At 33.7% G+C, this 72,089-nt stretch overlaps 3 protein-coding genes across 5 annotated transcripts in view; 2 read left to right on the forward strand and 1 right to left on the reverse strand.

The window, feature by feature from the left end:
- Positions 1–16,127: 16,127 nt before the first annotated feature.
- LOC131643485 (uncharacterized) lies at positions 16,128–19,299 on the forward strand. The gene has a single exon (XM_058913713.1). The coding sequence runs from the start codon at positions 16,128–16,130 to the stop codon at positions 18,324–18,326; it is 2,199 nt and encodes a 732-aa protein (XP_058769696.1). The 3' UTR covers positions 18,327–19,299.
- A 12,034-nt stretch (positions 19,300–31,333) lies between these two features.
- Positions 31,334–35,534, reverse strand: LOC131611859 (serine/threonine-protein kinase STY13-like). 2 transcript variants are annotated; one of them, XM_058883708.1, is made up of 7 exons: positions 34,558–34,604; positions 33,244–33,644; positions 32,945–33,066; positions 32,583–32,782; positions 32,322–32,496; positions 32,026–32,160; positions 31,334–31,714 (listed from the first exon to the last, which is right to left on the reverse strand). In XM_058883708.1, exons 2-7 carry the CDS (start codon positions 33,272–33,274, stop codon positions 31,508–31,510), a joined length of 870 nt encoding a protein of 289 aa, XP_058739691.1. In that variant the 5' UTR covers positions 33,275–33,644; positions 34,558–34,604; the 3' UTR covers positions 31,334–31,507. The 2 variants fall into 2 exon arrangements, with proteins under 2 accessions (XP_058739691.1, XP_058739687.1); XM_058883704.1 differs by lacking the exon at positions 33,244–33,644 and having other exon boundaries at positions 31,336–31,714; positions 34,558–35,534.
- Positions 35,535–58,671: 23,137 nt separating this feature from the next.
- The window catches only part of LOC131643486 (DEAD-box ATP-dependent RNA helicase FANCM-like), a 13,717-nt gene continuing 299 nt past the window's right edge, over positions 58,672–72,089 (forward strand). Inside the window, exons 1-23 of one of the 2 annotated variants that reach the window (XM_058913714.1) lie at positions 58,672–58,844; positions 58,934–59,201; positions 59,888–60,031; positions 60,181–60,263; positions 60,345–60,459; positions 60,572–60,663; positions 60,793–60,847; positions 60,946–61,067; positions 61,144–61,257; positions 62,277–62,470; positions 63,039–63,169; positions 64,668–64,728; positions 64,826–64,896; positions 67,001–67,050; positions 67,122–67,287; positions 67,456–67,583; positions 67,666–68,001; positions 68,104–68,167; positions 68,568–68,936; positions 69,046–69,621; positions 69,784–69,838; positions 70,032–70,172; positions 71,603–72,089. The exon at positions 71,603–72,089 is cut by the window's right edge and continues 299 nt beyond it. In XM_058913714.1, coding sequence (XP_058769697.1) covers positions 58,803–58,844; positions 58,934–59,201; positions 59,888–60,031; positions 60,181–60,263; positions 60,345–60,459; positions 60,572–60,663; positions 60,793–60,847; positions 60,946–61,067; positions 61,144–61,257; positions 62,277–62,470; positions 63,039–63,169; positions 64,668–64,728; positions 64,826–64,896; positions 67,001–67,050; positions 67,122–67,287; positions 67,456–67,583; positions 67,666–68,001; positions 68,104–68,167; positions 68,568–68,936; positions 69,046–69,621; positions 69,784–69,838; positions 70,032–70,172; positions 71,603–72,089 — 3,864 coding nt within the window. In that variant the 5' untranslated portion in view covers positions 58,672–58,802. Of the gene's footprint in view, positions 58,845–58,933; positions 59,202–59,887; positions 60,032–60,180; positions 60,264–60,344; positions 60,460–60,571; positions 60,681–60,792; positions 60,848–60,945; positions 61,068–61,143; positions 61,258–62,276; positions 62,471–63,038; positions 63,170–64,667; positions 64,729–64,825; positions 64,897–67,000; positions 67,051–67,121; positions 67,288–67,455; positions 67,584–67,665; positions 68,002–68,103; positions 68,168–68,567; positions 68,937–69,045; positions 69,622–69,783; positions 69,839–70,031; positions 70,173–71,602 lie in introns of those variants that run through there. The other variant, XM_058913715.1, reaches the window with a different exon arrangement.

Genomic DNA, 72,089 nt, shown 5'->3' on the forward strand with positions numbered 1-72,089 from the left:
GAGTCTATTTTGGAAAGTTTGGATGTTATCAATCATTAAGACACTATCATAATCAATTTTATAATTGATTTTGCTTCTTATAATTGATTAGCCTTGGGATCTAATTGATTATACAATTCAAAAAAAATCTTTTAACGAAGCTGATAGTTTCCTAATCAAGTGGCTAGAACTTAAAAATATTTTTAGATTTTTTGCTAGGTAAAAAGAGGTTTCAAAAGATTTTTAAGAGTGTGAGTGTGTGTGTGTGTGTGTACGCGCTCATGAGTTGTCTTATTATCTTAGGAGTTACTCTATTACTTTCACAAGACTCTGGTCATTCAAACAAACACGACCAAACGAGTTATCACACTTTCTCTCTTTCAAAACTCTGAAGCTTTCAAGATTCTTTTCCAGACACATCGATCATACAAGTACTTAAATGGAACCTTGAGCCTTTGTATTCATTAAGCTTGATGTGTCTTCAAGTTAATAACCATCATCAAGGAGTTAGAAATATGTTACACTAACTTCAACAATTATTAGTATTGTCGTCATCAAAGTACTTTTAAGGTTGTCAGCAAGATCATAAAATTCATACCCGCAAGCACGTAGATAAATATTTTCCCTCTTTTTAATGATGACAGCACATCTCTCGGAGAGGTGGTAAAAGAAAAACATATAAATAATAATTGGAGTGGCTAAAATCCCCGTCAAGAACGAAAATGTGAAACTAGTATAATAAAACAGATATCGAGGTTGCATAACGTAGGCATTAGGGTTGCTATTACTTTAGACTTATCCATGTAAAACTTATTTAATAATTATTTACAATGTTTGACTTGGTTGATAAAAGTTCCTTCCATAGTTTGATGGATTTGAAGTATTAAAAAGTATCAAAGCTCCCCCGTCATTGACATTTCAAATTTGTTCTTTTTGTTCCTTTTGGATTGGCTACATTATTCAAAACAACATGGAGTGTTCAAGCTATTTTGGTGTAGAAGGGGCACATGTGGGACACGATATTCCAACATGTGTGCAACATCTGGCCCATGTTCAATAGACCAATTTTGTTGCGTTTTTGGAGCAGAATTTTGGCTGGAATTCAATCAGATTTGTTGTAATTATTTTGCAATGCATTTGTGTGGTAACTGTTTGTGAAGATGTGTATCCATATGGGGAGGTTGCATGTCTCTAACACATTCATGGGGAATACCCTCAATATGGTTAATTTATTGATTATCTTATCGCTTTCGTTTAATATCGTTTATTGAGATTTTATGTGTTTGATTCGAATCAAGAAAATCAAGTAAACGTTTTGATTAAAATCAAATTAGACAAAGGAAAACCATGGATTTTCTAACAATTTTAATCGAATCAGAATTTACACCTAATTAGAATCAAGCGCTTTATGGTCACATCTGCTTGATTTGATTCGAATAAGACTTTACACCAGATTCGAATCAGACAATTTTTTAGCATTTTTCATTTGTCTTTTTATGGTGGATTCAAATCAAGATTTGCACTTGATTCGAATCACAGGGTCTTTGATTTGAATCAAACTTTGTTATTGATTCGAGTCAGGTGTGAAATGGGTCAAAATCGGATTTCTTCTTATTCCACTTCACTTGCTCATTTGAATCAAACCATGAGATGTTCTTAATTTGAATGTAACCAACTTTTTCCTCTCATTTTTTGTGCTTAATCTCAAGCACATATAAAATTATTTTGTCATCATTTTAAAAAACAATTTTAGTGAATCTTATACGCATTTATGTGATTTTTTGTCAAATCAACTTCCTCTCACTTTTGAAAAGTTCAAAACCCTTGCAAATGAATTACTTTCTTCTTCAACCTTTGTTTTGATTTCAGATCTTGATAATGAGAGATTTGTAATTAATTTAGGGAGAAGTTGTCTTGAAACTAATCGTTCTTGAAGATTGGGTAAATATTTTTAGGTTCTTACAAGATTTAGGGTCTTATCATTGGTCTTTCGTGCCATTAAACATAGGTTAGCACATTCACCATCTGAACTTGAGCAAGATTATGAGGAGTAGGTCTCATCCTCTTCTTCCCATGTGATATAGGCTCTACGACTTTTAGCATTTTTGCCTTTCGTCTTGTCAAATTCATTATCCTACATTTTTGCCTTTCGTCAGTCATATTCCCAAACTTTTGAGTCGCTTAGACCTAATCGAAAAGACCAACTCTGAGACCAATTACTGGCTAGGAATACAGAATGGAGAAATGGTCTAAAGGTGGTGAATAGACCCTTCTAAAAATTTAACCATTTTTCAAAAAAATATCAGAGTTTTTCAAGTGCGCGGAAGTCTTAAAGAGAAAATAGAGACCTTATTCTTGTATGGAAATCACTCACGATTACAAATACACAATTAGAAAAAATCACAGATTTTTCAAACACAATACACAAAAAGTTACACACTATATTTAATTGATAAGTTGTAATTTACACGAAATGTATTATTCACAAGAATTCAATTGTTGTAAGATTCATACACCACTAGTCTGCAGATTTTAATCAACACTAAGACACAGGTTCCAATTCTAACAAAACCTAAACTTATGCAATAAATCGCTATCAACATAATTAACAATAAACCTCCTTAAGAAACGAATAGATTGTGAGTGACTCGAGTCACACATATTAAATCTCAATTTTTTAAGTTTTTCAAAATAGTTTGAGATTTCACTTCCCACATCACTTGAACTAACTTCAAATATAGTTCTTATTCCAATAACTCAAGAAATTGACTAAAAACATAATGACCAGACTCAAATACAAACAATTGAATCTATGCATGCTAAAATGAATGAAGTGCAATTGTGAAGGAGACTGAATAAACAATGATAAACGAAAAAAGATAGCTTAGAAGAGAAGCAAAAAAAACATATCGTGGTTCCCCCTGAATATATTAGAGACACATGCAACTTCAGCAAGGTCATAAAATCTAAATCAAATTAAACTCTATTTACAAGCTCAAGAAGTGGAAATACATACACATTGAATCTAACCCTAAACTAGTAGAAGTAGAAGTTGTTGATTGTGCATGTATTTTGAAAAAGACAAATATGAAGGAAAAGACATATATTAGAGACACATGCAACTTCAGCAAGGTCATAAAATCTAAATCAAACCAAACTCTATTTACAAGCTCAAGAAATGGAAATACATACACATTGAATCTAACCCTAAACTAGTAGAAGTAGAAGTTGTTGATTGTGCATGTATTTTGGAAAAGACAAATATGAAGGAAAATAAAAAACATGACAAAGAGAAAAATGAAAACCAAGTCACAAAAAAAGAACTAGTGCAGGATCAAATCCCAAACACTCCAACTAAACATCCAGATATTCTAAAGGAATGGAGACCCACAAAAGACCATATTATCTGAAATGCCATTGGATATATATCCAAGGGAGTCACTACTTGACGGTCCCTCAATAAGGTATGTAACTTTGTGGCTCTTCTTTTGCAAAGTGAACCAACAAGAATCGAAGAAGCTATTATCGATGAAAATTGGCATCTTGCCAAACAAGAGGAGTTATATCAATTTGAATGAAATAATATTTGGGAACTCATTCCCAAAGCCTCGGCTAATCTAGTTATTGGTGCCCGGTGGGTCTTTCACAACAAGCTAGATGAAGATGACAAAATTTTAAGAAATAAAGTCATACTTGTTGCAAAGGGATACAATCAACAAGAGGAAATAGACTTTGATGAAACCTATGTTTCTGTAGCGAGATTAGAAGCCATAATGATGTTATTTGCTTTCTCATGTATACTAAATTTCAAATTATTTCTAAGGGATGTAAAAAGTGCTTTTCAAAATGGATACATCCAAGAAGAGGTATGTGTTAATCAACCTCCATGTTTTATCAACCCAGGTTTTCCATACCATGTTTTCAAGATTAAGAAAACCCTATATGGACTAAAACAAACTTTTATGATTTGGTATGATCCTTTAATCAAGTTATTTCTTGAAAACATGTTTCAACGAGGAAAAGTTGATAAAGCCCTTTTTATCAATAAAATAGAAAATGGCATCTTACTAGTTCAAATTTATGTCGATGATATTATCTTCGGTGCTACTAACGAATCCTTAAGCAAAGAATTTTATAAAATTATGCAGAATGATTTCAAAATGTCAATAATGGGATAGCTCAAATATTTTCTAGGACTTCACATTCATCAAACTAAGGAAGGAACCTTCATAAATCAAACAAAATACTGCAAAGAATTATTAAAAAGATTTGATATGTCACTTACTTGAGAACTCACTTGTCTCGTGGTATTGCAAACAATAATCAAGTGTCACACTATTCAAAGTTAAGGCGGAATACGTTGATGCATGTAGCTAGGGGTGTTCGCGGTGCGGTTTGGGCGGTTTTGACGTAAAAAATCATCCGAACCGCAAGAGTAAAAAGTGTGCGGTTCGGTTTGGTTCGGTTGAATTTTAAAAATAAAATCGAACCAAACCAAACCAAACCAAACCAATGCGGTTTGGATTGGTTCGGTTGGTTCGGTTTTTTTTACTAAAATTTATTTAGCCATACATACACATATTGATGACAACATAACTTTGTATTTAGTCATTTATGTGTTATCAAATAACAACAAAATTTATCATATTTGGAAAATAACTTTCCATTTAATATACAAAAATAGTATTAGATAAAAATGGAATAAAAAACATTAAATAGTAGCATAACATAATATCAAAAACATTATAATGAAATAGAAAAAAAAGGAGATGAAATATTATAGAAGAGGAAAAAGAAAGAGCGGAAGAGATGCGATTAGATAAGAAAATGAACATTAAAAACATAATTGAAAGAGAGAACAGTAGAATAAAAATAATAAGATGAAAAAGAACGAACTTAAGAGGTGAAAGACTAGAAAAGAATATGTGATCGATATGTATTTGGAAAAGAAGATGAAAAAAAGGTGCAATACCGCTAGGAGAGATTTAAGAAGACTTGACTTGAAACCTTAAGTGAGGAAGAGAAAATTATTAGTAATCGTAAGACTAAGGCATAATAGGTTTGAGTTTGGGTTGGATATAAGTTAATTGAAGTTTGGAGGGTTGTAACATAATGCGGTTTGGTTCGGTTTGATTCGGTTTGTAAAATACAAACCGCAAACCGAACCGAACCGCGCGGTTTGTTAAAAAATGGCCCAAACACATCCGAACCATATGCGGTTTTTTGCGGTTTCGGTTTGGTTTGGTTCGGTTTTGCAGTTTTCTATTGGGCCGGTTTGGTTTTGAACACCCCTACATGTAGCTATTGTGCTCAAGTTATTTGGATGAAACAATAGCTCAATGACTACGGTGTAAAACTTGGAGCTATCCCAATAAGATGTGACAACACTACCTCCATAACCTCACAAAAAACCTGATACTTCACTCTCATGCTAAACACATTGAAGTTAGGCACCACTTTATTAGAGATCATGTTGAAAAGGGGGAATGTGTACTTGAATTTGTAACTTCATCTAATCAAATTGCAGATATTTTTACTAAACCCTTTCCTAAAGAAAACTTTTTTTTAACAAGAACCGAATTAGGAATATTAATCAAATCATGCATGGATTAAAATGCCTACATGTTTTCTTTTCAAATTGATGCCATATGATATGTGTGATTTATCTATTTTCATCTTTTTGATAATTCCAAAGGGAGAAATCATACTCTCAGGGGAGTAGAGTATGCTCTCAGCCTAATTGGGGGAGAGTTTAATTACTCTAATTTTATATCTATCTAGTTCTCTTTTACCACCTCACTGAGAGATGCGTTGTCATTGTTAAAAAGGGAGAAAATATGGATCTCTGTGATTGCAGGTATAAAGTTTATAAACTTGTAGAAGATCCATCTGAAGTTTTGATGACAACAACGATGATTAAAGCTGATGGCAATAGCATTGAGCTCTCTGATGATAGTGATCAGAATAGAGAAATATCGCATGCCTCATCTACAATAAGAGCCTCAAGATTGAAGTGTTTATATGATCGATGTAAGTGGAAAATAATCTTGAAGCCTCAAAATTATGAATGAGAGGAAATGTGAAAGCACGATAGGTTGTGTCTATCTGCGTCTGTCTGAGTGGTCAGAGCTTTGTAAAAATAAGAAAATAACTTTTAAGTTCTAATTCAACTTACACGCTCACTTAAAATATTTTTCTAACCTTTTTATATCTTAAATATGTTTTCAAAACAAAGTCAAGTAATTAAGAAGTTATCCACTATGGTTTAAAAGAAATTTTTAGCTAACCAGTCGATTGGGGAAACTTTTTTTGAACCTGCCAATTAAATGGAGCATTAAGTCAATCGATTAGATAGGGCCTAAACGATTAGGACATTACCTTAATGACTTGTAATGTATCTCTATCAAATATTTCCATGTTGGGAAGGTAATCGATTAAAAATGACTAATTGAATCAATTGGAGCATTATGCCAATCGATTAGCTCATCAATTTTTCCCATGTTTATCTCTTAATTTCTCTTAATTAAGATGTGACAACATGGAAGGTAGCATAAAAGTGACAAAAAGTGACAATCGAATCGCTTCTCTTCATTTCACGCTATCTTCTAAAGCTTTACATGTTTATCTCTTTATTTTCTCTCCACTCTCTAGAAATGTTTCTCTTTCACTTAAAGTTGTCATAGTGCTTTTGAGTGAAATTTTTCTTGTGAGGAAGAGTTTGTAAGTGGTTGTATTTGTTTGTTTAATACATGAGAGTGCGATAATCTTGAGAATATTGAGATTGATTCATGAGATAAACCAGTCATAAATATTTATTTTATTTTATTGCGTTTTGTTGAAAATTGTTCTATTTTTTGTTATTGAGATAAGTCTAAAAAATCTCTAAAGGTTTGTTAGCTTAGCATGGGGTAAAAGTTATCTATGGTTGGGGATTAGCATGTAAAAAATCTCAAGATTAGATTGTATTAAGGTTGTGGTCATAATCTGTAAAAGCTCAAAGGTTTGTGGTAAAAATCTTAAAAAGATCTCTTAGGGATAGGACTAGGCCAACGTTCGGCTAAACTTGTATAATTCTCTTGTGAAATCTGTCTAACCCTTACTCTCTTTATTTTCCATTGTTATTTACTATTAAGAAGCTACTAACACAATTTTAAGTTTAATTAAGAAAAAGACAAAAGCAATCGCGAATTTTAAATATGATAATTCACCCCTTCCCCTTTGTGCTTGAAGTCACTTGTCCAACACTTAGATATTATGTACTTGTTAGAGATGTATTTTTTTTAAATAGTGATAAAATTTTAACATTTGAGAACCGTCTCTTAATATTTTCCTTCATTTCCATTTTGAATCTCTAATTCTTTATTTAGTGTGTTCAAATTTTTCCTTTTGATCTCAATAGAACCTTCAAATATCATTTCAAGGGTGTCCCACACATATTTGGCAGTGTTACACTTAGAAATATAATTTTACTCTCTAATGCTTAACTCACTTGACTTCAAGTACTTAACTTTAAAACATTTTTGCATTTTCTTTCCTTTTCTTTTGTGGGTTCATCATTCTCTCATTTTATCCACTACTTCATTATTTATGAAATAAGTAGGAACAAAATGAACATCTAAAAAATAATCTCACGAATTAAAATATTAGTTTCTAAAAATATTTTCATTCTAGCTTTTCATATGGTATACCATTCACCATGAAAATGTTGGGGTTTGTTCACAGGAAGACTCTCATTAAAAGTAAATATTTGAAGTCATTAGACTACCTCTTAATACGATTTTTCTTATAACAGGAGTTAGGCTCTGATGCCTCTTGTTGAATAAGTGACTCCAAATATAATAAGGAGGTGAATTATGATATTTGATTTTCAATTTTTGTAAGAAAAACAATTTATTTTTAAAAAGATTGATTTTAAGAATAAGATATAAGTAGAGATTAAGCAAAAAAAAAAGATTTAAAAAACATAAAGTTAAAGAGATAGGATAAGAGAGATCATACCAAATACTATCTTGATCAGCCTTAAACGGTATGACCTACTCTAGTCCCCAAGAGTTTCTTCTTGAGATTTACACTAATAATAACGTGAGCTTTTACATAGATTCATACCAACAACCTTAGAGTAAGCATTTGACAAGTTTACCTTGCAACCTTCAAATCTATTACAACGGCACTAAAGGACTACGCTCTTGAATATGCAAATTTAACACATAACAGAAAAACACAACTCTCAGATGAAGTTTTTCACTCTCTCAACACTAAGAAAATTTCTAGTGAATAAAACTTATAAAATAATAAGAACAAGTGAGATAGGACATTTGATTATTTGGAAAAACATTTTATTTAGAAGTGAGGAAAACACTCTTTCATATGGGGGAAATTGGCTAAGAAAAGAAACAATTCATGGACATGTTCATTTTCTAATTGATTAGATCAGTAACCTAATCGATTAGGTTAAGCCAAAAAAAGAAAACCTACTTGGAAACATCACTTAATCAATTACAAGGCTATATAATCTATTAGGAAGTGTTACTCTTGATTTATTCGATAAGATAAAAGGCCTATTCAGTAAGACTATGATTTTTGCTTCCCTAATTGATCAAAAATATTTTTTAGTTGTTTAAGTATTCACCTGGATTGGTTTTAAATAGTTTTAATAAAAAGATGAGGAGTTTGAAATATTTTGGGTGTGTGTGTGCATTTTCTTAGTTCTTCAAGACCTATTTTTTCTTAAAATACATTCAACTGATTAATTACAAGATAAAAAAACTAAGTGCATAATCATACGAGTTGTCATAACTTTATAAAAACAGTTCCTTTCAACTACTCGATTTAAATTTGTTTAGCGATTTAAATTTGTTTAGCTCTTTAAACTAGAACTTGAACACTTCATCTTGCTTCTTGGCTAATGATGTTTATGATTTATTCTTCATTTTTTTAGTTTTCATCAAGAAAACCTTTGAAAAACATTAATCTATAAAGCATACAGAACCACAATGGATTGAGGCAAAAACCTTGGTGAAGATCATCATAACCAATATTCATAGATTCTTTAAAAGGAGTATCCTCACGAGATACAATGTTCCCCAATTTGTTATCACTGACAGCAAACTTAATTCACATACAGGAATCTGATGAAACCTTTCAAAAATATGGGGATCAAACATTTTTTTTATATCAGTAGAGCACCCCTAGACGAATGGAAAAGCTAAAGCCACCAAGTCTTGTTTAAGGGACTGAAGAGAAGACTTAAGAGGTCCATGGAAAATTGGGTCGAGGAACTGTCACATGTCCTCTAGGAACATCGAACTACGAATCATTCAACAACCGGTGAAACTCTATTTAAGATCACCTATGGGACTCAGGTCGTTATTTCGGTCGAAGTTGGAAAATTATCTAGAGAACTGTGTATGATTTAAAAGAAGAATCAATGCACAAGCCAACATAATTACTCTTATACATCAACCATGCTTTCACACTTACTCTCTTTACATAAACTTGATGCTTCAATATTCCTTATTTGATTCATCATTGATTCAACACTTCATCTGGGATTTGATTCTTCTAACTGACGAGGTTTGATGCAACTCCATTGATACTCGTCATCATCAGGGTATACTGGACAAGAGATCATTAAGGACTTCACCAAACGTTGTTTGACCTTAGGTGTTTTCATCATTGAATTTACTTGCTATCTTAATCTCAGAAAGAACATCTATAATATTGTTTTCTCTTGAATGATGAAAACTTCATACTATGTCGTTTAACATAGAGTGTTGTCATCGTCAAAACCATCATGATCATTTGACGGTTGCAAAAAGTTGTACCTACAAGCACATAGATCATCAAGGTACATGTGGGATAAATTAGAAGAAAAAAGGTTGGGTCGAGTCTCTATCACCCACTAACAATAGTCAGAGTCATAAGTTACAAGAGGCTATGTTCGGTGAAAACTATATAACATCAAGTATACATGGTCCATAGTAGCAAGTAATAAAAAAGTAAGAATATCATTCCCATAGGAAGTGTAATAACTTAGATAGATTTGAAAATTTATCTTTTGTGGATGGGCATGAGCAAAGATAACAATAATTTATGGTTGTAACAAGTTCAATTTTTAATAAATAATAGTATACTTGAAGTTGAGTAAATAAGTGAAATCAATATGGAATATATGTTGGGCAATGATTCGTTAATATAACTTATATAATGTGTGTAAATGATGTGATATGTCATGTCACGTGAGTTTGGAAGGTGATCTTATGGTGTATTCCTACATCATCAAAAACATATGGAAGAAAACAAAGGGACACATTCCTAAGCCTCACATTTTGATCTATTTATCTTTTTTATCTGTTCATTGGATTTGTCCTCCATTTTCAAATTACTAAGTGTGACATTCTCTTTGTGTTTTTTATTTTAAAAATAGTGTCTTAAAATATGACATGATATATTACTCTATAAAAAAAGAAAAACTTTTTAAAATTTTATTAATGTTAAAAACTCTACACATTGTAAATTTATGACATTTAAAACGTGGGACATCGTTATTTTTTAATTCAAAAATAAGAGGAATGAACTAAAATCGAGTTATTTTAATACACTAGATTAATTCCATGATTAGGTGAAAATAGGGATTAAAATTTTAATTAAATCTTAATTTTTATAATTTCAAAAGTAAATAAATTTTATTAGTTAAAAAAATTACTTTTTACACAAAAATGGAAAGATTAGTTTGTTTAATTTTCTCTAAGAATATGAGATATGTTTTCTTATATATATGGGAGGTCAAAAGAAATGAAGATCACCAACAACTCATCATCTACCCTACTTTAGTAAATTAAAAAGAAATGTAAAGAAGCATGATTATCTTGTAAGAGGGTATAGAAGTAAATGGATAAGGCCCTTTGTTTGTACAAGCATGTATCTGGTCACACTAACGTCCCATTGAGAGAAAGACATTTAGACAAGCAAGCAACCATGCATATCTTGTTGGAGAATTTTCTATATCAAGTCTTTAAGATAAGACAACCACGCAGGCAAACTTGTGTTGCTTTTCTCCATCAAAAAAGTTAATGAACCTCTCCACTAAAGTAGTCTACATCACTTTCATTATGTTAATGCTTAAGGACGATGATTTAATTTGTCGAGGATATTATAAATGTAAACCATGAAATGAAATGGAGTGTGACGATTTTGATAATTTTGATAAACACTCATTTTCACCTTTAAGTGAACTCACGATATGCTGTTGTTATATTTGACCAAAAACTTTTCATTTTTTTTTAGTTTTAATATTCAAATGCTAGAACACGGCCTCCTCCCTCGTCTCAACTGATGATTACATCTAATATTTGTCAATATTTCACGATGGATAAGGCAAGAATGATTATGACCATCTCATCTAAATAATTGTGACGCTGCGTCATATTTAGTTATTCCTTTCATTCACATTTGTAATAGTATCTTCTTTACTTAGAGTTTAAGATTGTTAGTCTTACAGGTACTCTCTGATCACCTCGTAACCACTGTATTGTAAGCTTCATCACGGTGTTCATTTTCAACATGTCATTTATTTACATTCCTATACAGATTAAAGATTTTGTCTTTGATAATCATCTTTTAATTCTTGTGAATTCTCCATCGAATTTCTTCAATATCCACTGTTGTGCCCCCGTAGCTGTTTTGTGTTACCGTTCTAACAAGGCTAATAGTTTCATATGCACCTTTTATATGCTACCTTCTCTGATGGTCAATTTAAAAGCAACTCGCAACCACATGGTCGTAACTAATGTCAAATCAATGACTCGCATCCTTTAAGACAATGTTTCATCGGTTCTCACTCTAGTCAACCAAGAACCTTTTAAACCCCAAAATCTATTCACAATTCCTTAATTGATCGTCGTTCCTAGATGTCACAATTCCTTAATTGATCGTAATTCCTCAATTTGTCGCAATTCATTAATTTATCATAATTTGTCAACTGAGTGTTCAAGATTCCCAACCAATTCATATGTTTCAGCATCATCTTCCTCCTCCTTATTCCTCAGGTTCACCAAATGCAAACGAACTATGTAGTGTTATATTTGTAAAAGGACTCGCCTACGGTAACATGTTGCCCCATAAAAGGTATCGTCTCGCCCCAAGGTTTTCCTAGCACCCAGTCCTGGGAAACATGAGATAAGACATTTCTTAGACAGAGAGGAGTCATGGTCATTAATTGACCCACATTGCCCTTGGAAATAAGGATTCAACGGTCCACAATTGACTAGGCCCAGGAGGCTTTATAAATATCTCTCCCCCAAAGGGAGAGGGAACATATATTAATCCATATAGATCACACTCCTCATACGTTATACCTAAGCATGTCACTCAATAACAGAGTCTCTCATCTCAGGTGAACAGGACCTCTAAAAACACCACCATGCAGAACTTTTCGCTATCGTGAGCAAACCCACCATATAGTGTAATATACCTACTAAGGTCTTGGAGTCTCCTTGCTCTTGCAGGAGGAACACGCACATCTATACTTTTTTACCAGTACAATGACATCCACCGTAGACCTCGAATAAAATTTATATGATGATTGTTCATTTTATAAATAAATAATTTATTTTAAATTTGAATTTAAGTAAATTTTATGTGATATCAAAAAAATTTACCCATGCGTCAACACGAGATGGTTATCTAACTCGTTTCCATAAAACAATAAATCCACCTACTCCATTTCCTTGTAATGTATCGTGACAACTAACAATCTCTAGGAAAATTGCAAATTCATTGGTTCTACTTGCTTATGTTTTTAATGAATCCTCGTAATAACCAAACTTTTTATCTTCCCAACTACTCCAAGGCTTTTGGAGTAACCCATAATAGTTTCATTTCCCATTCCAAAATGGTCTATAAACTAATCAAGGTGGTATTCCATTTGTTCAGTTACCTTAGAGCCTCGTTCAATGGTGTTTCGTCGGTTAATCCGATGATCGGTGTATGTAGGCCGGATGGACAATGGAGGTCATGTTTTTTGGTATTGCAATTATATCGTGTTTGGTGTTTAAAATTATATTTGTTAGTTATATAAGTTAGAGAAGGCTGCCAAGCAGTGGTGTGTTTGTTGGTGTTGGGGGTCTTATTTTATGTCATTTATATTAGCATCTGGTTGGTGGTATTAGGATGACATACTGTTTTCTTGTATCAGTTGGTAATAGGAGGAACAAATCTTGTATTCATGATTGAGCATTTCTGATGCCTTAGTTTCAATGTAGCTTCTTTTTGCTCTTTCAAAAATAAACAACTTCAAGAAAAAAGAAAAGCATCCATTTGTTTTTTTCTCCGTGAACTGCGATTGTTTGTTACTATGGCTGGTGTAACTCGGTGGGAGAACTGACTTTTATTTTCGTAAGCAACCAATGTTGCGGTGAGCAAGAGTCGCCACCGACTTTTATTTTGTCCAACATCTTGGAAGGGTAAAAAGAACAGAAAAAGACCCTTTCTTATGAAAACGGGCTCGGGGGGTAGATTATGAAAAGGGAAGGTGTAAGCACCCTTTTCATCCGTAGTTGTCTACGGGCTCTTAATTTACTTAGCTCATGTTTGTTTTGTTTGATTTAAGTTGAAAAGGGACTTAAGGACTTTAGCGTAAATGCGTAGCCTTGGTCTTTGAAAGAGTATTGAAAAGATGTTTTTAAATAGAGTTAGGTATATTAAGAGCACTACCCTAAATTGGTCTTTTTCTATGCTTTTTATTCTTCTAAGAAAGGGATAGGGCTATCCTTACCATTTAGGGTAGGTAGTCCTATTGTTTGGACGTTCGGGACAATCGAAGGGTCATCGGATGGTCGTTGAAGGCAACAAGTAGAGGTACCTTTAGCAAATTCGAAGGGACGATCGTCACTTTTTCGTAGGTAACAGTCGAGGGTCGTCGAGGGACTTAGTGACGATTTTATATTGAGGGACCTTTGCTAATGGGTACCTCTACATTTCGAGGGACACGACCTTATAATCGAAGGCAACCAAGAGGGGCGTACCTTAGGGGTGAGTGTGTGCACCAAGCATGTGTGTTAGATTCAAAAATTTAATCTTAGTTAGTGATCTACGATTGAGATTTATGTCTTTTCACACCCTAAATTACTATCACACGCATATAAATATTGCAGAAAAATAAAGAGCAGAAAATAAAGGGGTCCTAGCTATTACATGGTTTTAGGGAGGGGGATTACAATAAAATCAGGGACGAAAGATTATTACAAAACCAAATTAAAAATAATATATAAAAAATATAAATAATAAATGTCCGAAAGATGCAAGAGTCTTGGTCTCAAGTGGTACCTCACATAAACAATAGATAGATGTTAGTAAATCACAAAAGATATGAACAAACATTAATTAAAAAAATAACAAGAGAAACTTATTCAATATTGAATTCTAAATAAAGAAGAGAGAAATGTTTTTGGAGATTTTGATATATAAATGAAAATTAATTATTATTTTGTATAAAATCCTAAACAAAAATCTACGTGAAAATATATATTTTTTTTGGATCTTTTTGAATAAAAGGAGAAAATCTAATTAATATAAGTGCAAAATAAAATAGAAAAACTATTAAATTAAAGAAATAAGATTATAAACAAAACTAAAAACAAAAAGTAGCAAAAAAGGGTGCAATGTGAAAGCTGGACGCTGCAGAGTGTAAATCATAAACTAATCACTTAAGCCCAAATGAACATGGAAACCAAAACAAACCCTAAATGAAAAGCTTGAATCCGCCTCCCAATTTGAACCACATGGTCTCCCTTGTTCTTCCTCACGTATCGCACAGATATTCTAACTCTTGCCCTCCATCCCTCACTTATCTCTGTTAATCTCAAATATCATGCAAACAAAAGGACAACATACCACAATACTCTCTTAATTATTCGCTTAAACAAAGTACCCAATCAATTAAATCATACATCAATAATCCAGCGTTAAAGCAGAGCAAGATACAAATTCGGAGCAGTAAGAAAATAGGAGGATAAAGCTGAGTAAACAAACCAGAGTAGCGATGAAAATTTACTTGATGAAAAGTCTGGCGGTTGCGATTCGTTGAAAGTTGCTTGTTAAATTGCATGTCCGTTTGTGAAGGGTCGAATGTGAGCTACGATAGCGATGATTCAAAGTTGCTATGATGTCGAATCGTGACGATTATACTGCGAAGTCGTTTAGCTCGTGATTTTTGGGAGCGGATCGGTGATGTTGTTGTGGGAAGGTTGTGTGTTAGGATAGAGAATTATTATTGATTAAATATTAAGTTAATTTAAGATTTAATATTAGTTAGTCTTTACTTTAAGTGTTAGTGAATTGGGCTCTTTTAATGTTTGGGCCTTTATTTTACTACCCACTATTGTTATCCCTATATATGTACTCTTATTGAGAAATTGAAGATCAATCAATGAAATCAAAACTTATTTTTATCCTTGTTTCTTTTAGATAGTTTTATTTTCTCTAGTCTTGTTAGGGTTTAGCTTTTGCTTCCTAACAATTGGTGCTTTCATTTTCGATCTCACTTCCGCTTAAAGTCATGACAATATTATTGTTTGATGGGGAAGAAGATGCCTATTGGTGGATTCTATGTTTGGAGAAATTTTTCAAGGAGCATGAAACACCTAAATCATTGAAGGTTTTAAAAGCTGTTGGAGCATTGAGAGGCTCTGCTTTCACATGGTGGATATGGTGGTCTCGTGTTCATCGCATATACAGTTGGGATACATTTACAACAGCACTATTATGGCGTTTCAAGCCGGAGTGGAGACCCATTTTACCGCTTGAGGATGAAGAAGAGGAACCAACATATGAATCAATGGAGGATGTAGACGAAGCATCAGATCTGTGCAGAAAGTCTTCTAAAGGTGAAACCTTGGTTCAAATTTCAGCGACACAAGAAACAAAAGGGGAAACCGAAGAAATTGAAGAAGCTTGTGAATTGTTGGATTCTGAAGATAAGTCTCTCATACTTGATGATTTTGTCTCTTCCACTGACGACACTGAAATTTAATTCTACCCTTCACCCATCTTAAAGACGAAGAACCTTCATTTTCCTTCTCATGAGATATCTTCAAATCTTTCCAGCATCACAACTGATGTCTCTCTCACAGCTTTCATGATTGAGACTCATGTCAATGATTGGGGTTTTATGGAGATTCTACCAAAACCTAATTCTGACGTCAAAAGCAATGCTACTTGGAATCTCGAACCTAACGTGCCTCCTCCACTTTTGTGCCACGATGACGAAACACAGTCAGCACTGGAGCTACCTCTGGCGACGCTTTCTGATCAACCTCCGATACCTCCGCCACCCTCAAAACCACCTGATCTTTTTTTTTGTTCTGAACAATTTCATCATGCCTTCACCACTTCATTCTAAGGTAAACATTTCTGCTTTTGGTCACAAGTTGTTTGTTAAAATGCCTTTGACACCCGTTAAGACTTTTAAGAACAACATGGTGGAAACGTTGAACATTCTTGGTTTACTAACAAGTACTAGTGAGGTCTATGGTGATCCTCTACATCATCCTCTGAATGAGAATTATTTGGGAAACGTTAATCCCATATGTGTCCGAAGTTTCTGCCGTGACGGGAAGTGTGTGGCTGAGGCATTGGTTATGGATTATCACCAAAGGGTTTATGTGGAAGTTAGAAATTACTGGATCTTTAACTCATACACACCCAGAAGGTGTTTAGATGTTGGATGTGGAATTCGTTTCTTCTTTTCTCGGTCATCAAAAATGGAGTGTTTAACTGTTTATAGGGATGCTTATGCAAATTCTAAAATTAAGCTTGACCATGAATGGATATCTATTGGTTCTTTGGTTGGATTTACTTACTCATTTTTACCTACTGGGGTACTCAAAATATTCTTGGGAAGAAATACAGAGAACTCTATTGTACAAACCGGTCCTCTTCTTGATTGTTCTGGAATTGTTGTTTACACTTCACAGATAGAGATGGAAGGAAAAGTTAGCCACAATATTTGTGAATACACTAATTTTTCTGCATTTCGACAGAAAGCTGCAATCTTCACTAAGTTGGCTCCTACAACGGGATCAATCTATTGGGCTGAAGTTTATCCTAGTCAAGTTTCAACGTTATTATCCAAGGGTTCTCTAAGTCAATTCTTTGTGAAGGGCGAAATTCCTCTTACAGTCCTTGCTGCCTCAAAGGTGGATATATCGCTGCCATGCCGCGCTTTTGGTCAGAAGCTTGCAACTAGCTGCGCTCCGGGAAGCAACAAGCTTGTTAACCTCTATTCAACGAGATCAAGACAAACAAAGGAGTTTGTTAGCAAATACAAAGGAAAATACACATTTACATGTGGCGAGGTTATTAGCTACAGAACCATGGCCAAGCATTATGCTGAGCCTGAGGCTGGATATGAACTTCCTACAGGATATTTTCCATTTGGGGTTGATGGGATGCTTGCTGGTTCTGCAACAGCCTTCTTTGCATATGTAGGTTTCGATGCAGTTGCAAGTACTGTCGAAGAGGAAATTGCATGCTATATGGACCTGGATTTTGGAAAAGTTAAGATAAAGCGTTTTGCTGATGGTGAAATATATGCCCAACTGCAAGAGAGTGTCATAGGGTGTGACGTGTTCCTGGTGCAACCCACATGTCCCCCTGCGAATGAGAATCTTATGGAGCTTCTAGTAATGATTGATGCCTGTAGAAGAGCTTCAGCTAAAAATATTACTGCAGTCATTCCTTATTTTGGATATGCTAGAGCTGATAGAAAGACTCAATGGCGTGAATCAATTGCTGTTAAGCTTGTAGAAAATTTAATTACAGAAGCAGGTGCAAATTGTGTTCTTGCATGTGACCTCCATTCTGGGCAGTCTATGGGCTACTTCTATATTCCAGTTGATCATGTGTATGGACAGCCTGTTATACTCGGTTACCTTGCTAGCAAGACTATTTGTTCAGATGATTTGGTAGTTGTCTCGCGCGATGTTGGTGGTGTAGCTAGAGCACGTGCTTTTGCCAAAAAGTTATCTGATGCTCTTTTAGCTATTGTTGATAAAAGACGTCATGGGCATAAGGTTGCTGAGGTGATGAATTTGATAGGTGATGTAAAGGGAAAGGTAGCAGTTATGGTAGATGACATGATTGATACAGGACCATCACCAAAGGCGTATCTCATACACACCACTTATCCTAATATTTCCTTATTCTTGCTTTTTACCAAGTGGATATCACATGGCTTCGGTTACATAAAGATGGAGAGAAAAAAAAATCATTTGGACCATCTCTTTCAAAATGAATTATATATTTCTATCAAGTGTTATTTTAGAACCTTGAGGACAAGGTTCAAGTGAACCCGATGGCAATGTTAGGATAGAGAATTATTATTGATTAAATATTAAGTTAATTTAAGATTTAATATTAGTTAGTCTTTACTTTAAGTGTTAGTGAATTGGGCTCTTTTAATTTTTGGGCCTTTATTTTACTACCCACTATTGTTATCCCTATATATGTACTCTTATTGAGAAATTGAAGATCAATCAATGAAATCAAAACTTATTTTTATCCTTGTTTCTTTTAGATAGTTTTACTTTCTCTAGTCTTGTTAGGGTTTAGCTTTTGCTTCCTAACATTGTGCAATTGGAGCCTTGATCGAAAGAGGATCCGAGACGGAGAGAGTTAGCGTCGGTGTTTGGATCCCGAGTTGATGAACTTGATTTTTAGTCTCCTCTGCAAAAGAAAGAAATATGATATGTTAATTGATGAATATGATATAAATATTTGCAGGTTGTTATTATTGTGAAGATGTTGGATGCGCATATGTGATAGGTTCGGCTTGGATCCGAGATGGCTATGAAGGCTGCTGCGTTGGAGTTGTATTGACGGTGTTAATTCGGTGATAATTATGCTGTTGGCTTAGTGCTGAACGTTGATAATGAACCATGGGGCTGAATCGGTGATGATGAGAGGATACCGGATCGGAGGGAGCTTCGGAGACGATGGTGAAGCTGATTTTTTGTGCAGCTTCTTCTTTCAATTCGCATTGTTTCTGTATCTGCAAGAGAAAGTTAGAGCACCATCATAATAATCATTGATTTGTATGACTAATGGTTCTTATTGTATTTACATATTCCAATTTTTTTTGTAACAGCAAAGCAAAATTTACAGATTTCAATTGTTGTTGAATTCGAATGTGAAAAGTATTGTTAATGTTTTGGTTTTGGTTAGTAACAAACAAGATTAATTAGAGTTAATGGATATACAAATGGATATACATAAAAAAAGTTCAATAAAACTTAGAAGATAAAAAAAAACCAGTAAGAATTATTGACGGTAGTAAAACATAAAAATTAGTATATTAGAAGGACTAATATATGGTTAGATTAAAAGAAAAAAGAAATTAGCAAAGGGTTGGTGTGCAATGTATACGCAAAAAAAATAAATAACTTTTAAAAAAAAAACATGTAATTTAAGTTTTGAAAAAAACAGAAGTTTTGAAGGAGAGTATGAAAAAGTTAAAAAAATGGAGAAGTGTAAATTGAAATTATGGTGAATTGTTGATTATTGTTGATAAAATTGTTGGTTGAGAGAGAATGAGAATGGTTGATTAGGATTAGAAAATTGTTGATGATAAGAGAGGGTGAAGAGTGTCCTATTTATAGACTAGAATTAGGTTCAAAGGACCATGGACCTTCCTTGATCACCAAGATTGAGAACTTGGACGTACTTGTGTCCAGGTGCAAAAAAAGATGCAAAAAAGATTAAAAATAGTTAATGTACCCGTGACCTTCTATATGCAAGCATTTCCTTCTTACCAATTGTGATATGTTAATTATTTGAAATAACATACCAATTGAAAGTCTATGAAGCATCCGCCAGCATTTTTCTATTTACTAAAATATAAGCAATTTTAAGAGTAAACTACTATATTTTAAAATAGACCTTAAATCAAATATTTATAAAATTCAGGATGTCAGTGTAAATAAGCCCAAGATTTTTATAAAACCCAATTTTTGAAATAGTTTTGAATTTTTGAAAAGTGTGGGCAAATTTTGGGGTATGACAGCTGGCACTGGCAGTTCAACTGAACCAGTTGAACAAGTTGGCAAAGTCACCTTGACAGTTATGATGGACAAATAGAGAAACAAAGTTTTATATGTTGAGGCAGGGAATGATTTTATTGATGTTCTTAACACTGCCTTTGGGGACTATAGCTAGACTTGTTGCTAAGGACTCTAATACTGAAGCTGTTCGATTTGGCAGCATTAGCTCAGTGTATAAAGTGTTTCAGATCTTGATGAGAAATATCTTTGGTCACAAACATGCAAAGAAATGTTACTGAAGCCAAGGAACTCCATGGAAAGTTATGGTGTAGGTACTTGAACTTCTCAAATTATGCTAGAAAGTTATGGTTATTCATTCTGAAAGCTAAGGATGAAACTTTTGAAAATTTAAAAAGTTGAAAGACTCTGGTCGAAAACTAAACTGACAAGAAAGTCAAGAGGTTGAGAACAAACAATGGTCTTAAATTTTACAATGAGGCGTTCGACAACTATTGTGATGTGTCTGGTATTGCAAGGCACAGAACTATTGCAAGTACTGATCGGTCACCATTTCTATTAAGTTTTGTCTTTCATCCGGCACAAATTTATCATCTCGGTAACATATTCGGTTGTTTTATTGCTTTTTAAGTTAAGTTTATCATATTTACTAATTTATAGTATTGCATTGCAGTTGGTTTAAAGTTTATGTCAAAAGATCTTCTTTATGCCTTTGTTTGGTAGTGTTAGTGTTATAGGTTGATGCGTGTGATTGGAGGAGCTAATGACAGGACTTGAGGGACTCCTGAAGGCTGAATGATGGGATTTGGTGAAAAATCAGGAGGTCAACACGGGCACCCGTGTACAGCAACACGGCCCGTGTTGAAAGCATCAGGAAAGGATTGGATGAGCAGAAAACAGAGGATCTACACGGGCACCCGTGTTCACAGACACGGCCCGTGTGAGAAAGTGCCTGGAAGTGTGTCTTTTGAGCCAAGGAACAGAAGAACAACACGGGCGCCCGTGTGTAGCAACACGGCCCGTGTTGATGAGCGCGTGCTGAATATTTGTTTCTATGTTTCCTCACTCAAATGGGATCATTAAGGGTATTTTTGGTATTTGGTTTCAACCTGAATGGAAGAGAGAATATAAAAACAACTTTAGGGCAAGAGAGAAGAGACTTTTGACACATTAGAGAAAAGAATACAAGAGAAGATTGGAGAAAGCAAGGGTTTGGGAGAGAAGAAGATCTTCATGAACGGAAGCAATTGAAGATTCAATCTCCTCCAATTTCTTGTAATGTCTTTATTCGTTATTATGTTTTCTTGGAAAACTATGAGTAGCTAAACCCCCCAATGCTAGGGGGTGGCTCTGATTTCACTTTGTAATGACTCTGAGTTTGCAATTGCAATAACAATCATGTTTTTCATTATTAATTTATTCTCTTGGTGTTTTTAAAGCTTTTCCTTTCGGACAAATCGGAATTGATGTATGATTATCGTTTAGGTTGGACAACCATTGATAATGCTTTCATGAGAATATGCTATAATTGATATTACCTAGGACTAGGATTACCTTATAGTAACTGGATATTCTTGATAATTTAATTGCTTGATTTCATTGTAAATCTCTAAGGACTTAGGGTTTAGGATGAAGGATCAAAGGTTTTTTCACTAAGGACTTAGGATCAAACAACCTTAAGAACCGGTAATTGATTAATGAAAATAAGTTGTTGCAATAGAGATTTCAGAGTTGTTACATTGTCAATCATCCACTATCCCTAGCATGTTACTCATATTTGTTAAAAAGTCAATTTCATTTACTGCTTATTTTACTTTTCGCTAAGTGACAATCACCACACAAAACCCAATTGAAGTTTTTGTTTAATTGAACCTTGAATTGAACTCATTATTCCTGCGCAGTCCCTGAGATCGATATTCGGGGAATTTTCCCTACTATTACAAGAGGCAAAATAGTACACTTGCTATTTTTCCGATCAAGTTTTTGGCGCCGTTGCCGGGGACTGCCATAATATTGAGTTTAAGTTGAGTTCAATTAGAATTTTATTGCTCTGCGACTAAAATTTTATTTTCTGCACTTTTTATTTTTATTTTTTTCTAATTCTAATATTTGTCTAAGTTGTGCATGCGAGGTAAGGCCTCAGCTGAATTTCTTTTTGACGCAGAAATTGAAAGAACCTTGCACGCAAGGCGTAGTCAAGCTCGTCAAGAGAAACTGGAATCTGAAGAAGAAGTTGTGACAGTTCATTCAGATTCTGAAAGTGAAGAGGAAGTTATGGGCGAGAATCCACCTCCACCTGAGAGACTTCTCGGAGACTATGGTGTTGCGAACACACCGGGTGGGAGACTAACAATTGTCAACCAACCGGTGAATGTTCCTAATTTTCAATTGCATCCAAGCACCATCACTCAGCTCGAAAGAAAGCCTTTCACCGGAAAGGTTAATGAAGATGCAAACAAGCACTTGCAAAGATTTTTTACCATGAGCACCACTCTGAAAATTGATGGTCATACTGAAGAAGCCAAGAAGCTAAGGATGTTTCTTTCACTTTAGCCGAAGAGGCAGAAGAGTGGTTCTATTCCCTCCCAGCGGGAAGTATCACATCGTGGGAAGAGATGTAAAAGGCCTTCCTGAATGAGTATTTTCCAGCGTCAGTCTTTCTAAGAAAAAGGTATGAAATTCTGAACTTTAAGCAGAAAGAGGCTGAACCGTTGGGAGAGGCCTACAAAAGATTCAAGAGGATCCTCGTTGCATGCCCAACTCATAACATGGATCATACTGAACAGATGCAAGTATTTGTTAATGGGCTTAAAATAAAGACAAAGCAGTTGATCGATACGGCAGCCGGTGGCTCAACTAATTTCTCAACAGCCACTAGTATCAAGAAAATCATTGAAGCTATTGCTGCGAATGAGCATTTGGAATTATATGACCATAGTGTAAGCCATCCTGAAGGGATAATTGATTTGAAGTTGGCTAATCAAGTTATAAAAATGGAAGACCAAATTGCAGCTGAAGTTGAGAGAAGACTAAAGAAGATGACTGTTGAGACTCAAACTGTCGCTCAAGTTCAACCGGCTCAGACTGTCAACTGTGAGATTTGCAGCGGCCCTCACCAAACTGTGTATTGTTTTGCAACTCCTCAACAAATTGAAGAGATCAAGTTCTTGAAGCAGAATAATCCTTATTCTAACACCTATAATCTGGGGTGGAAGAATCATCCAAACTTCTCTTGGAAAGATCAGCAACAACAAGTGCCTCAGAAGGCAGAATGGGAAGTAGCTATTGAGAGACTGGCCGAATAATGTTCTCTGTTTCAAGAAGAGACGAGAAACAACCATAGGAACACCACAGCTTCAATCAAAAATCTGGAAGTTCAAGTGGGTCAGATAGCATAACATCTCACCCTACAGGCACAAGGTACCCTTCCGAGCTCAACTGTGAAAAATCCAAAAAACCAAGAGAATATCAATGTTGTCATAACAAGAAGTCATAAAATACCAGAGTCTGAAGAAAAAAAGGAAATAGATGACATCTTAGTAATAGAGGTAGATCTTGAAATAAGAGAGAATGTGAAAGAACCTGAAGTAGTGGTACTACCGGTTAAGCCACTTGAAGAGAAAAATAAAAAGGAGGCTAAACCGGTGATTAAATTACCATTCCCCTCTAGAGTAGCCAAGAAGGATTCGAAAGAGAAGGATTTTGAGAAGTTTGCTGCAATGTTCAAAAAGTTAGAGATTAACTTACCCTTCTTTGAAGCACTGGAGAATATGCCTTTGTACAAGAAATTCATGAAAGAAGTGATTTCTAAAAAGAGACCTGTAGGAGGGGAACCTGAAGTGGTAACTGAAAAGTGTGGTAGAGTCTCACCAGAAAGGAGGATCCCAATCAAGAAGAAAGACCCTGGAGCAGTGGCAATTCCTTGCACTATCAATGACAGATCGTTCAAGAAGGTGTTAATTGATTATGGTTCTAGTGTAAGTTTAATGCCATTGTCTATTTTCAAAAAGCTTGACATTGGAAAGATAAGCGAGAGTGAGACAAAGTTGAAATTCGTTGATCATACCATTAAGCAGACATATGGGATAGCTGAAGATGTATTGGTAGAGATTGATAAGTTTGTCTTCCCAGTTGATTTCCACATCCTGGACATTCCTGAGGATGAAGAGACTCCAATCCTTCTTGGGCAACCATTTCTGCTTACTAGTCGCTGCAATTTGGATATTGAAAAAGGGGAACTCGTAGTTAAATCATTTGATGAGGAGGTAACACTGAAGGTGTTAGAAGTCAAAAAACAAGCTGCTGGTGGGAATAATCAATCTAAAGTTGGTATGATCAGAAGTGAGGGAGCCAACAAAAGTCCACATCATCCTGAAAAAATTTCAAGTATCATCTCTAAGGTGTCCTCAGCTCATACACCTATAAAAATTCCCGCGGCAATTCAAGAAATCAAGAAGAAGAAAACAGTGGAAAGTAAAGGTGAAAAGATGAAAGTGGGTAGTAACTTGAAGAGAAAAGTGATCCCTACTTCTCGGCTTCATAAGTTTGTGGTTGCGGAAGTGACAAGCAACCAAGTTTGGAGGAGGAAGTACCCTCCTTAATAAAGGGTATTGGACCGTCGAGCCATGCGACGTTAAACGAAGCGCTTTGTGGGAGGCAACCCACACTTTTAATAATTAATTTGTCTTTTTGTTTGTTTTATTTCAGGTAATAAAAAGGGGATTTCTCTAGTGAAAGCTTAAAAGCAATAGCTGGAGTTGACGTACCCTATGTGAGTCCTTTCCGCAGTTGGGCTAAAACATTGAGGTCAATGTTTAGTTCAGGTGTGGGGGGGTTTTCTTGCATTGCTCTTGTTTTTGTTTTTATTTTGTTTTTAGCATTACTTTTTGTCTTTGGTGTACCATTGTGTTACAGAATGACAATAGTTGTGGGATGAATGCGAGATTGCTATAGTGGATGAAAGATACTCCCCATACTTAATCTCCCGAGGCACTCCGGAAGTTGATGCAGCCCTGAAATGATAAAATTAAAGGTTGGACGCGATTTTGTAACACTGGACCGAAATGGTTGTATGGTATACCTGAGTCGGAAAAGAAACCACATGACACGAGGAGGCTTCGAAGCTTATAAGTATAACCAACATGGTGAGAGTACAAAGGCCAAACACCAAAATATCATCATGAGAGTTCAGTCAGGTATGACCTTATCACTCTGATTTTGCGTATGTTCTTTTGACACAGCACAACATGAGGACACACACTGAGGCATGTCGTTTGTTTCACCCTTAGCCTTTCTCTCCATCCTTTACCTTATGTTTATCCGTTGTGAACCCCGTTGAGCCTTAGCTTTTTTTGTTTGAATTAGACCCCTGTTTATCCATAACTATACACTTCCTACCCTTGTTCGGCATGATTGTTGTAAATTATAAAGTGTGCAAAAAGCTAAGTTTAGGGTGACAATTCATAGAAAGAGAGCAAGTGCGTAAAAAAATAATAATAAAATAAAATAAAATAAAAAGAAGAGAAAAGCACTTGCCGTGACTAAAGACTCTAACATGCTCATAAAAAAATTTTGAGTAAAGAATCAAAGTTGAATAAACCACCAGATTATTATTGAGGCACAAAAATGAGAAAAATAACATGAATGCCGAATCCAAACCCTTTGTTATCCATTTATTTGTCTATCCTACCGTACCTAATCCCCGTTACAGCCCAAAAGACCTCATAAAGTGTGTGGAATCTGTGTGTGTAGTGAAGATAGAATACATTCAAAATTAAGAGTTGATATTGCATACTTTGGTACTGTGAGTGCAAACACTTTAACCCCGAGAGATTTGGTGAGAGTGTGAAAAAGCTTGCAGGTAAAGAAGCCCTCTGATGTGAAAGTGTGGTAGATAGTTCAATTCAGGAAACCAGAAGCTTGATCGGGAAGGAAAAATCCAAGTTGCGAAAAACACAAGTTGTATTATGGAGAAGAGAAATTTGTGGGTGACCTCTGTTTAGTCTCAATACATTACTTGAGGACAAGCAATGAGATAAGTTTGGGGTTGTGATCGGTCACTATTTCTATTAAGTTTTGTCTTTCATCCGGCATAAATTTATCATCTCGGTAACACATTCGGTTGTTTTATTGCTTTTTAAGTTAAGTTTATCATATTTACTAATTTATAGTATTGCATTGCAGTTGGTTTAAAGTTTATGTCAAAAGATCTTCTTTATGCCTTTGTTTGGTAGTGTTAGTGTTATAGGTTGATGCGTGTGATCGGAGGAGCTAATGACAGGACTTGAGGGACTCCTGAAGGCTGAATGATGGGATTTGGTGAAAAATCAGGAGGTCAACACGGGCACCCGTGTACAGCAACACGGCCCGTGTTGAAAGCATCAGGAAAGGATTGGATGAGCAGAAAACAGAGGATCTACACGGGCACCCGTGTTCACAGACACGGCCCGTGTGAGAAAGTGCCTGGAAGTGTGTCTTTTGAGCCAAGGAACAGAAGAACAACACGGGCGCCCGTGTGCAGCAACACGGCCCGTGTTGATGAGCGCGTGCTGAATATTTGTTTCTATGTTTCCTCACTCAAATGGGATCATTAAGGGTATTTTTGGTATTTGGTTTCAACCTGAATGGAAGAGAGAATATAAAAACAACTTTAGGGCAAGAGAGAAGGGACTTTTGACACATTAGAGAAAAGAATACAAGAGAAGATTGGAGAAAGCAAGGGTTTGGGAGAGAAGAAGATCTTCATGAACGGAAGCAATTGAAGATTCAATCTCCTCCAATTTCTTGTAATGTCTTTATTCGTTATTATGTTTTCTTTGAATACTATGAGTAGCTAAACCCCCCAATGCTAGGGGGTGGATCTGATTTCACTTTGTAATGACTCTGAGTTTGCAATTGCAATAACAATCATGTTTTTCATTATTAATTTATTCTCTTGATGTTTTTAAAGCTTTTCCTTTCGGACAAATCGGAATTGATGTATGATTATCGTTTAGGTTGGACAACCATTGATAATGCTTTCATGAGAATATGTTATAATTGATATTACCTAGGACTAGGATTACCTTATAGTAACCGGATATTCTTGATAATTTAATTGCTTGATTTCATTGTAAATCTCTAAGGACTTAGGGTTTAGGATGAAGGATCAAAGGTTTTTTCACTAAGGACTTAGGATCAAACAACCTTAAGAACCGGTAATTGATTATTGAAAATAAGTTGTTGCAATAGAGATTTCAGAGTTGTTACATTGTCAATCATCCACTATCCCTAGCATGTTACTCATATTTGTTAAAAAGTCAATTTCATTTACTGCTTATTTTACTTTTCGCTAAGTGACAATCACCACACAAAACCCAATTGAAGTTTTTGTTTAATTGAACCTTGAATTGAACTCATTATTCCTGCACAATCCCTGAGATCGATATTTGGGGAATTTTCCCTACTATTACAAGAGGCAAAATAGTACACTTGCTATTTTTCCGATCAAGTACTCCCCAGCAAAATGGTCTAGCATAAAGGTTTTAATAGAACCATTTTGAAAAGAGTTAGTTGCATGTTGGTTTGTGCTGGATTGAAGAAGGTGTTGAGGTTGTTTCGACAACAACATATCTGATCAATAGATTTCCCTTGACTGCCTTGAGGATGAAGACACCTGAAGAAGTATTGTTGGGACATCCACCTAATCTCGATAGACTTAGAGTATTTGGCTGTGTAGCCTATGCTCACATTAGGCAAGATAAGGTCAAACCTAGAGCTTTGAGATGCGTGTTCATGGGATACCATGAAAGAGTCAAAGCATATATGTTGTGGTGCCTAGAGTCAGGTCAGTGAAAGTGTATCACAAGTCGAGATGTAGTTTTCAATGAAGCAGAAATGGCGTTCAATAAAAATGATGATGCTGGTCGAAATGTTGAGATCTCTAAAAAAGAGCTGGAATAAGAAGAGATTCATGTTGAGGTGGAGCATAGAGATGGTGAATTGCATAACCAAGTTGCTGATGAAGATGAGGAGACTGATAATGACCACCTCAAAGACTTGGTTATACAGATCTCATAGCTTTTTCCTTAATCTTTGCAAGTGAGGTCCTTGATGAAAAACCTAGATACTACAAGGAAGTTGTGAGGAGTCAAAATAAGAATGAATGGGTGAAAGCCATGGATGAAGAGATTTGATTAAATCTCTTCATGATAATAACACTTGAAAGTTGATCGATAAATTTGTAAGGGCCAGGTTAGCAGTTGTAAGTGGATTTTCAAGGTTAAGGAATGAATCGAAGGAGTGATGTCAAAGGTATATAAGGCAAGTTTGGTTGCTAGGGGGTTCCTTTCTGAAATAAGGAGTCAACGTTAATTATGTGTTCTCACCTGTTGTGAAGCATGGATCCATTAGAATGTTGTTAGTCAAGGTGGCAAAGTTTGACCTAGAACTTGAACAGATAAATGTGAAGAGCGCTTTCGTGTATGGTGATCTAGATGAAATAATCCCGATGAGACAACCTGAAGGGTATGCATAAAATGGAAGGGAAGATTATGTGTGCAATCTGAATAGGTCGTTATACAGCCTGAAGCAATCTCCTCGTGAATGGAACAGAAGATTCGACAAGTTAATGGCACACATAAAGCAACAAAATAACAAGTAAATTTCCAAGTTGAAATCTGAAGTTGTGAAAGAAGCATTGTGGCTTGAAGGTTTTGCTATGGAGCTGAAACTTCAAGGTCAAGCAATCACTATTAAATGTGATAGCCAAAATGCGATACACCTGTCGAAGAATTAAGCCTAACATGAACGAACCAAACACATCGATGTGAGGCTGCATTTCGTCATAAAGATAATCAAGCGTGAAAAAGTCCAAATGCTGAAGGTTGCAACAGAAGATAATGTTGCTCATATGATCACTAAGACATTGTCAAGTTGCAAGTTTTTCCATTATGTGTAGTTGATAAAGTTGAATCGGTATAAACCAGTAAAAACTAAAAAAATTGACGATTTTGAAAAATTGGCCTTGGAAATGCATTTTTTTATATCTACAATATAAGAAAATAAGCTGGTCTAGAAAGTACGTAATTGCCCCTGCTTCTAATTTGTGCTGCCACGTGGAGTATTCTACTACCAGCTTCAGCTCTCTTCCAACACTTCCAATCTTGCAATGATTGCTGCTATTTTTTTAGAATAAAAAAATCATTTCTTGAAAAATGCTACTTTTTCTTCCCTTGGTATACCTGCTTTTTACTATTTAGATATAACAAATTACCATAAAAACTAATTTTTATTTTGCTAATTTTTGGGAGAGAGAGAGAGAGAAGACATTTATATAAAAAATAAGTTTTGATGAGATCTCTATATTTAACTAAGTTTCTATAATATTTTTAAGAAAAATTCTTCATTTTCAAAAAAAAATATAAATATAATATACCTAAATTATTTATCTTTTATTTAAGAAGTTAAGAACAAAACTATAATCTAGTTTTTATAAACCAACTAAAAAGTTGTTTATTTTTAATTTTTTTTTTGTATTTTTAGATTTTTAAAAATATTAGCAGATAGGACTCAACAATTATCCAATTTATTTCAGCTTTATGGGTATCAGACATTTTTTTATACATTTAATTATTATTTTTTTACGGGTATCGGATATTTTTCTATATATTTAGATTATTATTTTTTCACTGGTACCAGACATTTTTCTAAATATTCAATTATTATTTTTTCACGGGTACTGAACATTTTTCTATATATTTAATTATTATTTTTTCACGGGTACCAGATATTTTTTTAAACATTAAATTATTATTTTTTTCACGGGTACCGGACATTTTTCTATACATTCAATTATTATTTTTTTATGGCTACCAGACATTTTTTTAAACATTCAATTATTATTTTTTTACGGGTACTAGACATTTTTCTAAACATTCAATTATTATTTTTTTCACGGGTACCGGACATTTTTCTATACATTCAATTCTTATTTTTTCACGGGTACCAGACATTTTTTTAAATATTCAATTATTATTTTTTTACGGGTACCAGACATTTTTTCTAAACATTCAATTATTATTTTTTCACAGGTACCGAAATTTTTTCTATGCATTCAATTATTATTTTTTTCACAGGTACCAGACATTTTTCTATACATTCAATTATTATTTTTTCACGGATACCAAACATTTTTCTATACATTCAATTATTATTTTTTCACAGGTAAAAATATACATTTGAAACAAATGCGCGTCCCGTACCAGAACTCATGCGAACGCACGGATTTGTTATTAATTTTTAAGAAAAAAAATTAAAATATAAATGAAAGCAAATGTTCATGTACAAGAAGAAAAAAAAAACACTCCATCATCACGTTGAATTGGGCTTGGTACATAACATTGGTACATAACTTGGGCTATACTCTTATGTTATGTAGTCCCTAAATTCAATATATATATATTCATTGGTCTAAACCATTGCCAGCATCACTCAAAGAACATAAAAATGTATTACTAGTATTTCAGAAGAAACATACACTGTTTTTTAAAGGTCAATTTTCACACTAGTAAAGAAACTTAGTTATTTTGTTCTAACTAATCACTCTGTCCTATTTTTTAACCTTATATAGTCACATAGCTACTAGCTCTTATTTCTTTTGGTTCTATTTTATCTTGATGTCCTAATGAATTATGTTATGCTCACTTTACAATAAGGGTGTTCATGGTTGATGAGCTGAATTGAACCAAAACATATTTATGATTCAATTCAGTTTACATGAATCATTTTAATAAAAATACAATTAAGTGAAAAAATAATTTCAATTTAATTTAAAACTGGTTTAGAACCAGTTTGTATTTATAAACTAGTTTATAATCAATTTGCAATTATAAACCAATTTTCTATTTTGAACTCTTTTAAAATCAATTTGTTTTTCATTCAAAAAATTAAATTATTTTTAAAATTAAAAAATAATTTTTTTCAAAAATAATAATTTTTTTGTAAGAAAATTATATTTTTTATTTTTCTGGAAATCTTTTATATACTATGAAAGTTTTCATGTATCATTTACTTTAACGTGCATTTTAATTTTTATATCAAATATATTAGGATTAAAATTGAAAAAAATGATGAAAAGAAAATTATATCTAAATATTAATGCTACGTTAAATCAGAGTTATACAAACTAAACAATTGTTTTCCGCATTTACTTTTCTTATGATTTATTTTTTATTTCTTATAATTTAACTACGGTCAACAAAAAAATGTTTGTCATGAACCAATTGAGTCTCCCATGAACCAATGACTCACAACACCAGCAACTCATAACTAGTTCAATATCTATAGTTCATTGTATTAAAAAATATATAATTCAGAAGTAAATTGACAAGCCAACAAATTACAGTTGAAAATTGCAACACATCTCCCATGTTTACATAGTCGACGGTAACTACTAATGTACATAATAATACTCATCAAAAATCGAGTATGTATAATTATGGACCACGAGCAGGCCTAAAGCAAAAACAAAAAGGACTCTGATCATCTGGTATCATTCCACCTCCTTTGCTTGTATCAAGTTCTTCCAGCATTCTTGCTACCTCTTGCATTTGTGGACGCTTTTCTGGATGTTTGTCCCAGCATCTTTTCATTATAGTTGCTAACTCACTTGGACAACATCGAGGAATGTCAGGTCGTAAATTCTGCGCAGGAATGGAAACAAATCTGATTATAGATTGAAGTGCAGAATGTATATGGTGGCATAATAGGGAGCATTCTTATGAATTAAGAGTAAATGTAATTCAAATTAGTTAAAATATTTATAGTCGTGTAATGACAGCAGAAAGAGTCTATATAGGAATGAATAGTCGTGTAATGACAGCAGAAAGAGTCTATATAGGAATGAATAAATGACTAAATCATGCCATGTAGAAACAAGGTCATTTCAAAATGCTCGTAGGAAAAGAATACGAGGGTAGATAGAAAGAGTTCATAATTCATTGAATGAACTGACCTTATTAGCAACGGCAGATGACGCGTCAGCAAAGCTAAGGTTTTGATAAGGCATGTCACAGCAATAAATTTCCCACAAGCAAATGCCAAAGCTATAGACGTCGCAGCTTCTGTTGTATGGCTTACCATTTATAACCTACACATAGTTTAAGGCTGAGATTAAAGCAAATTATTGAAATAGAGTTCCGATTTCACATTCACGGGAGTGATAAATAATCATGAATATAATACGCCCATAATCAAACGTCACATTTAACTACATAATATCGAGAGCATATTACAAAGAATGATTAATACCTCTGGCGCCATGTATCCAACGGTTCCAGTTTCACCCGTCATTTCACTTGGGTTTATCGCTTCAACTCGAGCAACTCCAAAATCAGCTATTTTCAAGTTTTGATTTTCATCCAACAACATATTCTCAGTTTTTACATCGCGGTGAACAATTTTCTTCGAATGTAGATAACTAAGACTGCAAAAGGAAAAACATAGTGTTTGAGAGAGGGATAATACAATTATATACCAAGGATTGTAAAAGGTAAATGCAATGAGACTCACCCTCTAGCGAGATCCAAAGCCAACTGAACCACAACCTTGTATGCAAGTTTCTTCCGCCTATTTTTCAACAAGAATTGTTTTAATGTCCCTCCATGAACAAACTCAACAATAACGCAACACGCCTTGGAAGGAAGGGGGTTTTGACCACCAGCGTCTGAAGGAATCTTAAGATTTGAAGTGCCCATTGAAGCTCCAACAAACTGTTGGAAGAATGATATGAACAATTACACAACTACGACGTTAAAAAATAAAATTCCTATTGTTCCACATATAGGAAAAAACGAGAAAAATAAGAATGTCAAATTTGTAAAGTAGTAATCATGAATTTAAATACATGAGTGTTAAGGGTATTAAGTAAGTACTTTTGTGACATTTGAATGATCAAGTTTTTGCCAAACAGTAACCTCCTGCCGAAATGCTGCTCGTAAAGCAGAAATTTCATTAACACTGGCAACACCATCCTCACCCCAGTCCAACACTTTCACTAAAAAAATCAACATGACAATTCAATGAGAATTTCTACACATAAAAAAATCAAGACTATGACTATGACTAGAGCATTTATTTTATGGAAACAGCATAACTGAATAAGGCAATAAAACTTGTCTCGTAGGTTTAAATTGCGGCCAACAAATGCAATATAAAGATTAAGTAGACCTACCAAACCGCAACCATGATTGCATCAGCCGCATTTATCTGTTGTTATATGCAATATCGAAGATTTTACCATAACCACAACAACGGCCAAAATCTAGTTGGGACTGAATGAACAGACTTTGAGGGAATACAATACCTTCAACTATCTAACTACATTGAATAGCATACTTTAATTTCTGTTATATTTTTAACACATAATGTTGTCAATCACGGAAAATTGCTGATTGTTAAAATTTGTACTTTTGTGACATCAGAACTGAATGATCAAGTTTTCCCACAGTAACCTCCTGCCAAAATGATGCTCGTAAAGCAACAGTGGCAGCACCATCTCACCACAGTCCACCACTTTCACTAGAAAATTCAACATGACAATTTCTAAACAAAATTGACACCAATGCTGTGTAACTGAATATAGTAAAAAAGTTAGTATTGCAGTTTAAATTGCGGCTCCGCAATATAAAGATTACGTAGGCCTTTGACACTGCAATTATTGTTACACCGGCAGCATCTATTTGTCATTGTATGCAGTATCAACGACTTTAACAGAACCACAACAACGGCCATGTTTCAAAACCGAGATTCGAGGCTGAAAGAACAAACCTTAAGAGAGTACAATATCTTCTACAATATAACTACGTTGACATATTTTAATTTCTGTTATTTTTAAAATAATATTGTCAATCGCATATAACGGAAAAAGACAGATTTTTAAAATTTCGCTATGTAATAGTGCTACAACTCCACTATAACTGCTATTTGATAATATTTTGCATTAAATAGTGTAACTGAATAAGGTAAAATAGTTTGTATAGTAGCTTTAAATTGCGGCCGACAGACGCGATGTAAAGATTACATAGGCCTTTGACACTGCAATTATGGTTGCACCGACCGCATTTGTCTGTTATTTATTTATCGTTCCATGCAGTATCAATGGTTTTAACAGAACCGCAACACCAGCCACATTTCAAAACCTGGATTTGAGGCTGAAAGAACAAAACCTTGAGAGAGTAGAATATCTTCTACTATCTGACTATGTTGACATATTTTAATTTCTGTTATTTTTAAAATAATGTTGTCAATCACGTATAGCGGAAAAAACAGATTTTTAAAATTTCACTATGCAATAGTGCTACAACTCCGTTATAGCCGCTATATGACAATATTTTGTAATAAATAATGTATTGTGGAATAATAATGGTTTGTCCAAATTCCGCTACACTATATATAGTAGTATAACTCCGCTATAACTGCTATTTAACAACACAAAACACAAAGACAACCAACCAGAATAAGAATGCAAAGCATAAAGTACACATACCAGCAACATCTTGGTCATCATAAGTTCCCCGGTAGACAGTGCCATAAGCTCCATTTGCAACAACATATCGTAAATCCAATTTGGCCAAATCAACCTCCCACTCTTCTCTAGGCCTCTTAGCCTCGGTGCTTCTGGAATAAGCCCTGCTCAAGTGCCTTTCGAGCGCAGCATCCAAAGTTTTCAAATCAATTCTGTCAGCTCTGAATATCATATCTTTGCCGCTTAGATTTCCACTCTTCTTTATCTTTGAGTTCAAAGCTTCACCTTCAGATTCCGTCTTAGGGGTACTACGACCCCCAACTTCCGATTCCATCTCAAACACCAGAATTCAACAACCTCAAACTCCAAAATAATTTCAGACAACTGGTCCACTCAAAAAAGTTGAAAATCACAGTTTTAACTTTCACCATCACCACAATTGTTATTGAACAAAAACAAACTACCTACACTAATAACCAACATCCTAAACCGCATTCACGGTTGTGTCAATCCATGTCATAAAAAATCGCACTCCAGTCCAGATAATGTAGCCATAATCGCGTTATCAAACTCATCAAAAACTTTCATCTCGTAATCAGCTAATCGATTTTACTCAAAAAAATTCAGTTCAACACATTATTTCTAGACAACCAAATCATCAATCTACATGGTTTACATCTAAAATTTTCTCCTTGCATTAGCATAATTATTATTTTACAAAAAAACTGTTGTTATTAATCAAAAAACAAAACCAAATCTATCATAAAAGGAACCAAATCACAAAACTAACATGAACAAAACCTAGCACACACGCAAAAAATAAAGTTTTAACAAAATTTTCAGAAGAAAAAAAAAACAAAGCAGAAAAGTTGATGAAAGCTGCATGCAAGTAAGAAAAGCCACACATAAGACCCTAACCCTACGAATCTACGATACAAACATAGCAAAAACAGATTAATAAATAATCACTTGAACAACATGAGAAAAAAACTGAGTAAAAAAAATCACATTATAAACAATAATAATCAGCAATATGCATGAATGGTGAAGAATAATACCTAAAAGAACGAGTGAATGTTGAAGTAGCTATGGCTTAGATTTGGATGGCAGAGAAGAAAAGTCGGTGCTACGATTGTGAAGAGCCACAGAGAAAACGAGAGAAGCGCGGGATTTCAGAGAGAGAGATATGATACACTTTATTTTTCATTTGAAGATTGAATATTATGTTTTTTTTTTTTTGTGAATATATATTCTAGAATTTTTTTTTATTACATATGAATATACGAATAATTATTATTTATTGATGGCTAAAATATCTCATCAACTATTTTTATTTATTTTTGTATAATTTGTTAAAAATTTATTTTTACTATGTTCTTATTTAGTTCATTGAATTAAATTTAACATTGAATTTGTTATTATTATCATGATAGCGTCTGACCCAAGTATACCTTTTATTTTCTTTTCATAAAAACAGGTATATCTTTTGAAAAAATATATGGATATTGAATGTAGTCAAAACTAGTATTTAGGATGTATTTGTTTTGTTGAACAAAAAAAGAGAATGTATTTGTTTTATAGTTATATTTTTGGTATTAATTTTAATCAAGAATCTTATTGCATAAACTATTATTTTATAAGATGGCTTTGATAGAAACCTTTTTCAAAAAAATTATTTAGCTAAATACATAAAACTTGAAATAAAAATAATAATTGAAGAAAGTTGAAAGTTATTGTCGATAAAAATTATCTCTTTTTGATAGAGGGATAAAAATTTAAAAATTATATATAAATTTTATTCCTATAAATAAATGATAATCGTAAATAATTTTTATAAATTTGTTTCGGAATTTTATTCTAACTTCTTTTTCTTAAAAATATTTGTGGTAACTATTATACATTAATGAAAGTGATGGGTAAAATGTTTGAATTTCTATGGCGGGAAAAACATATTAAATTGATATTTTGTCAAAATTAATTCCAGTACGTTGTGATGTTGCTACTTATACAAGGATCAGTATTGGGCCTCTAACAATAATAGTACAATAACTGAAAGCCCAAGTGCATAATATAAAAGTTATACATCTAATACCCCTCCCAAAATAAGCTTGGGGATAAATGGAGTGAAGTCTAAGCTTAGTGATGTTGGAGAGAAAAGGCTTAGCATTCAGTGGTTTGGTAAAAACGTCTGCAAGTTGTTGTGAGGAGGTTATAGGTAGGAGATGGAAGAGGTGTTGGTTAAATTTTTCGCGAACCAAATGACAATCTAAATCAATGTATTTTGTGTGTTCATGGAAAGATGAATTGTTGGCAATGTGTCTGGTAGAAGCGTTGTCACAATATAGTAGAGCCGGTTATTTGAATAAGACTAGCATTTCTTTGAGAATGTTGGTGAGCTATTAAAGTTCGCATACAGTGGAAGTCATTGAAAGATATTCTGCCTCAGTAGAGCTTATTAAGACAATTGGTTGCTTTTTAGATTTCTATGAGATTAAATAATCTCCTAGTTATATGCAAAACACAGTGAATGATTTTCGTGTTTCAGGACAGGTTTCCCAATTCGAGTCTGAAAAGCCTTGAGTTGTAGGTTGGAATTGTTGGGAAGGGGAGGCCTTGGCCAGATGAACCTTTAAGGTAGCGAAGTACACGGAGCTACAATATTGTAGTGGATGTCAGTTGGGAAACTCATGTGTTGGATGAGTTGTTGGACAAAGTATGTTATATATGGCCTTGTTTTGAGTAGGTAAATGAATTGTCCAACTAATCTACGAAATTTGGTTTTGTCTTGCAAAGGAGTTCCATCAGTTGTTTGCAATTGAGTGTCATAGGCCATAGGAGCAGGGGCAGGCTTGCAGCCAAGTAAGCCTGTGTTGGCAAGCAAATCCAGTGTATTTTCTTTGACAGGTGTTGATGCTAGAAGTTGTTCTTACTATCTCAAGGCCTAAGAAGTACTTTAAGTTGCCAGGGTCCTTAGTGCGAAAATGGTGATGCAGCGTGTCTTTTGTTTGTTGTATGAAATGTAAGTGGTTTCCTGTAAGCACTGCAAGCAGAATATCATCAACATAAATTAAGAGAAAAGTTAGATACCCTTCTTATTTGATGGATAAACAGATATCGATCAGAGGAGAATTGTGTAAAATTATTGGTGAGTAAAACTTTTGAGAGCTTCTCGAACTATTGTCTACTAGTGTTTTAATCCATAAAGGGATTTGAGAAGTTTGCATACTTAGTTTGGGGAAGAGGTTGTAATCCCTTTAGGAAGAGGCATGTATACCTCTTCTTCCAAATCTCCATACAAAAAAGCATTATGGATATCAAGTTAGTGAATGTTAAAGTTTAAAGAAGATGAAAGAGCAATGAGTAATCTTACAGTTGTGAGCTTAGCAGCGGGCGAAAAAGTGTCAAAGAAGTCAATACCCTTTACTTGTCTGAAGCCTAGAGCAACTAACCTTGATTTATGTCTCTCTACTGTAGCATCAGAATTAAATTTAGTTTTATAAACCATTTTCAACCAATGGCTTTCTTGCCTGGAGGTAAAGTGGTAGAAATCTATGTATGGTTGTTTGTTAAAGCTTGTATTTTTGTGTCCATAACCTTTACCCAATGGGATTGAATATTGGCTTCCTTATATGAAGTGGGATCACATGCAGTAGTGATAGCAGAAATAAAAGAGTGATATGCAGGGGAAAGAGGGGTATATGAAACAAATTTATAAATGTCATATAGGGGGAATTATGAGATGAAGTACATACAAAATCTTTTAAATATGCAGGTGCAAATTTTTGTCTTATGGATTTTCGTATGGTAATGGGCTCAAAGGCAGAATTTTTAGAATTGTTGCCTGGTGAATTATTAGATGTAGAATTTGATGTGTCAGTAGTAGGTGTGGGATCTAGGTTGGCTATAGAAGAAGTTTGAGGGGAATTGACCAGAGGACTGTGAGATGGTGATGTGTGTTGAGTCTCAGTCATGGTTTGATTAGGAGAAATGGTTGTTTCATTATTAGGAGAAGTATGGGAGGGTATGTTAAGGCTATGATCAAAGAGAAGGGATGGTGAGGTGGGTTTGGTTCTATCTGGGTAGTAGGGTTGAGGGGAATAAGGGGATGGGGTGTGTAAGGAAATATGTGTTCATGAAACACATAATTCCTTGAGGTAAAAGTGGCTCTTTTGTCAAGGTAAAATAGGAGATATCCTTTGATTCCCATAGTAAAGCCTAAAAACAATGGTGGCTCTGAGATCTAGTTTATCCCTATTTCTATTAAGGGTGGAGGCATATGTCAGACATCCAAAGGTTTTAAGGTTTGTGTAGGACGGAGATATATTAAAAAGGAGTTCAAAAGGGGTGTGGTTTTGAATGGTAGGTCTGCATAGCCAATTTATGATGTATGTGGCATGACATAAAGCATATGACCAAAAGTTTGTAGGTAAATGTGCATGAAACAAAAAAGATCTAGTGACATTTAATAGGTGTCTATGTTTTATTTCAACAATGCATTTCTGTTGAGGTGTTTCAACACAACTCCTTTAGTGAACAATGCCTAAAGATGCATAGTAATAAGGCATAAGTAACTCAGACCCGTTATCACTTATAATGGTTTTGATAGGGCAAGAAAACTGTATTTGGCAATAAGAAATAAATTTTTGTATAAGATTTATTGTTTCAGATTTATTAGTTATAAGAAAATTCCATGTGTATTTAGTGAAATCATCAACTATAGTTAAAAAAATATTTGAATCCAACCATGGAAGCAATAGAGAGAGGACCCCAAATATCCATATGAACTCAATCAAATTTATTAAAAGAGATAGAATTGCTATGAGGGAAAGGGAATTTGCATTGCTCGGATAAATGACACGTATAACATGTAGAATTTTTATTGTACTTCATAAAGGGAAATTGGTGAGACATGGTGTGTAAGACCTCATTAGAGAGGTGCCCTAATCTATGATGCCATAAGGGCTGAGCTACATTATTAGGATCCATAAGGGTAGCATTGCTACATGTTATGGATGATGTAAAGTTGTGAACAAGTATCTTATGCAGGATATAGAGATTGTTATGTTGTGTCACTTGTCCAATCATCTCCTTGGTAGACACATCCTGAATATAGCATGAATTGTGTAAGAATGTGATGCAGTATATAGATGTGTGAAATTGTTAAGATATGGATATAAGGCTAAATTTAAATCAGGAGATGTAAAAAACATCATGTAAATGCATGTAAGTATCAAGAATAAGAGAGCCAACATAATTAATAGTAACATAATTTCCATTAGGAAGGTGAATATGGACAGGGTTAATAATAGATATATCATAAAAGCAGTTGACATCAGGGAAAACATGATGTGTTACTCCTGAATCAAATATCCACATGTTAGAAAGAGGGAGAATATTACTTGTATTGGCAATATCCGAGGTTATGCCTATATCATTATTGGATGACTTGGAATGTTGATGCTCCTAATTTGACTGTTGAAGAAGCTGCATGAGATATTGATAATCCTCCTTGGAGATTTGATTGTCTTTATTTGGTGCAAAGGTAGGCTTGGCTTCTGAAGTTGGCTTATGGTTCTTGTTCCTATAACCAAATGGAAATCCATGTTTAAAATAACAGGTTTCCACTATATGATTAGTCTTGTTGCAATTGGTGCATAACACGGGAGTTTTGGGATTCCATTTTCCTTTACGTTTGTTGTTGTGGCTATTGGCAAAGAGAATGGTCGATTGAGGTGCAAACACAATTGAAATGGCCACTTCTTGTTGTGCAATAAGAGAGTACACACGACTAATGCTGGGAAGAGGATCCATAAGCAAGATCTATGTATGAATGTTATGGTAGTTATCATTCAAACCCTTAAAGAAGCAAGTAAGGTATTCCATAAGCTTGAAATTGCGCACAACTTTAGATAGGGCACAGGGGCAGGGTGTTGGGCAAGTGCATGAAGGAGTTGGGTGCAAAGCTTCTAGTTTATCCCAAAGGATCTTAAGATCAGTGTAGTAGGTGGATAAAGACTGGTTTCCTTGTTGAATTGAGTGTAAATATTGGAGGAGGTCAGAGAAGCAAAAATGATTACCCTTGGTGAAACGTTCATGAAGATCTTCCCAGAGATCATACGCGAAATCAAAACAGATAGTGCTTTGTGCAATGTGTGGTGAAGCGTGTGATCGATCCAAGAAAGGACCATGCTATTGGCACGATCCCATAATTCATAGTTAGCATCAAAAATCGAGTGTTGTATGAGACTACCATTGATGAAAGCGAGCTTGTTCTTCGATGTTAAAGCGCACCGTATAGACTTGTTCCAGTTGTGATAGTTGTTGTTATCAAGGGGCAAAGCAACGATGGTGGCGCCAAGGTTTTTGTTGGATGAAGATAATAGGGGTTGCGAGGGTTCAAGATTAGGTCATTGGAACCGGTTCTGATACCATATTACAAGAATGAAAGTGATGGGTAAAATGTTTGAATTCCCATGGCAGGAAAAACATATTGAATTGATATTTTTTTCAAAGTTAATTTCAATACATTGTGATGCTGCTACTTATACAAGGATCAATATTAAGCCTTTAACACTAATAGCCCATACAACAATAGAAAGCCCAAGTGCATAATATAAAAGCTATACATCTAGTAGTAACCTTAAAACAATTGTTACAAATATACGACTTGAGTCGTCTAATTTTAATAGTAGAAGGATCAAAAAATTATTTTTAAATATGTTTTCCGTGTTTAGGGGATTGTGGATTCATTTAAACATGAAAAGTCATAACGCAACACTCACTTAGTGAAACATAATACTAAATGTTCACTATGTGGACCTCAACCCTAATACTAGAGGCTCACTTCACAAACCATAACCACACTTAGAATGAGAAAGAATTAGTTGACATCCCCTAATTGTCCTATGACTATGGGTGTAAACGGATCAGAAATAATCAATTAAATCAATAATCCAAACTAAATCAAATTGAAAAAAAAAATCTTTTTTTCTGGTTCGGATTCAAAACCGAACCAAACCAATAAAAATTTAGGTGGTTTAGTTTGGTTCTCGATTTTAACTTTTAGGAACCTCTAAAGCGATGAATCGAACCAATGGCTATAACTACACTCTAAATCTTTTCTTTCACCCATCATTAAGCCCAGTTTTTGTATTGATCCAACCATTCTCCATATTTATTTATGCATCATTCCTTTCTATAAAACAGGAAACTAAAACCAAAGTCCAAACAAAGAAAGTAAAAATCATAAGTCACTCAAATTTGCTCTCAGCGAATTCCCGCTCTCGCCGCCTGCCACCAATGTTGTTCTCTACCACTGTTATGATATGTTATGGTCGTCTTCTTCGTGTTCAAGTTCTATTCGTTAGTTTTCTTATTTTTTTTATCTATTTCGTCTTCTTCAACATAATAGTCTTGTTACAAAATTTTTTTGGTGTGTGTGTTTGAGGTGTTTTGGAACTTTTAGTTTTTATTGTTGGGTTTAATTTTTCAAGCTATCAAATCCCTTTTCAACCTTCTGATGCCAAGTACCAACTTTTATATTTGATAATGAACTTATTTTATAATGCAATGAAAATCATGTCACCATTTTGTATTGATTAATTACAATACACAATTATCGATATAATCATATCCGTACAAAACAGGCAACGTAACCTTAACCAATGAAATTACACTATTGAGTTTTTTGCAATTCCTCTAAAAATCCAGTAAATGCATGAGATTTTTAGAAAATTGGTGGTTTTACACTATCAGATTTTTCAAAGTTTTGCAAAAAATCCGGTACAACATGGTGTTTTTTTAAAAAATCGATAAATTTTTCCACGCACCGTTTTTTGAAAAATTGGTATAAAGCATACCTAACTTTTGACATACACTATCAACATTTTTTACTTATACTGAAAATTTCGTTTGCCCTACTAAATTTTTCGTGTGTTAAAATTTTATCAAGGATAATCTGCGTATTATCAAAATTGGGGGTGGGGATGGATGCTAGGTTAAATTTAGAGAGTGTCACGAAAAGAAATTTGGTGAAGTGAGCCTCTAGTATTTGTGGTTGAGATCCATATTTCGTTATGTTAGACCGAATACATGACTTTTCATGTTTATATGAATCCATAATCCTCTAATTGATGAACAAAAAAATTTAAAAACACTATTCCTATCCAACTAATATTCAAATTAGATGAATCAAGTTGCACTATTATAACTTTGTTGTTTTAAGGTTACCATAAATATATTTAAGAAAATAAAGTTAGAATTATTAAATTTTGGTATAAATTTATAATCATTATCTATGATTTTCATTTATTCATAAGAATAAAATTTATGTAATTTTAAATTTTTGTATTAAAAAATGATAATTTTTAGCTGGCGATAGTAAAACACAACTATCAATGACTATCAACTTTCCACTACTATTATTTTTAAGATTAATTATTATGCAGTGTAAAAATATTTTCACTATCAATTAATCACAACGATTAGTGTCATTGTATAAGTAATTAAAATAAAATTTAAACATCTTCAAATATTCAACGTCTTTTAGCAGTGTAAAATATTTTTACATTGACAATAAGTATCAATTAGATTTATTATTTGAATCTCAAGTTTTATGTATTAAGTTGAATAAAATTTGAAAAATAAAATTCAAAAATAAAATCATTTACCAAACACATATCATGAAATAATAGTTTATGCAAAACTATTCATGACGAAATTAATACCGGTTTTTTTTTTTTTAACTATAAAACAAATACATCCATTATTTTGGTCAACAAAACAAATACAACCTAAATAATTAAGTTGGACTATATGTAAAGATATATCTATTTTTAGGAAAATAAAATAAAAGGTATACTTGGGTTAGACGGTATCACGATAATAGCATATTTGAAGTTAAATTCAATTTAATAAACTAAATAAAAAATATTCAAAATGATAAAAAGAAATCGGACACATCCTATTACATAACAAAAATAATTTTTTAAACAAATTATACAAAAATATTTGTTGAGATATTTTAACCAACAATGATATATGTATATATATATATATATATATATATATATATATATATATATATATATATATATATATATATATATATATATATATATATATATATATATATATATATATATATATATATATATATATATATATATATATATATATATATATATATATATATATATATATATGGGGCGGAGCCAAGACCCAGCTAGCCCGGGCAGGCACCCAATTTAATAGTCGATTTTTAGACGAAATCAGGGGCAAAATTAGTAAAAATAGAGTGTGAGAATTAAAACAGATGAATAATCAATGGTGTAAAGTTTTTGCCCAGGCTGCCTAAAATTCCTGGCTCCGCCAATATATATATATATATATATATATATATATATATATATATATATATATATATATATATATATATATATAAACAAAAAATTTACCTTTATTGAGAGGTGATTGTGGTTAGGGCGGTAAAACGGGTCTGGCCCGCTGGACATACCCGTTTTGTCCACACTTTAGTGCGGGCAAGAGTTTAGGCCCTCACCTTCTAATGTGTATGTCACATCCCGTCCTGTTTTCAACGCAGATTTTTACGGACACGTGTATTTACATAATTTTTTGCGTTTTTAAATTTAAAATGAGCAATGTCTGCGGGTGATTCCCGCCACGCTCTCACTTTTTTGCAGAGCGGAACTAGGTTTTAAACTCGCATCCTCAAGTATATTTACTCCGCTTTTTTTTTTTTTTTTGAATTTTTACAGTGTGAATTTTAATGAAACGAGTATGTCTATTTGTCACTCCTAATTGTGGTACATTCGTATCAATACGTTAATGCCTTAACTCATCTTAAGTGTATTTTTGAGCTTAAGAGTGTCTTCTTCTATTCTTCTCCCACTCGGATCAAACATTTGCTCAAAGTGGATGCTATGAGAATAACTATCCCTAGATTAGATTAGTTACAGTATTTTGTATTTTCTCTTTTAGACTTATGAAAAATCTAGAAAACATCTTTATTCTCACGCATATTGGACGTGAAAATTTAGAAATAAGATTTTGTAAACCGAGTTGTTCACTTTAATAGGTAAAATGAGTGATATTAATAGTAAATAAACAAACAAATACTTAATATAATATTTATGTGCACATGCATATAAATGTTTTTTTTTGGAATATAATTTACGAATAATTATATCAATTATTAATTTTTTTATAAATTTTATTAACTAATATTCTTGTTTAATTATATACTAGACGTTTGCTCGTGGGATGCACGGATATATTTTATTAAATTATTGTTATTAATTAAATATAGTTGAAAAATAATTTAAAATATTGTGATATTAAATGTTTTTTTTATATTGATTGTGTTTGTTTCAAAAAAAAATTAGCAACAACTTAATAATATGTATTAATGAAAAATAAAAATTTCTAATATAATTAAAAAAGATTTAAAAAATTAAAGAATATAAAATAGTCAAATTTGCATTATAAAAAGAAAAATAGTGCACATATTATTATATATTAGTAAAGATAAAAAAATTATATGTACTAATGTAGGTTTTACAAATTAGCAAATTAAATATTATCGTTATAATTAAAAAATTAAAAAGTTATTTTTGGAGATTCTAAAATGAAATAAATAAATAAATTTATGAGTAAAACAAATTTAATTTATTTTTTATTGTTAAATATTATTATTTAAATAAATAATTTGATTCCTATTTTATAGGAATGTTAATATCTCTCAAAGTATTTGTTTAAATAATCAAATAAATTTTGAATTTCAAATAATTGATTTAGATATAAAATAAGATATTAAAAGTTTATAAGTAATACTCATAGAAGATGAAATGAATGTGACTATTTTTTTTCTAAAAAATAAATAAGGCAAATATTTTTTTCTTCTTTGAATTGAGAAATAAAACTATTATATATCAAAATTCATATATCGGTTTCAAAATGAATAAATAAAATAGAAAGATAGTGATATTTATATATGGATTGTAATAAGGCAAACAACTGTATAGAAGATTTGCAACATTACTACATTTATAAATGAGTAAAATGGTGAATTTGTTAAAGTTTCTAATGTAATACAAGTATCATAACTTACAAATTTACTAAATAAATACAGAATATAATAACTATAAAAAGTTAGATAAAATTATAAATTGTGAAAAACCTTTAAACCCACAAAATATTATATTAGAGATAATAAAAAAGAAGTTAAAAATTAAACAATGTAATAATTTGATAAAATAAAAAAGTTCAACAAAACCTTCAACGTAATGTTTATTCTCCTCATCATCAAAGAAATTATAATTTTTTATAAATAAAAAGCACATGATTGTATGGTGAAGAGGGTAATATATAATTGATAATGATAATTGCATTGCAAAGAGAAAGGTAATTTATAATTTGTTTTATCTTTCATATTTAAAGTGATTGAGATACATAAATTTGGAAAAAAAGTGAATCAGTTGTAACTTTCCACTAATGAGTAATTGTTACAGAGGTTTATTGGTTTATTTTAATTAATTAAATTAATTGTTATTAATTAATTAATTATTAATAAAAATAGTGGTAGGATGGTCGGTATAAAAATAGAAATTAATTAATATAAAATTAATTTAATAACTTCACAAATTAAAATTTAAAAATTAAATAAGAGAAAATTTTATAAAAATATAGACTTTTACTATTTCACATTATCGTACTTTAAATTGTTAATTCTTCCACGTTATTACCCCTACACCTCTCCAAATCTTTTTATTAATCAATTAATAATTAAATTAAAAACAAAATGTCTTAACAAATTAAATTTTAAAATATAAATAAGAGAAAATTTTAGAAAAATGTAGACTTTTTTTTGGATGCTTATCATTTACTCAATGACCAGTTTATTGATGCATAAGGGTTCATTACATAGGAAGATATCCTTTCATCTCCAATCAATTAAATAATAATAATAATAATAATAATAATAATAATAATAATAATAATATATTAATAAATAATTAAATAAACAAATATATTAAATAATATTAACAAATTTAAAAAATAAGATTTCATGTTATCATACTTTAAATTATTGAATAAATGGGTGAGTGGGGCTGTGGAGAAGTTATGTGGCTATTTGTTGTTAGTTGATGCTTAAAAATTAATTTAAAAAAGTCATTAAAAATTAAGAAAATCGAGCAATTTAGTGGCTAGTTATTAAAAATTAATAGAAATGTATTTATTGATTATAATAATTAAATAAATAAATAATAATGAAATTACTCAAATAGTCCTAATTTTGGCTCCAAAATATATTTCAATGACTTAACAACTTTAATTAATATGATCTTGAGTTAGGTTTGAACCATCGTTTATTATAGGTGTTGTGTGGTTCATCATAACCTATACTTATGAGATATAATTGACAATGAGTGCCTCCATCATAATAATGAGTGAGGACGTGGTGATGGGATGCTATTGGTCACACATTTTTCATGCCGAGTCATTACATGAAGGTGACATTTTTTTCTTTTGGGTAGGATTAGGGTAGGACAATCGGTCGGTTTGGGTTGATATCAGATCCAAGGCTCAAATCCTTGCACAAAGAAAAAACAAGGGTAAAAACATCAATGTTGATTTGTAAAAGAAGTTTTATACAATATCATGAGCAATAAATACACATATAAATAAGGTATACTTACAAACAAACCCCGACAAAAGAAGCTTACAAAGCTAAGCTTCAAGAATGCAATTTTTAACAAGTCTTCAAAGAATAAGGCTAAAAAAAGAGGAAATAATCAATTTCATTAATATTTAGTCATTGTTAGATAAATCATTGAATAAGTTTTCCAACGCTTTGAACAGGGCACAAATCGAAGTTACGGTTCTCAAGTTATGGCCGAAACAGGATTTCAAGTTGCAGCAGACCGGGCTTAGCGGGCTTTGTGCCACTAAGCGGGGTCTGCGGGTTTCAAACTTATATTTAGGGCAAAAAAAACACATTTTTAGGGCTTTTTTAGGTCCCAACTCCATCACCTTCATTCTTTTGAAGCAATTTCCCGCGTTAATTAGTTTGGGTTAAAATGGGTTAAAACTGTAAATGCGGGAATTAAACTTATGAACATAAAAAGAATATCATTATTCGAAAAGGATAGAACTCTCGGGATTGAATTTCACATACCCATTAAATACTTATACTCATCACTCAGTTGTACCCGACCTTAATTAATCGTCAATATCATTACGTATCACTCACATTAGTGCCCATCTCTGAAACACCTATGAGTTTGGGTTATAATGGGTTACAACTGTAAATGCGGGAATTAAACTTATGAACATAAAAAGAATTTCATTCTTCGAAAAGGATAGAACTCTCGGAATTGAATTTCACATACCCATTAAATACTTAAACTCATCACTCAATTGTACTCGACCTAAATCAATCGTCAATATCATTACGTATCACTCACATCAGTGTCCATCTCTGCAACACCTATGAGACATATCACAACTCAGATTATGTCTAACCCAAATTGCGAGAACAAGTGTATTCTCGCATCGACGATCTCTCAGTGCAACACAACAACACTGAGGCATTAAGCTATGATACCCAAGTGAATATTAGCTCTAAATCTATCTCTAGAATCTAGAAACTAATAGATATTCATTCTCAATCAAGATTTGTGAGATATATGTATATAACAACACAAATCCAAACATAAAGCAAAAAGATCAAAGAAAGCAACAAGTTTGATTTGTAAAGCAAGCTTTATACAACGCCATGAGCGATAAATATACATATGTTCAGAGTAAATATACAAACAAACCCAACAAATGGAAAATACATAGAGAAGAAAAAAGATAAACCAGAATCTCTAGGGTTGTCAACACCGATTGAAGCAAATCCACCTCCATAGTAAGGGTGGAAATATGCTAAGTCGAGTTAGGCTTTGCCAAGCCTGAGTCTGGCCTGTAAAAAAATGAAGCTTAAGCATGGCTTGTAGTTTGTTGCGGGCTTAATTTTATGCATCAGCTTGGCCTTTTTGAAGGCCTGGTTAGCCTGTTAGCCTACATAAAAGCCTATTTGTTTTAGACATGTGTAAATAAGCAATTAAAATAATGTTTAAATATACTAACTAACTAAAAGACCAAGAGACTAAAAATTTGTTTGCATTGACTTATTTTAACTTACTTATTAACATAAATTATGTGAGACTATTTGTTTATGAGAACTTATGAAAACAATGTTCATCAGATGTTTTCATCTTATTTTCACAAGTTCTTCAAGGCTCAAATCATCTTACTATGTTGAGAGATAACGTTGATGGGGAACATATACATTGTCATTTTCTCTACTAAGCATAAGCGTCGATATATAATTCAAGTGAATAAAGTTGAATCATTTGAGCTAGATGTTAAGGCTAGGATATGTCTTAAAGGCTCGTCCCACATTCAAGTCACTTTATGAGGTCCTTGTGGTAAGACTTGTTTGGAAGACAGAGGTGTGAGACGTCTTTCTATTTAATATTTTTTACAATTTATTTTCTTTTACGGTTTTATGTTGTTTCTAAAATCTATTCTCTCTTTTTTTCAATTCCTTAACTTGACACTTAAATATGTCACTAATAGTATAAATATCATTAATTTGACAACTTCGGGAAAAATAAGATTCATTGATGCTATAAGAGATAGTGGATTGACTGAATTCGACGCCACTATTTACATAATTGTTTATCATGGCTTGGTAACAACCTTATTCTGAGAGGTGGCACAAGGAGATGAACATCTTACATTACTAGTTGGGGGATGACAATAACCTTGGACAACATGCCATGTCAACTACATCTTTTTATTGAGGGTCGTCTTCTTGATTGGACTGCATTCACCAAACCTGGAATGGTGGACATGATAGTTGAGTAGATTGGATTTGATCTAGAAAATGGTGGTTGGGAAGTTGATAAATCGATATGGCTTGTGTACAACAAAATATTTTTAAAGATGAGTTTCATATACACTTAAAACTTATAAGCATCATTTAATTCAATGATGACAGAGTTAACAGACATGTGCGCTGAAAATTCGTTGTCACTACTATGGAGCCTTACTTTACAGGTGATATGCTTTTAAAAAGGATAACAAATTTTGATGATGACAACTAATTGATGATGTCAGATGTCTTATGACAAGTCAAGCATAAGCTGTTAGGCGAATAAAGATGCAAACCTAAATATTAGGGTTTGACGGACTTGACTATTCGATGATGGCAACCAAATGGAATATAAGTGCAAGCGTCATCTCTAGTGAACTCAAGCAAGTGTGTAAAAAGAGAAAGTATCTGAAAAAGTATTGAAGTGTAAGAAAGCCCTACCTTGATTATTCGGAGTGAAAACTTTATAAATCATAAGGGCATTATCGTAAAAGTATATGGCTAATCACACACACTAAAACATCTTTTTAAATTGTTTTTTCTCAAGAAAATATTTTCTAAAATATCTTGAAGTTGTGCCATATGAATTGAGAGCTGTCAAAATAGCTTTGGGAAAAAATTGTCTTTGCTAATGGATTGACACATTAGCCTAATCATTTGGCTCATTTCAAAATTTGGCTCTAAACGATTAAAACAATGTCTTAATGATGTGCAAAAACTTTATATCTATGTTTTCCTATTTTGAACTTAAAATCGATTATATTTGAAGTGTTTAATTAATTATTATTATTAGGTGCTAACCGACTAGGAAGTCTTAAAAAACATTAAAATCAATTTACTTTTTGAAGATTGTTTGGGTTAGAAGCTAAACTCGTAAAATATTTTGGTTTGAAGATTGTGTGATCAAGCCCTTGTTTGGGTTTGAGATTAGGTCATGATAAAATATCTCTTAGGTTCTTGGTTAGCCCGTGGTAAATCCAAGGCCAAGTTAATGCTTATCCCAATATTAAAATCTTAGATAAGGTTCGAGATTATCCCAATATTAAAATCTCCCAAGTTATTGGTTAGCCCATGTAAAACCAATGTTTAAGGTTCATGAGCTCAGCCCATGATAAAAGCTTGCAAATTTTGTTTAGAAGATTGAAAACTAAATGCTCTAAGATTCAGGTGGAAAAAAGACTAATCACTTTGTTTTACTGCATAGAAAAAGGACTAACTGCTTCAATCCGCCATTTGGAAGAAAAGATTCAACTATTATTTTCCTAGTTTTATTGTTTTGTTGGAAGTCAACCATTTTCCTTGTATAAGGGGGTTTGTGAGTATTTCCTACTAAAAGCTCTCAACGTTTATTGGATACTATCAAGATCAATTCTTAGGGAGATGAGTAGTTCTTTTTATTTTGTTCGAACCTCTATAATTCTCGGTGTTCTCTCTTTCCCTAAACTTTTTACTTTTCGCAATTTATATTATGCCATTTATTTTCTGCTGCTTAATAAATGGGCCTTACACTCTACGTAACATACCGCTGATGATCAAGGAATGGAAGCCGGATTTTAACCTGAAGAGAGATATGCTACGCACCATTCCGATATGGGTGAAGCTACCTAGACTTCCTCTGCACCTATGGGGAGCTAAGAGTTTGAGTAAAATTGGAAGTGCTTTGGGAGTGCCTCTTGTCACAGATGAATGCACGGCTAGTAAATTGCGTGTGTCCTATGCGCGCATTTTGGTTGAGGTCGATATAACAAAAGAACTGATTAAAGAGATTGCTATTAAAGATTGTGAAGGAAGAAAACTGCTGCAGTCAGTGGAGTATGAATGGAAACCACTGTATTGTGATAGATGTAAGAGCATTGGGCATAGATGCAAAGATGTTGTGAAGAAGCAATGGATTCCTAAAGGGAAACCACCTGAAACCACACCTAATGACTTGCTACAGGGCACTACAGCAGAGCTACCAACACTTGAGAAGACTAGTATAGGCTCATCCCCAGTTGAGAAGCCAGAACAACCTGTTATGGGGGCTGAGGCTGCAGCTTGGATTGAGGCCAGATCGACCATCAAAGATAGAGGTAAACGAATTCTGACTAGCTCCAGCCCTGATATTAACTGTTCTAATGGATTTGAGGCACTAGGGGTTTTGAATGACCTTATAGTGACCTTGGATAGAGGCCCATGTTAGTTTCATGGAATGTAAGGGGACTCAATAAGTCAGGAAAATTAAAAGAGATTAGTTCCCGTCTCAATTTACTTAAGCCTGACATTTTGATCTTAATTGAAACTAGAGTCAAGATGGGTAAAGCAAAGCAGGTTAGAGATAAACTCAATGTGTATGATTGCTATGTGGATAATTACCAATACCATGATAATGGAAGAATCTGGATATCCTGGAATGATAGAGTTGTTGATGTGAGAGTTATTCAAAGCACTGATCAGTATATTCATTGTGGGATTTTTGATACCAAGGGCATGTTCCAATACTGGCTCACTGCTATCTATGGGAAGAATCAACTTGAGCATAGGAAAGTTCTATGGAAGGATATTGCTAACCTGCAACCAAATAATTCTGATCCCTGGTGCCTTATGGGGGATTTCAATAATGTTTTGAGGGCTCAGGATCGTATAGGGGGCAGATTAGTCACTGATGCTGAATGTACAGATTTATTGGACATGATGACTTATACTGGGCTCACTGAGATGGATGGGTGTGGGGACTATTATACTTGGTGTAATAGACACTCCACTGATACTATCTATTCAAGGATAGATAGACTCATTGGTAATGTGGAATGGTTCAAGATTTATAATGACTACAACTTGCGTGTGTTGGCCCCTAGTGTTTCAGACCATGCTCTGCTGCATGTGGTTAATGATTCCCAGAAAATGGCCAAGAAGAGAAGGTTCAAATTCTACAATTGCTTGAGTGATATAGCTGGTTATGAGGAGATAGTCCAGCAGAGCTGGAATGAACCCCTGACTGGCAGTCCCATGTATATTTTATGGAGGAAGTTACAGAGACTCAAACCTCACTTAATGAGTCTAGGCAAAAACATTCCTAATCTGAAGCAGAATCTGCAGAATGCTAGGAGTGATTTGGAGCAAGCTCAGCTGGACTTAAGCAAGAATAAGATGGATAAGAATCTCTTAGGTAGAGTTAAATACTGTACTGAGGAGTTGATCAATCTACAGGCTTTGGAGGAAAAAATTTTATTACAGAAATCCAAAATTACTTGGATTAGGATGAGTGATGAGAACAATGCCTTTTTTCATGCATCAGTTAAGGCCAAGCATAAAAAGCAAAGTATTAGAATGCTAAAGAAAGAGGATGGGAATTATATCACTGATCAAGAGGCTATTAAAGAGGAGGTTGTGAATTTCTATAAAAGCCTTATGGGGACCAGAGCTAGAAGACTGAAAATGGTGGATATTGAGGCTTTGAGAGATGGGAAGCAAATCACCTCTGAGCAAGGTGAATTTCTGACTAGGGTGGTTACTGAAGAGGAGATTTGGAAAGCTTTGCAGGGTATTGGTGACAATAAAGCACCAGGGCTTGATGGCTATAATGCCAAATTCTTCAAAGTAAGCTGGAGTACTGTCAAGAGGGATGTCATAGCAGCAGTTCAAGAATTCTTTACTAAAGGCAAGCTTTTCAGAGCTTTCAACAGCACTGTTGTAACATTAATTCCCAAGCATGATCAGGCTAATGAGGTAAAGGATTTTAGACCCATTGCTGGGTGCACTACAGTGTACAAAATCATATCAAAAATCCTAACAAGTAGATTGGGGAGTATATTACAAGAAGTTATACATCATAGCCAAGCTGCATTCTTGAAAGGGCAGGTGATTCATAACCATATTTTGATGGCTTTTGAGTTGATGAAAGGTTACAACAGGAGAGGTGGTACCCCTAGATGCATGCTGCAAATTGATTTGCAAAAAGCATATGACATGGTGGACTGGGCCTCTTTGCAAACTGTTATGGCAGAGTTGGGTATACCTGAGAAGTTTATCAATTGGATCATGTTGGGTACTGCTACAGTCACTTATAGATTCAATGTTAATGGAGAATACACTGAGATTTTAGAAGCTAAGAGAGGCATAAGACAGGGTGACCCCATCTCCCCCCTCTTGTTTGTGATTATGATGGAGTACCTTAACAGGGTGCTGGCCAAGATGTCTAAGAACCCAGATTTTAAGTTTCATAGCAAGTGTAATAAGTTGAACATCACTCACCTCTCATTTGCAGATGATGTGCTCCTATTCAGTAGAGGAGATCATTCTATTGGTATTATGCTTGATGCCTTTAACACTTTCTCTGATTCCACAGGTCTCATTATGAACCCAAAGAAATGCAAGGCTTTCTTTGGAGGGATGGACAATGACACCAAGATGACAGTGCTGCAACAAACTGGTTTCACTGAAGGTCAATTCCCTATAAGATATCTGGGCATTCCCTTGGCTAGCAAGAGACTCAATATACATCATTACCTACCACTCATTGACAAGATTGTGAGTAGAATTAGACACTGGACTGCAAATCTTCTCAGTATTGCAGGTAGAATTCAATTGGTGAAGTGCATTGTGGTTGCCATAGCACAGTACTGGATGCACTGTCTTCCCCTGCCTAAGGCTGTTATCAAGAAAGTGGACTCGATCTGTAGAACATTCATTTGGGCAGGCAAAGCTACCCCAACAAAAAAGAGCCCTGTAGCTTGGAAGCAGGTTTGTAAACCTATGAAAGAAGGTGGTCTGAACATCCTTAATCTGCATATCTGGAATTTGGTGGCTTTGCTTAAAAACCTGTGGGCCATTTGCATGAAAGGAGATAATCTTTGGGTGAAATGGGTGCACACTTTCTTCTTGAAGGGTAAGGATCCCATGGCTGAGCTGCAGACTACAAATTGCACCTGGATTCTGAAGCACATATTAGATAGTAAAAGTGAAGTCCCCAATATCCTACCAATTTGGAATCAGATGAAAAGTCAGGGGGTTTTCCACATGACAAAGGTGTATAATGCCCTAATTGGTGTGACTGCTACGACTGACTGGTATCATGTGATGTGTCACAATGTTGCGAGGCCCCGAGCAAAAGTTATTCTCTGGCTTGCCTTCCAAAATAGATTACCGACGAAGCAACGACTTTTCAAGTTAGGACTATTACAGCATCAACACTGTGAGCTCTGTGATGGGGAGGATGAAAGTATAGACCACTTGTTATTCTCGTGCCCCCATATTGTTGGAATTTGGTCTGCTATGATACACTGGCTGGACATTAAGGATAGCTTCAATCTGAGCTTCAATTGGATCAAGAGGAGAACTAAAGGTAAAGGTATTAGGCTGAGACTGCTCAAAGCTGTAACTGCTGAGGTGATCTACAGCATTTGGTTGTACAGAAATCAAAGAATATTTGGTAATATGGGAAAGCATAATGACATAGATAGTATAGTTAGAAGCATACAAGATACTATTGTGTATAGAGGGTGGTTGAAACCCATCTATAGAAAGCATTTAGTTAAACTCATTATGTAATTAGGTACTCAATTATATGGCTTAGGCCTTGCTTGTATATGTCTCTTTGAAATAATAATATCTTTTATTTCAAAAAAGAAGAAATTTCTTAAATACTCGAACAAAGAAAAGAAGGAGAGACAACGACCTCAGAAAGAAACATGAAAAAATTCCTCCAACAAATAAGATGAAATATGCATAAAGGTATCCTACGAGGCAGATAATATTCCAAGTATTGAACCTTCTTATGCTTAACTGTTTAGAATGAGTGGTCAAGTAGTTGAAGAAAATGATAAACTAAGAGAGTATATCTTATGTCTTACGGAATAAGTAAGATATATTAAAAAAGTAAATTATTAATTCAAGATAGAAATAACTAATATTAGAAATTCCAAAGAAGAATGTAAATATTGTGACTCCCTTATAGAAGAAGTAGCTGATTTACGAGAAACCCTAAGAAAGTTTATCAAAGGGAATAAGAAGTTTAACCTGATTTTATCGAGACAAAGGTTTTCTAGAAATAAAAATGGTATAGAATTTAGAAAGGATGAAAAACCTGGAAAATATATAGATCATAAGAGAAAGAAGTATCCAATTTATAAGTGCGTGCACTATAAAAAATAGGTCACTCAGAACCTTTTTGTTTTGATAAACTGAAAAGATTTAAAGATAACAGCCTTAGATCTTCCAGGTCTAATGCACCTGGTCCTAAGAAAATGTGGGTGACAAAGGTGAAACCTTAGTTTTTTTCAAGCATACTTTACAGCTTGAAGCTTTAAGAAAATTATCAATGGAGTCGTGCAAAACAAGAGTGTGCTTTTAAAGTATTAAATTTATGAAATCTCTGATCCGAGGATGAACGATGATGGCAAATATCAACCGTTGTAATTAAAGCAAAGTATTTGAAAATATCTCAAAATTGACGATCCTTAGTGCTCAGTTGAATATATATATGTATGTAACAAACTTGTTTATTTTGTTATTTATACTAACTCTCGCATTCAACGATATATAGAAAATGATACATCATATTATATTTCCTTAAGGGAATAAAAGAGGCATATTCCTCCTCAACACCTTAGATAAAAAAACACAAGTTAAATGTTCATAGATTTCTGGTCCTAATTTTAAGAAAAATGCTAACAACTATTATTTAACTTAGGGAAATGCTAACCAGTGCCCTCAGGGCAATTGTTAAGACTTTAAAAATAGTAATTTTATCTCGATAATCTGTGTATTTAATGCCTTGAAAATTGAAAGATTAAATTTTCTATAAAATATTTTATTTATTTTGGAATGCTTAACCATTGCGCTGAGGGCACTGGTTAGCAAGACCCTTTAACTTAAGGTTTATTATTATTATTATTATTATTATTATTATTATTATTATTATTATTATATATTTTATATAAGAATTTCAAGCTTCTCTAGCACGCATTTTCACTTTCCCATTTTCAATCGCAATTTTAGCGTCGTATATTTAAATTATTGGGGTTAACCTAATAAACATTTGAAGTTTTATCAAATTAAATTAAATTTTCCCTTTTTGTACCCAACTCAGAGCACAAGCATATTCATGTTCCTCACTCCTCATAGTCGTGAACCACAATCCCAAAATCTTCAAACAAAAATTAATGAAAAAAATCTGAGTAATTTATCGAATGTAACCAATAACCCCTACGAGATTCTTCACGACAATGATGTATGAAAATGAGTTACCATCTAGTTTCTCCAACAAATCTATTATTTTAATCTATATAAAGAGAAGTTTGAAGATTGAATACAAAAAGTATGTGGAACAATGTAGACAACATACACACATGAGAGAGTGAAGCTTCTCAGGAGAAGTAGCACTCACATAAAAAGAAAATCAGCGAAATATAAGAGAAACAATGAGCTAATGAGAAAAAGGCTATTGGAAATGCATATGCAGGTATGGACATGAAGAAATTCCTTACATGCAAAAGAGAACAAGTATTAAAGAAGATCAATGAAGCCAAAACAATGAAGATACATCTATATCTAAAAGAGGAAAATCAATATATCAGCAAGAAAAGAAGATCAATTAAGCTTTCAAATTTATCTCTTAAAGTGTTATCTTTTATGCTTAAAAGTTAGTGTAATTAACTTATCAATAACTATTTTTTGTATACACAGATCTTGTAATCTTAACCTTGTAAGGTTAATTTCTTTGAGGGACCAAGTGTGGTCAGAATGCTCGAGATATTAATAACAATTGTTATTGAGGCTGTTTTCCTTTAGGGACTAAATGTTTTAATTAAGAGCCTTGAGATGTCAACGATTGTTTGTCATTGAGGTGATTTCCTCAACATACCACTTGGGTTAGATTTCTTAAGATGTCAATGATAATTTTTCATTGAGGTTGTAATCAAAAGTTTATTTGATTAATGGATTAAGTTCTTTGTTGATAAAGATAAAATCATCCTGGGTTGATGGACTGAACTAAGCTTGTTAACGGTGAACCAAGATAAAAATACCTATGTCTCTTATTATTGTTAATTACTTTGTGCATGAGTAGTGTTTAACCTTAGGATATTTAAAAAGATTTAAAATCTGGAAACATAATTCAAACCTTCCTTTCTTGTATTTCATTGAACCTTCAAAATGTACCTTTAAGTATGAGGGAGAAAGCGCTGACACAAAGAAGGGAGCTGAAGAGTCAAAGCTTTAATACTTTAAAATTATGAATGTGCGACGACAATTACTCTGAAAAGAAAGTGCTCTCAAATAAGAGGGGGAGACTTAAAAAGACAAGGGAAACCCAGTCTACAAGATGACTAAAAAGTTTCGCTACAATATCTCACCATCTTTAGATATGCAAAGACAATTGAATGGATCAGATCAAAAACATGAAATAAGGACAAATTGACAGTCATATTTCATCTGAGGAAAAGAACTACACTTGAGAACGCTCGAGTACACGGAAAGTTGCGTCACATCACTCACACATTTTTAGGCTACACATCAAAGAAAAATAGTTAAATGTTTCAATAATAAGATTGCATTTAATGCTTACATTCACATAACGCTTTGGCAAAACTAAAGCGGCGAATGCTAGCCGACGCCTAAGCGAACATCCTTTAAGGTGAACCACTACTACTAAAAGACTCCCCCAACATCAAACATGTCCGATGAGTCTTGGGGGCAACTGCTTCGTACCGACCAGAGACCCTAGACCCACTACTCTGCGCCAGCCAGGGGTCTAATAGCACCAAACCCATTATCTAGCCTACTCCGTCAGGTCCCAAGTATAAACACTTTGGTAGAGGGTTCTCAGATACACAATCTATAATCTCCCCTTTCACTATCACTATCTTGAACCCTAAGTTGACTTGAGAGTTTAAGTGCTAACCTTACAAATATTCCCCTTTAGTCCACCGTATCGGAGATAACAAACACCAGTTAACGACATCGCATCAAGACCATTAGTTTACACAACCATCGCCCTTTCTGATTCCACAATAAATTATTATTATTATTATTATTATTATTATTATTATTATTATTATTATTATTATTATTATTATTATTATTATTATAATATATTTTATATAAGAATTTCAAGCTTCTCTAGCAAGTCATTTTCATTTTCCATTTTCAATCGAGATTTTAGCGCCATATATTTAAATTTTTTTGGTTTAACCCAATAAACATTTGAAGCTTTATCAAATTAAATTAAAATTTTCCTTTTCGTACCCAATTCATAGCACAAGCACATTCACCTTCCTCACTCCTTGTAGTCGTGAACCAGAACCCCAAATCCTCAAACAAACCAAAAATCCGAGTAATTTATCGAATGGATTCCAATAACCCTTACGAGATTCTCGACGACGACGATGTATGAAAATCGGTTACCAACTAGTTTCTTTACAATCTCAACAATTTTCATTCTCTCAAATTATTTTTGTTTTTGTGTATTTTTTTTAGGGATTTGATTGGGAAGCAGCTGCGAGAGAAATTGATGCGGTTTGCGAAATGAGAAGTGACGCGAAAACGAACGGAAGTGAAGCGGAAAAGGTTTGTCAAAAGGGAAAGGGGAAGGGTAAGGGAAAGAGGAAGCAATCGACTCTTGATAATTTTGTTGGAATTGCGAATAAGGAAACTGAAACGATTCGGGTTCCGGAAAATGACTGTGAAGAATCTATCTGTAATCATCCCATTGACACTGAAGCAGCCAAAACTTGGATATATCCAGGTACTAATGTACTGGTTGTAGTTGTTGTTTTTGCTATAATCTATGTTAGGATTGTTGCCAAGACCCAAGAGGCGCGGCGCGAGCCTTGGCGCAACAGTAAAGGTTGATGCTTTGTGACTAGGGGGTTACAAGTTCAACTTTTTGAAACAGTCTTTTTGTGTGGGGTAAGATAAGACTTTGTATATTTACTCTCCACAAACCCTACCTGGTGGGAGCCTCGTGCACTGGGCTCGTATGGCTGCTCTTATGTAGCAATGTTTAGGAGAGTAGATAAGATTGAGCGACAAAGAGCTTAGTAAGACCATGACAAACTACGAGTATAAGTTTGGCGTTAAATGGTTTGTAAATCGTAATTGAAATTGGGTTGGTTTGAAATAGTCTTTCAATTAAAAAAGATTAGTGATTCTTAAAAGTTAGTCCTTAAGCTATCGCCTTTATGGAGAAGTAAATGACTTTCTATAAAACCTGTGATGCAAAAGTTGATTTCAATTTTCCATTTATACGGGATGTTATTGTTTAAAAGACTTGTGGTTATTATGTTGAGAAATTCATCCAAACTGGCTCTCAAATCACCCACATAATGGGAAGAGACTATTGTTATTGTTGCATCCTATAGTCATATACAATATATCTATGTACTCAGTTGATCCTCTAGTTGAAGAATTTCAATTTTGCACTTTTTGCAGTTAATGTTCCTCTCCGTGACTATCAATTCCATATTGCCCAAACTGCACTCTTTCAAAACACTCTGGTCGCCTTGCCAACAGGACTTGGCAAAACTCTCATTGCTGCTGTTGTCATGTATAACTACTTTAGATGGTTTCCTGAGGGTAATGTAACGTAACGTCATGATTGTGCATTCACAAATTTTACAGTTTTACATCGTGTATCATATCATTATGTTACTTAACTCTTTAACTGAGAAAACCATCTTCTGATCAGAGAAGCATTTACATCTGCTGCTTTCGTTTTGCAACAGGAAAAATAGTATTTGCTGCTCCTTCTCGACCACTTGTCATGCAACAGATAGAAGCATGCCATAACATTGCCGGGATACCGCAAGTAACAACCTTTCTTAAAACTTATATGCTTGCATCTTTGCTTGAAAAAATTTATGAAATATCTATGTGAATTTAATTGCAGGAATGGACAGTCGATATGACTGGTCAGTTAAGTCCTCCTAAAAGAGCTCGTTTGTGGAAAACAAAGCGAGTTTTCTTTGTCACTCCACAAGTTTTGGAAAAAGATATTCATTCTGGTGATTTCTTTAAATTAGTTACACAATATTTCTATGGGGATCTTTTTTATGTATCATATGCTGTGCTTTGCTTCATTTGACAAAGCTTTGTATCTTTATTTATTTATTTCAGGTAAATGTTTGGTGAAGTACTTGGTATGTTTGGTGATTGATGAAGCTCACAGAGCAATGGGAAATTACTCTTATTGTGAAGCAGTTCGTGAGGTTTGATTTGTTCGGAGGTTTTTAGTATTTCTGGTCTTAACTCTATTTTGGCATTTAGTACGATATGCTCATTCATTGTTATGCACAACACATAACAGATTCATCCCTATTATATATTTTGGTTTCTAGTTAATGGCTGTACCAGTGCAACTAAGGATATTGGCGTTAACCGCAACCCCAGGATGTATGTTTTCGACACATAACAACAATATGCTCATTCATTGTTATAACAACAATATTCTTTTAGAAAAATTGTATTCTAAATCTATTTGGGATATACAGCAAAGCAGCAGACTGTCCAGGATGTTATTGATAATTTGCATATCTCCAAGCTTGAACATCGCAGTGAAACTGACCACGATGTTATGCCGTATGTTCACGACAGGAAGATAGAGTTGATACAGGTAGTCCATGCTCGCCTATTTGGAAATTATAGTTATATTTTACACTTTTTTTAAAACCCTGTTACAATATTTACAGGTTGCAATGGGCGAAGATGCTGTAGAAATAAACAATAAGTTTTTGGAAGTGATACGCCCTATCGTAACCAAGCTTACTAATATTGGGGCAATTCAGAATAGAGATTATCGTACTGTATGGCCCTTTCTCTTCTCATTTATTTTTCATGTTGTTTTAGTTTCAGATTACCGAATGTTAGAAAACAACTACATGACTTGTCATTAGTTTTTATTGAAGTTTTCTAGAGTTAGAAAGAAATATAGGAATTATTTCAGCCGGAGGATATGTAAGTTGCATACATATGGATCTGATTCACATTATGGTTATATAAGCAAGAGTAATTCTGCCCTATGTTAACGACACCACCATCCCAGAGCACAGATAGAAAATGGTTGATCTTATTAATTTTTCTTATGTTTAAGTTCTTTTGAACTGACTCATAAGAAGTCATTTTAATTATGAAGCATTTGAGTTTACTAGTTGCTAAATAATACCGTCAAAACAGAGTTTTTTGAGTCTAATATGTCCCCTGCATTATAGCAATGATTACTGCTTGTAACCTAATTAGCAGTAGCTTTGATTGAAGAGAAGATGTGATGAGAGATAGTCTATAATCTTCTATGGGATTGTACACATTATAAATACATGAAGGCCTGCTGTATTTGAATTTGATTTTGAACATCAGATTGTTATCTAATTGTCATGGTTGCTCTAATGTATGGGTTCAGTAACACTTCATAATGTGTTTCAAATTTCAAGGAGCTAGAAAACTAATTAGTTGTCAAAGCTAATGTGTTGCAAAACACCTTTGGATGAGCAAAATACTTTTGGGTTGTTGGATCTGTATAAACATATGGGTTTAGATTGTTGCAGCCTTTCAGGCCATGTTTTTTGTCTCCTTTTCTAGTCGCATTTATAAGATTATAGCATGTCCCCCTGTTAGTTATTATCTATCAGATTTTCATGAATAACATTCCGAAGCATGATGATTTTCGATAGCTTTCTTGCCTATTATTATTTGGATTCATTGACTTCTCATGGTTGACTGTCATTATTGTTCTGTCTGTACTATCATTTGCCAAAATTACACAGGCTTGATGATATAGCTTAATCAATAACTGCTTTTTCTCTTTTCAATGCTTGCTGGCTGGCAGTTGAGCCCTTGTGTATTACTTGAAATGAGGGAAAAGTTTCGTCAAGGGCAGATGCAAGATCCTTCACATAACAACTACATAGATGTTGAAGGGTATTTTGGAGTTCTCATTACTCTTTATTACATCCACAAACTTCTTTCAAGTCATGGAATAAGACCAGCGTATGAGATGCTTGAAAGAAAATTGAAGCAAGGGTAGGCCTTTACACATCCTTCCTAATTCTTATGAGCCCTTCTGTACAATGTCATTGGTAATATTTGGGAGATAGTGATCACTGGTGACTAATACTTGCTTGCACGTAGTCAAATTGATGGCCAAAACTTAATTACTTACTAGCATGTAGACGAACACTATTGTTCCCGTCTGTCCAATTTTCTCGAATGAAAATCATAGTCGGTCTTCATCATAACAAAATTAAGATTTAAATTATGGTCGGAATTCTATCATTTAGCATTGTTATTTTTATTTCAAATTTGAATTATGGTTAGTTTACATTTTTTTGTTATAATTGTTTTATGGATTATATAAGAATTTATTTAAAATTTAAATTAGGATTTGATGAAATTTGATCTGATTTAAATTTGAAATTAGATAAAATTTAATTATTTATTTAGATAAAGAATGCTAAAATTGGTAGAAAAAAGCTACACCAAAACTTGGTATTCCTTTTATATATAGGTATAGATAAAGTCATCTAGATTTGTGACCATAGTTGATATGTTTGTGAGGTAGACTAAAGATGCTTTCAACAACAATATGTAGGTTTTTTGCAAAATATATGAGTAAAAATGAAGATATTTTGAAAGCAAGGCAACTAATGGACCAAAGCTTATCTCATGGAGCGTCGAGTCCCAAGTTGTCCAAAATGCTAGAAGTATTACTGGAGCATTTCAGTAAGTATAATTCTGTTTGCCAAGTGTTGAATTTAACTTCTGTGAAATATCTAGGGTGTTAGTTTTTTTCCTTCTTGCTTCTTACAATAAGCTAGCATAAAAGATTTACATTCGTAAAGAGATAATATGTAAATTACTTCTTCTCACAGCATTTTCAGACCTAGAAAATTAAGTTACAACGATTGACTTTTTTCATGCTTTATCATTAATTTTGTTTATGGTTTTTTCATGCTTTAATTTTCCATCAAAATTGACTTTGGCATGTTGTGACAGAAATGGTCTTGCATTAGGATTTTACAGTAATTTAATGATAACTGTTGGAAATTCCGCCTTCATTGCGTTCCACCCATAGTCGCCCAATTGCAGCATTTGGCTTGCCTTCATTGCAACCTCCAACACCTTCATTGTGTTGGATTTGAAGGGGTGGGTTTAGTCCCACATTGTTTAGAGATATGACTTGTGTAGTGTTTATAAGTGTGAGCAATCCTCACCTTACAAGCTGGTTTTGTAGAGATGAGTTAGACCCAACTAAATTTTTGAGAATAACATTTAGCTTTACAGCTCCAGTTTTATTAAAAAGATGTTCCTTAGACTTCTTTCACATTGAGCTAGTATGCTAGGGAGGGTTGAAGTTTTTTTCGTAGTTTGTGAAATTTAAGATGAAGTTTGAAATAATGACCAATTTCTTTTTATTGTTTATTTGTTCCTTTAAGTGATATTTTTCCTGAATTTCCAAGTTATCACCGAAAAAGATCAATCAGCGAGAGAGCCGACTGTTCACTCTATTTTCTTATATTGTTATATGACTATTAATTGCATCATACAAGTTTCTTTCCATCTGATCTGTTAGTGTAAAGACTATGGAATTTTTTGATACAAGTTTTCAAAAATGTTTATCCATGGTACTTCCATTTGGAATGATGTCAACTGTGAGGTGGAAAGTTAAACAGAATATCTCAGAAATGAATTTTGTTTTTTTGTTTTTGTAAACAGCTGTCACTGGTGGTGATTCAATCAGTATAAATCTGATTGAATTTTATTTTATTAGTTTTGGCTTTGCCAGGGTAGTGAGAAAGGAATCAATCATCTTCTTTTGCTTTTTCTAATTCAAAGTTTTTATTGGCACCAAAATTGTTCTCTGTAGTGTTCTTGTAGATGCTATTTCTCTCATTTGTCTTTTTTGTCAAGGACTCAAGGCTATGATTTCTCTTCCAAGGCCGAAAGGAAGGTTTATAAAAGCTGAAATTTGATACTAGTTCTTAAAAACTTCTTTCAAACGAAATGTTTATTCCAAAACAGCCTTAAATTTTTTGTATAAATTTTCTGTCATCTATATTCTTCACAGCCTATACTTTCAATAAGCAAAATATTGTCGCTGAATCTCAGTTTGATTTTTTGTTTTACTAATAACCGGGCTATTTTCACTAGTCTTTAATGTCATATAATTTAAAACGAGTGTGTATTCATTAGTGAATGACATATTTGGATGTTGTTGCAGAAACCAATGATCCACAAAACTCCAGGGTGATTATTTTCTCCAATTTCAGAGAAAGTGTCAGGTAAAGTTAAATTGGATCATTTCATTATCTTATTCTAAACGGTTATTTGGAACTTTTAACAATTTGAAAAATCGTTGGGTTAATTCAATGCAATCAGGGACATAATGGCTGCAATTGGAGGTACCGGGGATCAAATTAGAGCTACCGAGTTTATTGGTCAAAGTTCAGGTATTTATGATTTATGATGGTTCATTTGATACACTTGTGTTCTCAAGAATGTATCTTTGCTACAATATGACCAATGGAATTGTTGTTTGCATAAACTAGAGTCATATGTTCCTTTCCTATATGGTGATTGTTTGAAGTCATGAAAGTTCATTCGTGAGAATTACTTTCCCAAGAATATAATTGATAGAAATATTATTCCTGTGTGGTAATTTGAAAAAAGTGTTTGGAAAATGGTTTCAACTTTCCTGTAAATAATTTTTAAAAGTGGCGTTCTAGAGGTAGTTATGAATTTTCAGCCTTGAAAGAAATATGGGAATACACATTCACAACCCACACATTCGTCGGAATATGTTCAGATTACATAAAACAAACACTCCGAATTCTTTAAATAAGTGAATAACACAGGAAGTAAATACACACTGTATATTATGTACTGCCTCCGGTCACTATAAAAGAAAAAAAATGACCTCAAATCTTGGTCGTTATTATAAACAAAAGTTAACTTTTGAACTATTTAATGCTAGTATTCATAATACACTATTCTTTTAGTTCAAAAACATTTAATGCTAGTAGTTGAGTCATTAAATATCAACAAAGATATTTTACTAAATTAAACTTGTGTTTTATATGAAATATAGAAAACTAAATGCACTTAATTATCTTTCTTAATCAATATAAAATGATTTGTTTTTTTTGCATATAATAGTGACTCAAGGGAGTAAGATAATAACAAGAAAAAGGGATCAATGTTTGAGATAAACTGTCACGGTCACCACTCACCAAGCTATACACAAAAAAAGTCTACGCTGTCATGGAAAGAGACACCAATATTTTTTAATAAAAAGTATGCTTCAGAATGTCTTTGATGACAGATCATGACTTCTTGGCAGGTTGTAAGCAAAAACTTTGCCATGAGTATGAAAAATAATGTTGATAGCCATAACACACACAGACAAAAGTATACTAAGAAACTGTAAAACATAATAATATGTCAAAGACAATAATCTAAAACATAAAAGCACATCTCAATAAATAAATGTCACTAGCAGTACCATAATTGACAGTCTACAAGTCTGTGAAATAAACTTGGTCCTGAGATGACATTGTAAGAGAGGAGAGCCACTGTTTGTGGAATGGTAGATTAACAGAGATAAATAAGAACAGAGAACAACATATGAAAGAAAAAGAATAGAAGACAAAACACAGACAAGGACAGAATAACAAAAAAATAAGAGCAGAGAACAGAGTAGGAAATGGAACAGAGAGAATCCGTCATTCACGAGAGAAGGGTGGTCACAAAGAAGATAGGTCGTTGGAGACGGAAAACAGCTATGTAGGTTATGTGAGAAGAGCATTTGTTTGTTTTAGAGTGTGAATGCATGTATACATGATTTTTGTATTTGGGTTTGACGGGTCATAGGTCATATACTGAAGATGGCGCTGTTTGTGTTGCCCGTCTCTCCTTTCTTTTTGTTTAATCCGCAGTTTGTGTTGCCCATCTCTCCTTTCTTTTTGTTTAATCCACTGCCATTTCAATACAGGATTATTTTTCAATGAAGCAAAGATTCATGCAATATTTGTATGGGATATTTTAGTTTCACAAACACCTGCTATTGTCTTACACTTCTTACAACATAACAAATGATAACAATTCTAACACCAATTTCTTTCCAAGTTCTGATAAATATTGTGATGCGTCAACTTTTACTGTTAAATTTTTTAATGAATAATATTATCAGAAAGTAAAGTCAGGTTCCAAGGAAAAAGAAATATAACAAACCCTTCTTAGCTAATATAATACAAAGGACACAAAAATCCAACTGATAATATCTCATCAATGCAAATTAGGCTCCTTGCTAGTGAACTTCAAAACTCATGTCCATCCATTGCTTTTTATTTGGTGAGATTTCATAAAACAAGTCGTAATTTGTGTTGTCTCTTAAATACTTCCTAACCGTTGTTGACATCTGCATCTTTTTCTTCAGCGTATATGAACAGAAAGTCACTTATCCTTCAACCTATATTTCTTTTCAATTTTTTTCCCTTCATTATTTTAAATTTTCTGTGTTCATAAAATGAAATCTTCGTTTTTTATGCTTTGCAGGAAAAACAACAAAAGGTCAGTCCCAGAAAGTTCAACAGGCTGTGCTTAAGGTATTTATTCTATTTGGAATCAAATATGTACTCCTTCCATATATACTTAAGTGGTTCAACTTTACCCACAGAAATTTCGGTCCGGTGCCTACAATGTCATTGTTGCTACATCCATTGGTGAAGAAGGTCTTGATATCATGGAAGTTGATCTTGTCATATCTTTTGATGCTAATATCTCACCACTTAGAATGATTCAGCGAATGGGGAGAACAGGAAGAAAACATGATGGCCGAGTTGATATCCTTTGATTGTCAATTTTTGATGTTTCTTGGCAATTGCTACTGTTGAGAAAGAAAATGACATTCTTGATGTCCTCTAGTAATAATGTGTTGAGAGTTGCAATAGCATTTAGTGTTTCTGAAAAGTTTTGATTGTTTATTACAATGATTCTTTAACAATTATTACTAGTTTTGGCTTGTGAAGGGGCAGAGTTGAAAGGCTACTTGAAAAAAAAGGCAAAGGGCAAGACTATAAGCAAACACATGCGAAATGGGGGCATAAATAGCTTTGTCTTTCATCCCAGTCCAAGGATGGTTGGAAATCATCTGTAGCCTCTTTTCTTTGTTGTTTCAGTTTTTATCATTATCTTCTAAATCCTTCTAACTTCTTTTGTAGATTCCCCACATCTTTAAACCTGAAGTTCAATATGTTGAACTGTCTATTGAGAAATTTATTCCTCGTCAGAATAATGTGAGAGAAAACCATCTTCAAATTTCTGCATCCAAAGACAAACTCACTCTTGCTGAAACTGATTTACTCGAAAAATATTTTCACTCTACTGGAGAAAATAGATGTAGATTGTCTCTTATCGCCTTCCCTCACTCTCAGACATTTCCTTCTAGAGTTCATAAAGTGAAGCATTCCTGTGGAACATTGATGTTTATAGACATGATGCAACGTTTGCAAGGACTGGCTGCATGTGCAGGAGATAGCAAAAATTCCACCCTTCAGGTTCTACATTCTTTCTGTATTAGTTCTATATTGTACTAAACAAGACCTTAGTCATACTGTGATTAATCCTTTTTAATTGATACACCTATCTGTTTAATTCAGGAAGGAAGGTGTTTAGGAAATAGTAAGCCGCATGTCAGTACTGAACTCGATGAAGCTAAAAATGGTAAGATCACCTGTTTAATTTTCATTCCTTAATTTCATTGCCAAACAATAAATACATGAGGTTCTAATCAAGACATTATTAAACATTCATTATGATTCTGGAACCGAAGTTATCTGTATGTCAACCTTGTTTTCAATGAAATTGCTAAAATTTTCTTTTCCTAGCATGTTGTTATTCTTCATATTGGTTCAACCTTGTTTTCAACGAAATTATCAATATAGCAACAGAAACAACAAAAGAGGTGTTTCTGTATTTTTGTATCTACTTTTTTAAAAAATAATTCTGACTGGCGTTAGTAGTAAAGGCCTTTTTTGTAAAGATTTTGCAAATATCAGTTAACATTTGAAATTTGAGAAGACACTAATGGGAGGCCCTGTTTTATTTCTATTCACTATTTCAGACAATAGGGATACAACGGGAATAAATATAGATTCTGAAAATCGTCTGGAGGTGGATTCTTGTCATATGGAAATTCAAATCAAAGACTTTGTTGATCTAACTCTACCAGATAATACTTTCAGTGACACGGGCGAGTGTCAAGAGGAAACAGCTGATGGTGATGAGACAATTCCTGAGACTCCCGATGCTAAGAGGATTTTGTCAAATGAAGGAGCTAATGCCACTGAAATAGCAAATTCTGTTGAGAAGCAGACTTCTTCACTGGCTGCAGATGCATGCGATAACGGCATGAGAGATGAAGAGCTTAGCCCTCGTTTAACTAATTTGATTATAAGTGGTGTAGTTCCCGAGTCTCCCATTGAGGAAAGAGGTGTGTGTCTTCAATGTCAAATTGTGCCTGTACAATATATGAAAGTGATAACTTTGTTGGTTGTGGTTGTGTTTAAATAATTTCTTCTGAAGCAAATTGAATTTTTCAGGGAAGTCAAGAAACAGGTTTGTCATCCGAGGCTGTATTTCACCTGTTCATCTCCAGGAAGAACAAGATGCTGGCTCTTTGAGTTGCAGGGAAACTGAAAATGTCATAATTGATAGTGGTAATGGTAAAAATGTATGTACATCCCCTGTTAATGATAATGACAATGGTAAAGCTGTATGTACCTCCCCTGTTTATGATAGTGGCAATGGTAAAAATGTATGTACTTCCCCTGTTTATGATAGTGACAATGGTAAAAATGTATGTACCTCCCCTGTTAATGAAACCCGAACCCCTTTGCTTGAGCTGAAGAATTGTGCGATTAGAAGAGGACGAGTCTTTGTTTCTCAAATTGAAGAAAGGCATATGCATACTGTTGGTCCAAGCATCAGTGAAGAATCACATCCAAGTTGTGGCGAAATGTCTGTAAGCATTAAACCTGCTCGCAAATTTAAAAGGTTGAGGAAAATTGAAGATACTGAAAGTAACATGAATCAGAAAAACAATAATATTTTTGATTCAACGGCAAACTTTTCAAAACCAGCTCCTGCCACCAATCCCACACGATATCACGGCCAAGGTGATTTTTGTTTTATTGGTACATCTTTTGGTCCTTTCTTTGTTTACGGATTGTAGATTGTAGCTCATATATTTTGTTATCCAGGAAATTAAATTGGAAGTACATTTAACAAATTGTATTCTGTAAAACTTACGGCAGTGTTGTTTCACTTTTTAATTTTAGGTATAAAGAAACCAGCTAATGTGAGAGTGAGAGACTTCATTGAGGAGGAAGCCGAGTAAGCTTATTCTAAAGACTTGATGAATTTTGCATTTCTCATCCTGTGATCATTTTTTGGCTAACTAAATTTTATTAGTGTAGTAACCATATGTTTTCTTGATGATTCAAAAGATATTACATGTAGCATAATCTGTTTATCATGGATATTTTGCGGAAGATATCCAATCTCATGATCTTTTCAACTTCATCAGGGTATCTTCAGATGCCTCCGTATCTAATGATGAAGATGCCGAGGATGACAATTCTGTTGACAGTTTCATAGATGATCAAACTAACCTTACAGCAGCCACTCAGCCTGGAGCTAGTAGAATGGACATGATGGCAATTTACAGGTAGTTTTACGTTACTTATCTTATCTCTTGGCAGGTTTTTCTTAAGTAGCGTTAGCATGCAATTGTATCATCTTGGTATTAAAATGGACCACTAAATTCACCTTAAAAAACTACTTGCAAAGTTATCATACATTCTTTTCTTTATTCCTATATTTGTCTAAATTTGAGAATACATATTAGTTGTGAACATTTTGAAGAAATGACAAGGGAAAAGTTCAGCTTAGTAAGTCTTTAAAAATGACTTTCCAGAGAAAAAAATTAGCCAAAGTCATGATTTTTGGTTAGTTTAGTTGTTACTTAACCATCAATTATTTTCTGAACATGGACATTTTTTGGGCCGGGTCAATTACTCATTCCTAAGTTTACCATTTTACCATAATAACTCTGAGGAACATTAATGACGCATTTTTTGAAAATGAATACAAGTAAGATAATTTTATCAAACAATGATTCAAGGCATAATGACAAATAACAAAACATGCGAAGTGTGCCAGCTCTTTTATATATTACTTGTAAACCGAATATTCATTCCACTGTTCTATAATATTCTACAATATTCCTGGTCAACTAGAGCAAGATATCACGTGCTCCCAACTTTCATTATCGAACTATTGGCACTATCCTTGAGGCTCGTTGAGACTTGAGAGTCCTATATTAGATGAAATATGGCCTGAAAATATGTTTATAAGTGGGAGACGACATCCCTCAACTTACAAGCTGGGTTTTAGAGGGATGAATTGTGCCCAAGTCAAATTATAAGAAGGCTTAACGTAACATTACATGCATCTAGATTGAAGTTGACGCTGAGTGCAGAAAGTATGTATATCTATGAATAATTAGCACTATGGATTTCTTCTTTGCATGTAAAAAAACTGACTGCTCTGTCTTCTTCCTTCCTGTTATTTCTTTTAAGTCGTGATATTTTTCCAATGAAATACAGGAGATTTCATTAGTCATCAAATTTTCCCGTTGTGAGATATGGGATGCTGAAAGGATATGTTTTGTTAAGTTTAAAAATTTAAATGAATGTGCAACGAAGTCTGTTATTAACTTGGTAAAATGTTAGCTATCATTTCATATGGGAAATATATGGTCTGCTGTCAGGTGGAGATAGGAAATTTATCATTTGATGCGTTAAAGATTAGTTTTCTTTTTTCTCGAGGTCCAATGTAAAAAACTCAATATTTCAAAATTGCAAGGGGGCAAAATAAGATGTTAGATCTGTAGCTCGCGGTCCTCCTTAGTCCTTTCCCGTCCATATCTAGATGTCAGGGTTACTTCTCTGTTTTGGATATAATGCTTTTCTAATTCAGCTTGCAATATAATCAATGCTTTTGTGTCTGTGTGGAGTGACATGGAACTCTGAACTAAATACTAGTAATTAACAACTTCATATTAAACCTGCATAATTAGAATGAGCTTTTTTGCAGGCGTTCATTGCTCAGTCAAACACCGATGAATGGAGGGCCAAGATTTTCCACCACCTTCAGTCCTGACAATGTGACTATGACAGCCAGTATTGGTGAAAGCGGTAATTCATCAGTCAAGACAGTGAGTCGTTTCCAGACAGAACATACCAGTCATTCAGCTAATCGAACGTCAGAATCAATAAGTACTGACTGTATGACCTCAGAAGCAGGGCCTTCAACTAGTGTTCCAACTGAGACGGATATAAGAAGCCGTAAAAGAAGATTGACATTTCATAATTCTGGACACTTTCCAAGTGTGAATCTTGAACACCAATTTGCACTTCAATCAAAGAAAGAATCAGTGGATACCAATGCAACCATAGATGTTCTATGTGATGATCAATTCCTTAATACTATTGATCTTGATGAGTTGGAGGCGCAAGCAACTTCTATTCTTAAACGGAAATCGGATTCTTCAAATCAGAAGCAAGATGTAAATCCTCAATCT

Source organism: Vicia villosa, linkage group LG1 (assembly GCF_029867415.1).
Source record: "Vicia villosa cultivar HV-30 ecotype Madison, WI linkage group LG1, Vvil1.0, whole genome shotgun sequence".
In the NCBI taxonomy this organism is placed as follows: Eukaryota; Viridiplantae; Streptophyta; class Magnoliopsida; order Fabales; family Fabaceae; genus Vicia; species Vicia villosa.

Coding starts and splice junctions, on each gene's coding strand:
- LOC131643485 (XM_058913713.1), top strand. CDS start 16,128: ATGTCAATGATTGGGGTTTTATGGAGATTCTACCAAAACCTAATTCTG.
- LOC131611859 (XM_058883704.1), bottom strand. CDS start 34,870: ATGGAATCGGAAGTTGGGGGTCGTAGTACCCCTAAGACGGAATCTGAA. Junction 33,067..34,557: donor TGATGACCAAGATGTTGCTG/GTATGTGTACTT, acceptor TGATTTTTTTAG/TGAAAGTGTTGGACTGGGGT. Junction 32,161..32,321: donor TTGGATACATGGCGCCAGAG/GTATTAATCATT, acceptor AACTATGTGTAG/GTTATAAATGGTAAGCCATA.